This window comes from Pan paniscus, chromosome X (assembly GCF_029289425.2).
Source record: "Pan paniscus chromosome X, NHGRI_mPanPan1-v2.0_pri, whole genome shotgun sequence".
Taxonomy (NCBI): domain Eukaryota; kingdom Metazoa; phylum Chordata; class Mammalia; order Primates; family Hominidae; genus Pan; species Pan paniscus.
Genome location: NC_073272.2, coordinates 60,291,180 through 60,363,268, shown reverse-complemented (window position 1 = coordinate 60,363,268; position 72,089 = coordinate 60,291,180).

Genomic DNA, 72,089 nt, shown 5'->3' with positions numbered 1-72,089 from the left:
TATGAAACACTCTTTTTCTAGAATCTGCAAGTGGACATTTGGGGGGCTTGGGGCCTGTGGTGGAAAAGGTAATATCTTCACCTAAAAACTACATAGAAGCATTCTCAGAAACTACGTTGTGATGATTGCATTCAACTCACGGAGTTGAACATTCCTATTGATAGAGCAGATTGGAAACACTCTTTTTGTAGAATCTGCAAATGGAGATTTGGACTGCTTTGAGGCCTACGGTAGTGAAGGAAAGAACTTCCTATAAAAACCAAACGGAAGCATTCTCAGAAAATACTTTGTGATGATGGAGATTAACTCACAGAGCTGAACATGCCTTTGGATGGAGCAGTTTCCAAACACACTTTTTGTAGAATCTGCAAGTGGATATTTGGACCTCTCTGAGGAGTTCGTTGGAAACGGGATAAACTTCCCATAACTAAACACAAACATTCTCAGAAACTTCTTCGTGATGTTTGCATTCGACTCACAGAGTTGAACCTTCCTTTGATAATTCAGGTTTGAAACACTCTTTTTGTAGAATCTGCAAGTGGATATTTGGACCACCGGGTGGCCTTCCTTCGAAACGGGTATATCTTCACGTAAAAACTAAAGAGAAGCATTCTCAGAAACTTCTGTGTGATGATTGCATTCAAGTCACAGAGTTGAACCCTCCTTTTGATTGAGCAGTTTTGAAACTCTCTTTTTGTAGAATCTGTAAGTGGATATGTGGACCTCTTTGAAGATTTCTTTGGAAACGGGAATATCTTCACAGAAAAACTAAACTGAAGCATTCTCAGAAACTGCTTTGTGATGTTTGTGTTCGAGCCACAGAGTTTAACATTGCTTTTCACAGAGCAGTTTTGAAACATTCTTTTCGTAGAATCTGCAAGTGGACATTTGGAGCGCTTTCAGGCCTCTGGTGGAAAAGGAAATATCTTCACATAAAAACGAGAGAGAAGCATTGTCAGAAACTTCTTTGTGATGATTGCATTCAACTCACAGAGTTGAAGATTCCCTTTGAAACAGCAGTTTCGAAACACACTTTCTGTGGGATCCGCAAGTGGATATTTGGATCTCATTGAAGATTTCGTTGGAAACGGGATAATCTTCACATAAAAGCTAAACAGAGGCATTCTCAGAAACTTCTTTGGGATGTTTGCATTCACCTCACGGAATTGAACTTTCCCTTTGATAGCGCAGCTTTGAAACACTCTTTTTTTAGCATCCGCAAATGGACATTTGGAGGGCTTTGAGGGCTGTGGTGGAAAAGGAAATATCTTCTCCTAAAAACTACATAGAAGCATTCTCAGAAACTACTCTGTGATGATTGCACTCAACTCACAGAGTTGAACATTCCTTTCGAGAGAGCACTTTGGAAACAGTCTTCTTGGAGAATCTGCAAGTGGAGACTGGGACCGCTTTGAGGCCTATGGTAATAAAGGAAAGAACTTCATATAAAAACTAGACAGAAGCACTCTCAGAAAATTCTTAGTGACGATTGCGTTTAACTCAGAGAGCTGAACATTCGTTTTGATGTTGCAGTTTCCAAACACACTGTTTGTAGAATCTGCAAGGGGATATTTGGACCTCTCTGAGGATTTCGTTGGAAACGGGATAAACTTCCCATAACTAAACGGAAGCATTCTCAGAAACTTCTTTGTGATGTTTGCATTCAACTCACAGAGGTGAACCTTGCTTTGATAGTTCAGGTTTGCAACACCCTTGTAGGAGAATCTGCAAGTGTATATTTGGACCACTTCGAGGCCTTCGTTGGAAACGGGTATATCTTCACATCAACCCTAGACAGAAGCATTCTCAGAAAGTTTTCTGTGATGACTGCATTCAACTCACAGAGTTGAACAATCCTCGTGATGGAGCAGTTTTGAAAGTCTCTTTCTTTGGAATCTGCAAGTGGATATGTGCACCTCTTTGAAGATTTCATTGGAAACGGGATCATCTTCACATAAAAACGAAACAGAAGCATTCTCAGAAACTACTTTGTGATGTTTGTATTCAACACCCAGAGTGGAACTTTCCTTTTGAAAGAGCAGCTATGAAACACTCTTTTTCTAGAATCTGCAAGTGGACATTTGGGGGGCTTGGGGCCTGTGGTGGAAAAGGTAATATCTTCACCTAAAAACTACATAGAAGCATTCTCAGAAACTACGTTGTGATGATTGCATTCAACTCACGGAGTTGAACATTCCTATTGATAGAGCAGACTGGAAACACTCTTTTTGTAGAATCTGCAAACGGAGATTTGGACAGCTTTGAGGCCTACGGTAGTGAAGGAAAGAACTTCCTATAAAAACCAAACGGAAGCATTATCAGAAAATACTTTGTGATGATGGAGATTAACTCACAGAGCTGAACATGCCTTTGGATGGAGCAGTTTCCAAACACACTTTTGGTAGAATCTGCAAGTGGATATTTGGACCTCTCTGAGGATTTCGTTGGAAACGGGATAAACTTCCCATAACTAAACACAAACATTCTCAGAAACTTCTTCGTGATGTTTGCATTCGACTCACAGAGTTGAACCTTCCTTTGATAGTTCAGGTTTGAAACACTCTTTTTGTAGAATCTGCAAGTGGATATTTGGACCACCGGGTGGCCTTCCTTCGAAACGGGTATATCTTCACGTAAAAACTAAAGAGAAGCATTCTCAGAAACTTCTGTGTGATGATTGCATTCAAGTCACAGAGTTGAACCCTCCTTTTGATTGAGCAGTTTTGAAACTCTCTTTTTGTAGAATCTGTAAGTGGATATGTGGACCTCTTTGAAGATTTCTTTGGAAACGGGAATATCTTCACAGAAAAACTAAACTGAAGCATTCTCAGAAACTGCTTTGTGATGTTTGTGTTCGAGCCACAGAGTTTAACATTGCTTTTCACAGAGCAGTTTTGAAACATTCTTTTCGTAGAATCTGCAAGTGGACATTTGGAGCGCTTTCAGGCCTCTGGTGGAAAAGGAAATATCTTCACATAAAAACGAGAGAGAAGCATTGTCAGAAACTTCTTTGTGATGATTGCATTCAACTCACAGAGTTGAAGATTCCCTTTGAAACAGCAGTTTCGAAACACACTTTCTGTGGGATCCGCAAGTGGATATTTGGATCTCATTGAAGATTTCGTTGGAAACGGGATAATCTTCACATAAAAGCTAAACAGAGGCATTCTCAGAAACTTCTTTGGGATGTTTGCATTCACCTCACGGAATTGAACTTTCCCTTTGATAGCGCAGCTTTGAAACACTCTTTTTTTAGCATCCGCAAATGGACATTTGGAGGGCTTTGAGGGCTGTGGTGGAAAAGGAAATATCTTCTCCTAAAAACTACATAGAAGCATTCTCAGAAACTACTCTGTGATGATTGCATTCAACTCACAGAGTTGAACATTCCTTTCGAGAGAGCAGTTTGGAAACAGTCTTCTTGGAGAATCTGCAAGTGGAGACTGGGACCGCTTTGAGGCCTATGGTAATAAAGGAAAGAACTTCATACAAACACTAGACAGAAGCACTCTCAGAAAATTCTTAGTGACGATTGCGTTTAACTCAGAGAGCTGAACATTCGTTTTGATGGAGCAGTTTCCAAACACACTGTTTGTAGAATCTGCAAGGGGATATTTGGACCTCTCTGAGGATTTCGTTGGAAACGGGATAAACTTCCCATAACTAAACGGAAGCATTCTCAGAAACTTCTTTGTGATGTTTGCATTCAACTCACAGAGTTGAACCTTGCTTTGATAGTTCAGGTTTGCAACACCCTTGTAGGAGAATCTGCAAGTGTATATTTGGACCACTTCGAGGCCTTCGTTGGAAACGGGTATATCTTCACATCAACCCTAGACAGAAGCATTCTCAGAAAGTTTTCTGTGATGACTGCATTCAACTCACAGAGTTGAACAATCCTCGTGATGGAGCAGTTTTGAAAGTCTCTTTCTTTGGAATCTGCAAGTGGATATGTGCACCTCTTTGAAGATTTCATTGGAAACGGGATCATCTTCACATAAAAACGAAACAGAAGCATTCTCAGAAACTACTTTGTGATGTTAGTATTCAACTCCCGGAGTGGAACTTTCCTTTTGAAAGAGCAGCTATGAAACACTCTTTTTCTAGAATCTGCATGTGGACATTTGGGGGGCTTTGAGGCCTGTGGTGGAAAAGGAAATATCTTCACCTAAAAACTACATAGAAGCATTCTCAGCAACTACGTTGTGATGATTGCATTCAACTCACGGAGTTGAACATTCCTATTGATAGAGCAGATTGGAAACACTCTTTTTGTAGAATCTGCAAATGGAGATTTGGACTGCTTTGAGGCCTACGGTAGTGAAGGAAAGAACTTCCTATAAAAAACAAACGGAAGCATTCTCAGAAAATACTTTGTGGTGATGGAGATTAACTCACAGAGCTGAAGATGCCTTTGGATGGAGCAGTTTCCAAACACACTTTTGGTAGAATCTGCAAGTGGATATTTGGACCTCTCTGAGGATTTCGTTGGAAACGGGATAAACTTCCCATAACTAAACACAAACATTCTCAGAAACTTCTTCGTGATGTTTGCATTCGACTCACAGAGTTGAACCTTCCTTTGATAGTTCAGGTTTGAAACACTCTTTTTGTAGATTCTGCAAGTGGATATTTGGACCACTGGGTGGCCTTCCTTCGAAACGGGTATATCTTCACGTAAAAACTAAAGAGAAGCATTCTCAGAAACTTCTGTGTGATGATTGCATTCAAGTCACAGAGTTGAACACTCCTTTTGATTGAGCAGTTTTGAAACTCTCTTTTTGTAGAATCTGTAAGTGGATATGTGGACCTCTTTGAAGATTTCTTTGGAAACGGGAATATCTTCACAGAAAAACTAAACTGAAGCATTCTCAGAAACTGCTTTGTGATGTTTGTGTTCGAGCCACAGAGTTTAACATTGCTTTTCACAGAGCAGTTTTGAAACATTCTTTTCGTAGAATCTGCAAGTGGACATTTGGAGCGCTTTCAGGCCTCTGGTGGAAAAGGAAATATCTTCACATAAAAACGAGAGAGAAGCATTGTCAGAAACTTCTTTGTGATGATTGCATTCAACTCACAGAGTTGAAGATTCCCTTTGAAACAGCAGTTTCGAAACACACTTTCTGTGGGATCCGCAAGTGGATATTTGGATCTCATTGAAGATTTCGTTGGAAACGGGATAATCTTCACATAAAAGCTAAACAGAGGCATTCTCAGAAACTTCTTTGGGATGTTTGCATTCACCTCACGGAATTGAACTTTCCCTTTGATAGCGCAGCTTTGAAACACTTTTTTTAGCATCCGCAAATGGACATTTGGAGGGCTTTGAGGGCTGTGGTGGAAAAGGAAATATCTTCTCCTAAAAACTACATAGAAGCATTCTCAGAAACTACTCTGTGATGATTGCACTCAACTCACAGAGTTGAACATTCCTTTCGAGAGAGCACTTTGGAAACAGTCTTCTTGGAGAATCTGCAAGTGGAGACTGGGACCGCTTTGAGGCCTATGGTAATAAAGGAAAGAACTTCATATAAAAACTAGACAGAAGCACTCTCAGAAAATTCTTAGTGACGATTGCGTTTAACTCAGAGAGCTGAACATTCGTTTTGATGGAGCAGTTTCCAAACACACTGTTTGTAGAATCTGCAAGGGGATATTTGGACCTCTCTGAGGATTTCGTTGGAAACGGGATAAACTTCCCATAACTAAACGGAAGCATTCTCAGAAACTTCTTTGTGATGTTTGCATTCAACTCACAGGGTTGAACCTTGCTTTGATAGTTCAGGTTTGCAACACCCTTGTAGGAGAATCTGCAAGTGTATATTTGGACCACTTCGAGGCCTTCGTTGGAAATGGGTATATCTTCACATCAACCCTAGACAGAAGCATTCTCAGAAAGTTTTCTGTGATGACTGCATTCAACTCACAGAGTTGAACAATCCTCGTGATGGAGCAGTTTTGAAAGTCTCTTTCTTTGGAATCTGCAAGTGGATATGTGCACCTCTTTGAAGATTTCATTGGAAACGGGATCATCTTCACATAGAAACGAAACAGAAGCATTCTCAGAAACTACTTTGTGATGTTTGTATTCAACTCCCAGAGTGGAACTTTCCTTTTGAAAGAGCAGCTATGAAACACTCTTTTTCTAGAATCTGCAAGTGGACATTTGGGGGGCTTGGGGCCTGTGGTGGAAAAGGTAATATCTTCACCTAAAAACTACATAGAAGCATTCTCAGAAACTACGTTGTGATGATTGCATTCAACTCACGGAGTTGAACATTCCTATTGATAGAGCAGACTGGAAACACTCTTTTTGTAGAATCTGCAAACGGAGATTTGGACAGCTTTGAGGCCTACGGTAGTGAAGGAAAGAACTTCCTATAAAAACCAAACGGAAGCATTCTCAGAAAATACTTTGTGATGATGGAGATTAACTCACAGAGCTGAACATGCCTTTGGATGGAGCAGTTTCCAAACACACTTTTGGTAGAATCTGCAAGTGGATATTTGGACCTCTCTGAGGATTTCGTTGGAAACGGGATAAACTTCCCATAACTAAACACAAACATTCTCAGAAACTTCTTCGTGATGTTTGCATTCGACTCACAGAGTTGAACCTTCCTTTGATAGTTCAGGTTTGAAACACTCTTTTTGTAGAATCTGCAAGTGGATATTTGGACCACCGGGTGGCCTTCCTTCGAAACGGGTATATCTTCACGTAAAAACTAAAGAGAAGCATTCTCAGAAACTTCTGTGTGATGATTGCATTCAAGTCACAGAGTTGAACCCTCCTTTTGATTGAGCAGTTTTGAAACTCTCTTTTTGTAGAATCTGTAAGTGGATATGTGGACCTCTTTGAAGATTTCTTTGGAAACGGGAATATCTTCACAGAAAAACTAAACTGAAGCATTCTCAGAAACTGCTTTGTGATGTTTGTGTTCGAGCCACAGAGTTTAACATTGCTTTTCACAGAGCAGTTTTGAAACATTCTTTTCGTAGAATCTGCAAGTGGACATTTGGAGCGCTTTCAGGCCTCTGGTGGAAAAGGAAATATCTTCACATAAAAACGAGAGAGAAGCATTGTCAGAAACTTCTTTGTGATGATTGCATTCAACTCACAGAGTTGAAGATTCCCTTTGAAACAGCAGTTTCGAAACACACTTTCTGTGGGATCCGCAAGTGGATATTTGGATCTCATTGAAGATTTCGTTGGAAACGGGATAATCTTCACATAAAAGCTAAACAGAGGCATTCTCAGAAACTTCTTTGGGATGTTTGCATTCACCTCACGGAATTGAACTTTCCCTTTGTAAGCGCAGCTTTGAAACACTCTTTTTTTAGCATCCGCAAATGGACATTTGGAGGGCTTTGAGGGCTGTGGTGGAAAAGGAAATATCTTCTCCTAAAAACTACATAGAAGCATTCTCAGAAACTACTCTGTGATGATTGCATTCAACTCACAGAGTTGAACATTCCTTTCGAGAGAGCAGTTTGGAAACAGTCTTCTTGGAGAATCTGCAAGTGGAGACTGGGACCGCTTTGAGGCCTATGGTAAGAAAGGAAAGAACTTCATATAAAAACTAGACAGAAGCACTCTCAGAAAATTCTTAGTGACGATTGCGTTTAACTCAGAGAGCTGAACATTCGTTTTGATGGAGCAGTTTCCAAACACACTGTTTGTAGAATCTGCAAGGGGATATTTGGACCTCTCTGAGGATTTCGTTGGAAACGGGATAAACTTCCCATAAGTAAACGGAAGCATTCTCAGAAACTTCTTTGTGATGTTTGCATTCAACTCACAGAGTTGAACCTTGCTTTGATAGTTCAGGTTTGCAACACCCTTGTAGGAGAATCTGCAAGTGTATATTTGGACCACTTCGAGGCCTTCGTTGGAAACGGGTATATCTTCACATCAACCCTAGACAGAAGCATTCTCAGAAAGTTTTCTGTGATGACTGCATTCAACTCACAGAGTTGAAAAATCCTCGTGATAGAGCAGTTTTGAAAGTCTCTTTCTTTGGAATCTGCAAGTGGATATGTGCACCTCTTTGAAGATTTCATTGGAAACGGGATCATCTTCACATAAAAACGAAACAAAAGCATTCTCAGAAACTACTTTGTGATGTTCGTATTCAATTCCCAGAGTGGAACTTTCCTTTTGAAAGAGCAGCTATGAAACACTCTTTTTCTAGAATCTGCAAGTGGACATTTGGGGGGCTTGGGGCCTGTGGTGGAAAAGGTAATATCTTCACCTAAAAACTACATAGAAGCATTCTCAGAAACTACGTTGTGATGATTGCATTCAACTCACGGAGTTGAACATTCCTATTGATACAGCAGATTGGAAACACTCTTTTTGTAGAATCTGCAAATGGAGATTTGGACTGCTTTGAGGCCTACGGTAGTGAAGGAAAGAACTTCCTATAAAAACCAAACGGAAGCATTCTCAGAAAATACTTTGTGATGATGGAGATTAACTCACAGAGCTGAACATGCCTTTGGATGGAGCAGTTTCCAAACACACTTTTTGTAGAATCTGCAAGTGGATATTTGGACCTCTCTGAGGAGTTCGTTGGAAACGGGATAAACTTCCCATAACTAAACACAAACATTCTCAGAAACTTCTTCGTGATGTTTGCATTCGACTCACAGAGTTGAACCTTCCTTTGATAATTCAGGTTTGAAACACTCTTTTTGTAGAATCTGCAAGTGGATATTTGGACCACCGGGTGGCCTTCCTTCGAAACGGGTATATCTTCACGTAAAAACTAAAGAGAAGCATTCTCAGAAACTTCTGTGTGATGATTGCATTCAAGTCACAGAGTTGAACCCTCCTTTTGATTGAGCAGTTTTGAAACTCTCTTTTTGTAGAATCTGTAAGTGGATATGTGGACCTCTTTGAAGATTTCTTTGGAAACGGGAATATCTTCACAGAAAAACTAAACTGAAGCATTCTCAGAAACTGCTTTGTGATGTTTGTGTTCGAGCCACAGAGTTTAACATTGCTTTTCACAGAGCAGTTTTGAAACATTCTTTTCGTAGAATCTGCAAGTGGACATTTGGAGCGCTTTCAGGCCTCTGGTGGAAAAGGAAATATCTTCACATAAAAACGAGAGAGAAGCATTGTCAGAAACTTCTTTGTGATGATTGCATTCAACTCACAGAGTTGAAGATTCCCTTTGAAACAGCAGTTTCGAAACACACTTTCTGTGGGATCCGCAAGTGGATATTTGGATCTCATTGAAGATTTCGTTGGAAACGGGATAATCTTCACATAAAAGCTAAACAGAGGCATTCTCAGAAACTTCTTTGGGATGTTTGCATTCACCTCACGGAATTGAACTTTCCCTTTGATAGCGCAGCTTTGAAACACTCTTTTTTTAGCATCCGCAAATGGACATTTGGAGGGCTTTGAGGGCTGTGGTGGAAAAGGAAATATCTTCTCCTAAAAACTACATAGAAGCATTCTCAGAAACTACTCTGTGATGATTGCACTCAACTCACAGAGTTGAACATTCCTTTCGAGAGAGCAGTTTGGAAACAGTCTTCTTGGAGAATCTGCAAGTGGAGACTGGGACCGCTTTGAGGCCTATGGTAATAAAGGAAAGAACTTCATATAAAAACTAGACAGAAGCACTCTCAGAAAATTCTTAGTGACGATTGCGTTTAACTCAGAGAGCTGAACATTCGTTTTGATGTTGCAGTTTCCAAACACACTGTTTGTAGAATCTGCAAGGGGATATTTGGACCTCTCTGAGGATTTCGTTGGAAACGGGATAAACTTCCCATAACTAAACGGAAGCATTCTCAGAAACTTCTTTGTGATGTTTGCATTCAACTCACAGAGTTGAACCTTGCTTTGATAGTTCAGGTTTGCAACACCCTTGTAGGAGAATCTGCAAGTGTATATTTGGACCACTTCGAGGCCTTCGTTGGAAACGGGTATATCTTCACATCAACCCTAGACAGAAGCATTCTCAGAAAGTTTTCTGTGATGACTGCATTCAACTCACAGAGTTGAACAATCCTCGTGATGGAGCAGTTTTGAAAGTCTCTTTCTTTGGAATCTGCAAGTGGATATGTGCACCTCTTTGAAGATTTCATTGGAAACGGGATCATCTTCACATAAAAACGAAACAGAAGCATTCTCAGAAACTACTTTGTGATGTTTGTATTCAACACCCAGAGTGGAACTTTCCTTTTGAAAGAGCAGCTATGAAACACTCTTTTTCTAGAATCTGCAAGTGGACATTTGGGGGGCTTGGGGCCTGTGGTGGAAAAGGTAATATCTTCACCTAAAAACTACATAGAAGCATTCTCAGAAACTACGTTGTGATGATTGCATTCAACTCACGGAGTTGAACATTCCTATTGATAGAGCAGACTGGAAACACTCTTTTTGTAGAATCTGCAAACGGAGATTTGGACAGCTTTGAGGCCTACGGTAGTGAAGGAAAGAACTTCCTATAAAAACCAAACGGAAGCATTATCAGAAAATACTTTGTGATGATGGAGATTAACTCACAGAGCTGAACATGCCTTTGGATGGAGCAGTTTCCAAACACACTTTTGGTAGAATCTGCAAGTGGATATTTGGACCTCTCTGAGGATTTCGTTGGAAACGGGATAAACTTCCCATAACTAAACACAAACATTCTCAGAAACTTCTTCGTGATGTTTGCATTCGACTCACAGAGTTGAACCTTCCTTTGATAGTTCAGGTTTGAAACACTCTTTTTGTAGATTCTGCAAGTGGATATTTGGACCACTGGGTGGCCTTCCTTCGAAACGGGTATATCTTCACGTAAAAACTAAAGAGAAGCATTCTCAGAAACTTCTGTGTGATGATTGCATTCAAGTCACAGAGTTGAACACTCCTTTTGATTGAGCAGTTTTGAAACTCTCTTTTTGTAGAATCTGTAAGTGGATATGTGGACCTCTTTGAAGATTTCTTTGGAAACGGGAATATCTTCACAGAAAAACTAAACTGAAGCATTCTCAGAAACTGCTTTGTGATGTTTGTGTTCGAGCCACAGAGTTTAACATTGCTTTTCACAGAGCAGTTTTGAAACATTCTTTTCGTAGAATCTGCAAGTGGACATTTGGAGCGCTTTCAGGCCTCTGGTGGAAAAGGAAATATCTTCACATAAAAACGAGAGAGAAGCATTGTCAGAAACTTCTTTGTGATGATTGCATTCAACTCACAGAGTTGAAGATTCCCTTTGAAACAGCAGTTTCGAAACACACTTTCTGTGGGATCCGCAAGTGGATATTTGGATCTCATTGAAGATTTCGTTGGAAACGGGATAATCTTCACATAAAAGCTAAACAGAGGCATTCTCAGAAACTTCTTTGGGATGTTTGCATTCACCTCACGGAATTGAACTTTCCCTTTGATAGCGCAGCTTTGAAACACTCTTTTTTTAGCATCCGCAAATGGACATTTGGAGGGCTTTGAGGGCTGTGGTGGAAAAGGAAATATCTTCTCCTAAAAACTACATAGAAGCATTCTCAGAAACTACTCTGTGATGATTGCACTCAACTCACAGAGTTGAACATTCCTTTCGAGAGAGCAGTTTGGAAACAGTCTTCTTGGAGAATCTGCAAGTGGAGACTGGGACCGCTTTGAGGCCTATGGTAATAAAGGAAAGAACTTCATATAAAAACTAGACAGAAGCACTCTCAGAAAATTCTTAGTGACGATTGTGTTTAACTCAGAGAGCTGAACATTGGTTTTGATGGAGCAGTTTCCAAACACACTGTTTGTAGAATCTGCAAGGGGATATTTGGACCTCTCTGAGGATTTCGTTGGAAACGGGATAAACTTCCCATAAGTAAACGGAAGCATTCTCAGAAACTTCTTTGTGATGTTTGCATTCAACTCACAGAGTTGAACCTTGCTTTGATAGTTCAGGTTTGCAACACCCTTGTAGGAGAATCTGCAAGTGTATATTTGGACCACTTCGAGGCCTTCGTTGGAAATGGGTATATCTTCACATCAACCCTAGACAGAAGCATTCTCAGAAAGTTTTCTGTGATGACTGCATTCAACTCACAGAGTTGAACAATCCTCGTGATGGAGCAGTTTTGAAAGTCTCTTTCTTTGGAATCTGCAAGTGGATATGTGCACCTCTTTGAAGATTTCATTGGAAACGGGATCATCTTCACATAGAAACGAAACAGAAGCATTCTCAGAAACTACTTTGTGATGTTTGTATTCAACTCCCAGAGTGGAACTTTCCTTTTGAAAGAGCAGCTATGAAACACTCTTTTTCTAGAATCTGCAAGTGGACATTTGGGGGGCTTGGGGCCTGTGGTGGAAAAGGTAATATCTTCACCTAAAAACTACATAGAAGCATTCTCAGAAACTACGTTGTGATGATTGCATTCAACTCACGGAGTTGAACATTCCTATTGATAGAGCAGACTGGAAACACTCTTTTTGTAGAATCTGCAAACGGAGATTTGGACAGCTTTGAGGCCTACGGTAGTGAAGGAAAGAACTTCCTATAAAAACCAAACGGAAGCATTCTCAGAAAATACTTTGTGATGATGGAGATTAACTCACAGAGCTGAACATGCCTTTGGATGGAGCAGTTTCCAAACACACTTTTGGTAGAATCTGCAAGTGGATATTTGGACCTCTCTGAGGATTTCGTTGGAAACGGGATAAACTTCCCATAACTAAACACAAACATTCTCAGAAACTTCTTCGTGATGTTTGCATTCGACTCACAGAGTTGAACCTTCCTTTGATAGTTCAGGTTTGAAACACTCTTTTTGTAGAATCTGCAAGTGGATATTTGGACCACCGGGTGGCCTTCCTTCGAAACGGGTATATCTTCACGTAAAAACTAAAGAGAAGCATTCTCAGAAACTTCTGTGTGATGATTGCATTCAAGTCACAGAGTTGAACCCTCCTTTTGATTGAGCAGTTTTGAAACTCTCTTTTTGTAGAATCTGTAAGTGGATATGTGGACCTCTTTGAAGATTTCTTTGGAAACGGGAATATCTTCACAGAAAAACTAAACTGAAGCATTCTCAGAAACTGCTTTGTGATGTTTGTGTTCGAGCCACAGAGTTTAACATTGCTTTTCACAGAGCAGTTTTGAAACATTCTTTTCGTAGAATCTGCAAGTGGACATTTGGAGCGCTTTCAGGCCTCTGGTGGAAAAGGAAATATCTTCACATAAAAACGAGAGAGAAGCATTGTCAGAAACTTCTTTGTGATGATTGCATTCAACTCACAGAGTTGAAGATTCCCTTTGAAACAGCAGTTTCGAAACACACTTTCTGTGGGATCCGCAAGTGGATATTTGGATCTCATTGAAGATTTCGTTGGAAACGGGATAATCTTCACATAAAAGCTAAACAGAGGCATTCTCAGAAACTTCTTTGGGATGTTTGCATTCACCTCACGGAATTGAACTTTCCCTTTGTAAGCGCAGCTTTGAAACACTCTTTTTTTAGCATCCGCAAATGGACATTTGGAGGGCTTTGAGGGCTGTGGTGGAAAAGGAAATATCTTCTCCTAAAAACTACATAGAAGCATTCTCAGAAACTACTCTGTGATGATTGCATTCAACTCACAGAGTTGAACATTCCTTTCGAGAGAGCAGTTTGGAAACAGTCTTCTTGGAGAATCTGCAAGTGGAGACTGGGACCGCTTTGAGGCCTATGTTAAGAAAGGAAAGAACTTCATATAAAAACTAGACAGTAGCACTCTCAGAAAATTCTTAGTGACGATTGCGTTTAACTCAGAGAGCTGAACATTCGTTTTGATGGAGCAGTTTCCAAACACACTGTTTGTAGAATCTGCAAGGGGATATTTGGACCTCTCTGAGGATTTCGTTGGAAACGGGATAAACTTCCCTTAAGTAAACGGAAGCATTCTCAGAAACTTCTTTGTGATGTTTGCATTCAACTCACAGAGTTGAACCTTGCTTTGATAGTTCAGGTTTGCAACACCCTTGTAGGAGAATCTGCAAGTGTATATTTGGACCACTTCGAGGCCTTCGTTGGAAACGGGTATATCTTCACATCAACCCTAGACAGAAGCATTCTCAGAAAGTTTTCTGTGATGACTGCATTCAACTCACAGAGTTGAAAAATCGTCGTGAGGGAGCAGTTTTGAAAGTCTCTTTCTTTGGAATCTGCAAGTGGATATGTGCACCTCTTTGAAGATTTCATTGGAAACGGGATCATCTTCACATAAAAACGAAACAGAAGCATTCTCAGAAACTACTTTGTGATGTTTGTATTCAACACTCAGAGTGGAACTTTCCTTTTGAAAGAGCAGCTATGAAACACTCTTTTTCTAGAATCTGCAAGTGGACATTTGGGGGGCTTGGGGCCTGTGGTGGAAAAGGTAATATCTTCACCTAAAAACTACATAGAAGCATTCTCAGAAACTACGTTGTGATGATTGCATTCAACTCACGGAGTTGAACATTCCTATTGATAGAGCAGACTGGAAACACTCTTTTTGTAGAATCTGCAAACGGAGATTTGGACAGCTTTGAGGCCTACGGTAGTGAAGGAAAGAACTTCCTATAAAAACCAAACGGAAGCATTCTCAGAAAATACTTTGTGATGATGGAGATTAACTCACAGAGCTGAACATGCCTTTGGATGGAGCAGTTTCCAAACACACTTTTGGTAGAATCTGCAAGTGGATATTTGGACCTCTCTGAGGATTTCGTTGGAAACGGGATAAACTTCCCATAACTAAACACAAACATTCTCAGAAACTTCTTCGTGATGTTTGCATTCGACTCACAGAGTTGAACCTTCCTTTGATAGTTCAGGTTTGAAACACTCTTTTTGTAGAATCTGCAAGTGGATATTTGGACCACCGGGTGGCCTTCCTTCGAAACGGGTATATCTTCACGTAAAAACTAAAGAGAAGCATTCTCAGAAACTTCTGTGTGATGATTGCATTCAAGTCACAGAGTTGAACCCTCCTTTTGATTGAGCAGTTTTGAAACTCTCTTTTTGTAGAATCTGTAAGTGGATATGTGGACCTCTTTGAAGATTTCTTTGGAAACGGGAATATCTTCACAGAAAAACTAAACTGAAGCATTCTCAGAAACTGCTTTGTGATGTTTGTGTTCGAGCCACAGTTTAACATTGCTTTTCACAGAGCAGTTTTGAAACATTCTTTTCGTAGAATCTGCAAGTGGACATTTGGAGCGCTTTCAGGCCTCTGGTGGAAAAGGAAATATCTTCACATAAAAACGAGAGAGAAGCATTGTCAGAAACTTCTTTGTGATGATTGCATTCAACTCACAGAGTTGAAGATTCCCTTTGAAACAGCAGTTTCGAAACACACTTTCTGTGGGATCCGCAAGTGGATATTTGGATCTCATTGAAGATTTCGTTGGAAACGGGATAATCTTCACATAAAAGCTAAACAGAGGCATTCTCAGAAACTTCTTTGGGATGTTTGCATTCACCTCACGGAATTGAACTTTCCCTTTGTAAGCGCAGCTTTGAAACACTCTTTTTTTAGCATCCGCAAATGGACATTTGGAGGGCTTTGAGGGCTGTGGTGGAAAAGGAAATATCTTCTCCTAAAAACTACATAGAAGCATTCTCAGAAACTACTCTGTGATGATTGCATTCAACTCACAGAGTTGAACATTCCTTTCGAGAGAGCAGTTTGGAAACAGTCTTCTTGGAGAATCTGCAAGTGGAGACTGGGACCGCTTTGAGGCCTATGTTAAGAAAGGAAAGAACTTCATATAAAAACTAGACAGTAGCACTCTCAGAAAATTCTTAGTGACGATTGCGTTTAACTCAGAGAGCTGAACATTCGTTTTGATGGAGCAGTTTCCAAACACACTGTTTGTAGAATCTGCAAGGGGATATTTGGACCTCTCTGAGGATTTCGTTGGAAACGGGATAAACTTCCCTTAAGTAAACGGAAGCATTCTCAGAAACTTCTTTGTGATGTTTGCATTCAACTCACAGAGTTGAACCTTGCTTTGATAGTTCAGGTTTGCAACACCCTTGTAGGAGAATCTGCAAGTGTATATTTGGACCACTTCGAGGCCTTCGTTGGAAACGGGTATATCTTCACATCAACCCTAGACAGAAGCATTCTCAGAAAGTTTTCTGTGATGACTGCATTCAACTCACAGAGTTGAAAAATCGTCGTGAGGGAGCAGTTTTGAAAGTCTCTTTCTTTGGAATCTGCAAGTGGATATGTGCACCTCTTTGAAGATTTCATTGGAAACGGGATCATCTTCACATAAAAACGAAACAGAAGCATTCTCAGAAACTACTTTGTGATGTTTGTATTCAACACTCAGAGTGGAACTTTCCTTTTGAAAGAGCAGCTATGAAACACTCTTTTTCTAGAATCTGCAAGTGGACATTTGGGGGGCTTGGGGCCTGTGGTGGAAAAGGTAATATCTTCACCTAAAAACTACATAGAAGCATTCTCAGAAACTACGTTGTGATGATTGCATTCAACTCACGGAGTTGAACATTCCTATTGATAGAGCAGATTGGAAACACTCTTTTTGTAGAATCTGCAAATGGAGATTTGGACTGCTTTGAGGCCTACGGTAGTGAAGGAAAGAACTTCCTATAAAAAACAAACGGAAGCATTCTCAGAAAATACTTTGTGGTGATGGAGTTTAACTCACAGAGCTGAAGATGCCTTTGGATGGAGCAGTTTCCAAACACACTTTTGGTAGAATCTGCAAGTGGATATTTGGACCTCTCTGAGGATTTCGTTGGAAACGGGATAAACTTCCCATAACTAAACACAAACATTCTCAGAAACTTCTTCGTGATGTTTGCATTCGACTCACAGAGTTGAACCTTCCTTTGATAGTTCAGGTTTGAAACACTCTTTTTGTAGATTCTGCAAGTGGATATTTGGACCACTGGGTGGCCTTCCTTCGAAACGGGTATATCTTCACCTAAAAACTAAAGAGAAGCATTCTCAGAAACTTCTGTGTGATGATTGCATTCAAGTCACAGAGTTGAACACTCCTTTTGATTGAGCAGTTTTGAAACTCTCTTTTTGTAGAATCTGTAAGTGGATATGTGGACCTCTTTGAAGATTTCTTTGGAAACGGGAATATCTTCACAGAAAAACTAAACTGAAGCATTCTCAGAAACTGCTTTGTGATGTTTGTGTTCGAGCCACAGAGTTTAACATTGCTTTTCACAGAGCAGTTTTGAAAGATTCTTTTCGTAGAATCTGCAAGTGGACATTTGGAGCGCTTTCAGGCCTCTGGTGGAAAAGGAAATATCTTCACATAAAAACGAGAGAGAAGCATTGTCAGAAACTTCTTTGTGATGATTGCATTCAACTCACAGAGTTGAAGATTCCCTTTGAAACAGCAGTTTCGAAACACACTTTCTGTGGGATCCGCAAGTGGATATTTGGATCTCATTGAAGATTTCGTTGGAAACGGGATAATCTTCACATAAAAGCTAAACAGAGGCATTCTCAGAAACTTCTTTGGGATGTTTGCATTCACCTCACGGAATTGAACTTTCCCTTTGATAGCGCAGCTTTGAAACACTCTTTTTTTAGCATCCGCAAATGGACATTTGGAGGGCTTTGAGGGCTGTGGTGGAAAAGGAAATATCTTCTCCTAAAAACTACATAGAAGCATTCTCAGAAACTACTCTGTGATGATTGCACTCAACTCACACAGTTGAACATTCCTTTCGAGAGAGCAGTTTGGAAACAGTCTTCTTGGAGAATCTGCAAGTGGAGACTGGGACCGCTTTGAGGCCTATGGTAATAAAGGAAAGAACTTCATATAAAAACTAGACAGAAGCACTCTCAGAAAATTCTTAGTGACGATTGCGTTTAACTCAGAGAGCTGAACATTCGTTTTGATGGAGCAGTTTCCAAACACACTGTTTGTAGAATCTGCAAGGGGATATTTGGACCTCTCTGAGGATTTCGTTGGAAACGGGATAAACTTCCCATAAGTAAACGGAAGCATTCTCAGAAACTTCTTTGTGATGTTTGCATTCAACTCACAGAGTTGAACCTTGCTTTGATAGTTCAGGTTTGCAACACCCTTGTAGGAGAATCTGCAAGTGTATATTTGGACCACTTCGAGGCCTTCGTTGGAAACGGGTATATCTTCACATCAACCCTAGACAGAAGCATTCTCAGAAAGTTTTCTGTGATGACTGCATTCAACTCACAGTGTTGAAAAATCCTCGTGATAGAGCAGTTTTGAAAGTCTCTTTCTTTGGAATCTGCAAGTGGATATGTGCACCTCTTTGAAGATTTCATTGGAAACGGGATCATCTTCACATAAAAACGAAACAAAAGCATTCTCAGAAACTACTTTGTGATGTTCGTATTCAATTCCCAGAGTGGAACTTTCCTTTTGAAAGAGCAGCTATGAAACACTCTTTTTCTAGAATCTGCAAGTGGACATTTGGGGGGCTTGGGGCCTGTGGTGGAAAAGGTAATATCTTCACCTAAAAACTACATAGAAGCATTCTCAGAAACTACGTTGTGATGATTGCATTCAACTCACGGAGTTGAACATTCCTATTGATACAGCAGATTGGAAACACTCTTTTTGTAGAATCTGCAAATGGAGATTTGGACTGCTTTGAGGCCTACGGTAGTGAAGGAAAGAACTTCCTATAAAAACCAAACGGAAGCATTCTTAGAAAATACTTTGTGATGATGGAGATTAACTCACAGAGCTGAAGATGCCTTTGGATGGAGCAGTTTCCAAACACACTTTTGGTAGAATCTGCAAGTGGATATTTGGACCTCTCTGAGGATTTCGTTGGAAACGGGATAAACTTCCCATAACTAAACACAAACATTCTCAGAAACTTCTTCGTGATGTTTGCATTCGACTCACAGAGTTGAACCTTCCTTTGATAGTTCAGGTTTGAAACACTCTTTTTGTAGATTCTGCAAGTGGATATTTGGACCACCGGGTGGCCTTCCTTCGAAACGGGTACATCTTCACGTAAAAACTAAAGAGAAGCATTCTCAGAAACTTCTGTGTGATGATTGCATTCAAGTCACAGAGTTGAACACTCCTTTTGATTGAGCAGTTTTGAAACTCTCTTTTTGTAGAATCTGTAAGTGGATATGTGGACCTCTTTGAAGATTTCTTTGGAAACGGGAATATCTTCACAGAAAAACTAAACTGAAGCATTCTCAGAAACTGCTTTGTGATGTTTGTGTTCGAGCCACAGAGTTTAACATTGCTTTTCACAGAGCAGTTTTGAAACATTCTTTTCGTAGAATCTGCAAGTGGACATTTGGAGCGCTTTCAGGCCTCTGGTGGAAAAGGAAATATCTTCACATAAAAACGAGAGAGAAGCATTGTCAGAAACTTCTTTGTGATGATTGCATTCAACTCACAGAGTTGAAGATTCCCTTTGAAACAGCAGTTTCGAAACACACTTTCTGTGGGATCCGCAAGTGGATATTTGGATCTCATTGAAGATTTCGTTGGAAACGGGATAATCTTCACATAAAAGCTAAACAGAGGCATTCTCAGAAACTTCTTTGGGATGTTTGCATTCACCTCACGGAATTGAACTTTCCCTTTGTAAGCGCAGCTTTGAAACACTCTTTTTTTAGCATCCGCAAATGGACATTTGGAGGGCTTTGAGGGCTGTGGTGGAAAAGGAAATATCTTCTCCTAAAAACTACATAGAAGCATTCTCAGAAACTACTCTGTGATGATTGCATTCAACTCACAGAGTTGAACATTCCTTTCGAGAGAGCAGTTTGGAAACAGTCTTCTTGGAGAATCTGCAAGTGGAGACTGGGACCGCTTTGAGGCCTATGTTAAGAAAGGAAAGAACTTCATATAAAAACTAGACAGTAGCACTCTCAGAAAATTCTTAGTGACGATTGCGTTTAACTCAGAGAGCTGAACATTCGTTTTGATGGAGCAGTTTCCAAACACACTGTTTGTAGAATCTGCAAGGGGATATTTGGACCTCTCTGAGGATTTCGTTGGAAACGGGATAAACTTCCCTTAAGTAAACGGAAGCATTCTCAGAAACTTCTTTGTGATGTTTGCATTCAACTCACAGAGTTGAACCTTGCTTTGATAGTTCAGGTTTGCAACACCCTTGTAGGAGAATCTGCAAGTGTATATTTGGACCACTTCGAGGCCTTCGTTGGAAACGGGTATATCTTCACATCAACCCTAGACAGAAGCATTCTCAGAAAGTTTTCTGTGATGACTGCATTCAACTCACAGAGTTGAAAAATCGTCGTGAGGGAGCAGTTTTGAAAGTCTCTTTCTTTGGAATCTGCAAGTGGATATGTGCACCTCTTTGAAGATTTCATTGGAAACGGGATCATCTTCACATAAAAACGAAACAGAAGCATTCTCAGAAACTACTTTGTGATGTTTGTATTCAACACTCAGAGTGGAACTTTCCTTTTGAAAGAGCAGCTATGAAACACTCTTTTTCTAGAATCTGCAAGTGGACATTTGGGGGGCTTGGGGCCTGTGGTGGAAAAGGTAATATCTTCACCTAAAAACTACATAGAAGCATTCTCAGAAACTACGTTGTGATGATTGCATTCAACTCACGGAGTTGAACATTCCTATTGATAGAGCAGATTGGAAACACTCTTTTTGTAGAATCTGCAAATGGAGATTTGGACTGCTTTGAGGCCTACGGTAGTGAAGGAAAGAACTTCCTATAAAAAACAAACGGAAGCATTCTCAGAAAATACTTTGTGGTGATGGAGTTTAACTCACAGAGCTGAAGATGCCTTTGGATGGAGCAGTTTCCAAACACACTTTTGGTAGAATCTGCAAGTGGATATTTGGACCTCTCTGAGGATTTCGTTGGAAACGGGATAAACTTCCCATAACTAAACACAAACATTCTCAGAAACTTCTTCGTGATGTTTGCATTCGACTCACAGAGTTGAACCTTCCTTTGATAGTTCAGGTTTGAAACACTCTTTTTGTAGATTCTGCAAGTGGATATTTGGACCACTGGGTGGCCTTCCTTCGAAACGGGTATATCTTCACGTAAAAACTAAAGAGAAGCATTCTCAGAAACTTCTGTGTGATGATTGCATTCAAGTCACAGAGTTGAACACTCCTTTTGATTGAGCAGTTTTGAAACTCTCTTTTTGTAGAATCTGTAAGTGGATATGTGGACCTCTTTGAAGATTTCTTTGGAAACGGGAATATCTTCACAGAAAAACTAAACTGAAGCATTCTCAGAAACTGCTTTGTGATGTTTGTGTTCGAGCCACAGAGTTTAACATTGCTTTTCACAGAGCAGTTTTGAAAGATTCTTTTCGTAGAATCTGCAAGTGGACATTTGGAGCGCTTTCAGGCCTCTGGTGGAAAAGGAAATATCTTCACATAAAAACGAGAGAGAAGCATTGTCAGAAACTTCTTTGTGATGATTGCATTCAACTCACAGAGTTGAAGATTCCCTTTGAAACAGCAGTTTCGAAACACACTTTCTGTGGGATCCGCAAGTGGATATTTGGATCTCATTGAAGATTTCGTTGGAAACGGGATAATCTTCACATAAAAGCTAAACAGAGGCATTCTCAGAAACTTCTTTGGGATGTTTGCATTCACCTCACGGAATTGAACTTTCCCTTTGATAGCGCAGCTTTGAAACACTCTTTTTTTAGCATCCGCAAATGGACATTTGGAGGGCTTTGAGGGCTGTGGTGGAAAAGGAAATATCTTCTCCTAAAAACTACATAGAAGCATTCTCAGAAACTACTCTGTGATGATTGCACTCAACTCACACAGTTGAACATTCCTTTCGAGAGAGCAGTTTGGAAACAGTCTTCTTGGAGAATCTGCAAGTGGAGACTGGGACCGCTTTGAGGCCTATGGTAATAAAGGAAAGAACTTCATATAAAAACTAGACAGAAGCACTCTCAGAAAATTCTTAGTGACGATTGCGTTTAACTCAGAGAGCTGAACATTCGTTTTGATGGAGCAGTTTCCAAACACACTGTTTGTAGAATCTGCAAGGGGATATTTGGACCTCTCTGAGGATTTCGTTGGAAACGGGATAAACTTCCCATAAGTAAACGGAAGCATTCTCAGAAACTTCTTTGTGATGTTTGCATTCAACTCACAGAGTTGAACCTTGCTTTGATAGTTCAGGTTTGCAACACCCTTGTAGGAGAATCTGCAAGTGTATATTTGGACCACTTCGAGGCCTTCGTTGGAAACGGGTATATCTTCACATCAACCCTAGACAGAAGCATTCTCAGAAAGTTTTCTGTGATGACTGCATTCAACTCACAGTGTTGAAAAATCCTCGTGATAGAGCAGTTTTGAAAGTCTCTTTCTTTGGAATCTGCAAGTGGATATGTGCACCTCTTTGAAGATTTCATTGGAAACGGGATCATCTTCACATAAAAACGAAACAAAAGCATTCTCAGAAACTACTTTGTGATGTTCGTATTCAATTCCCAGAGTGGAACTTTCCTTTTGAAAGAGCAGCTATGAAACACTCTTTTTCTAGAATCTGCAAGTGGACATTTGGGGGGCTTGGGGCCTGTGGTGGAAAAGGTAATATCTTCACCTAAAAACTACATAGAAGCATTCTCAGAAACTACGTTGTGATGATTGCATTCAACTCACGGAGTTGAACATTCCTATTGATACAGCAGATTGGAAACACTCTTTTTGTAGAATCTGCAAATGGAGATTTGGACTGCTTTGAGGCCTACGGTAGTGAAGGAAAGAACTTCCTATAAAAACCAAACGGAAGCATTCTCAGAAAATACTTTGTGATGATGGAGATTAACTCACAGAGCTGAACATGCCTTTGGATGGAGCAGTTTCCAAACACACTTTTGGTAGAATCTGCAAGTGGATATTTGGACCTCTCTGAGGATTTCGTTGGAAACGGGATAAACTTCCCATAACTAAACACAAACATTCTCAGAAACTTCTTCGTGATGTTTGCATTCGACTCACAGAGTTGAACCTTCCTTTGATAGTTCAGGTTTGAAACACTCTTTTTGTAGATTCTGCAAGTGGATATTTGGACCACCGGGTGGCCTTCCTTCGAAACGGGTACATCTTCACCTAAAAACTAAAGAGAAGCATTCTCAGAAACTTCTGTGTGATGATTGCATTCAAGTCACAGAGTTGAACACTCCTTTTGATTGAGCAGTTTTGAAACTCTCTTTTTGTAGAATCTGTAAGTGGATATGTGGACCTCTTTGAAGATTTCTTTGGAAACGGGAATATCTTCACAGAAAAACTAAACTGAAGCATTCTCAGAAACTGCTTTGTGATGTTTGTGTTCGAGCCACAGAGTTTAACATTGCTTTTCACAGAGCAGTTTTGAAACATTCTTTTCGTAGAATCTGCAAGTGGACATTTGGAGCGCTTTCAGGCCTCTGGTGGAAAAGGAAATATCTTCACATAAAAACGAGAGAGAAGCATTGTCAGAAACTTCTTTGTGATGATTGCATTCAACTCACAGAGTTGAAGATTCCCTTTGAAACAGCAGTTTCGAAACACACTTTCTGTGGGATCCGCAAGTGGATATTTGGATCTCATTGAAGATTTCGTTGGAAACGGGATAATCTTCACATAAAAGCTAAACAGAGGCATTCTCAGAAACTTCTTTGGGATGTTTGCATTCACCTCACGGAATTGAACTTTCCCTTTGATAGCGCAGCTTTGAAACACTCTTTTTTTAGCATCCGCAAATGGACATTTGGAGGGCTTTGAGGGCTGTGGTGGAAAAGGAAATATCTTCTCCTAAAAACTACATAGAAGCATTCTCAGAAACTACTCTGTGATGATTGCACTCAACTCACAGAGTTGAACATTCCTTTCGAGAGAGCAGTTTGGAAACAGTCTTCTTGGAGAATCTGCAAGTGGAGACTGGGACCGCTTTGAGGCCTATGGTAAGAAAGGAAAGAACTTCATATAAAAACTAGACAGAAGCACTCTCAGAAAATTCTTAGTGACGATTGCGTTTAACTCAGAGAGCTGAACATTCGTTTTGATGGAGCAGTTTCCAAACACACTGTTTGTAGAATCTGCAAGGGGATATTTGGACCTCTCTGAGGATTTCGTTGGAAACGGGATAAACTTCCCATAAGTAAACGGAAGCATTCTCAGAAACTTCTTTGTGATGTTTGCATTCAACTCACAGAGTTGAACCTTGCTTTGATAGTTCAGGTTTGCAACACCCTTGTAGGAGAATCTGCAAGTGTATATTTGGACCACTTCGAGGCCTTCGTTGGAAACGGGTATATCTTCACATCAACCCTAGACAGAAGCATTCTCAGAAAGTTTTCTGTGATGACTGCATTCAACTCACAGTGTTTAAAAATCCTCGTGATAGAGCAGTTTTGAAAGTCTCTTTCTTTGGAATCTGCAAGTGGATATGTGCACCTCTTTGAAGATTTCATTGGAAACGGGATCATCTTCACATAAAAACGAAACAAAAGCATTCTCAGAAACTACTTTGTGATGTTCGTATTCAATTCCCAGAGTGGAACTTTCCTTTTGAAAGAGCAGCTATGAAACACTCTTTTTCTAGAATCTGCAAGTGGACATTTGGGGGGCTTGGGGCCTGTGGTGGAAAAGGTAATATCTTCACCTAAAAACTACATAGAAGCATTCTCAGAAACTACGTTGTGATGATTGCATACAACTCACGGAGTTGAACATTCCTATTGATACAGCAGATTGGAAACACTCTTTTTGTAGAATCTGCAAATGGAGATTTGGACTGCTTTGAGGCCTACGGTAGTGAAGGAAAGAACTTCCTATAAAAACCAAACGGAAGCATTCTCAGAAAATACTTTGTGATGATGGAGATTAACTCACAGAGCTGAACATGCCTTTGGATGGAGCAGTTTCCAAACACACTTTTGGTAGAATCTGCAAGTGGATATTTGGACCTCTCTGAGGATTTCGTTGGAAACGGGATAAACTTCCCATAACTAAACACAAACATTCTCAGAAACTTCTTCGTGATGTTTGCATTCGACTCACAGAGTTGAACCTTCCTTTGATAGTTCAGGTTTGAAACACTCTTTTTGTAGATTCTGCAAGTGGATATTTGGACCACCGGGTGGCCTTCCTTCGAAACGGGTATATCTTCACCTAAAAACTAAAGAGAAGCATTCTCAGAAACTTCTGTGTGATGATTGCATTCAAGTCACAGAGTTGAACACTCCTTTTGATTGAGCAGTTTTGAAACTCTCTTTTTGTAGAATCTGTAAGTGGATATGTGGACCTCTTTGAAGATTTCTTTGGAAACGGGAATATCTTCACAGAAAAACTAAACTGAAGCATTCTCAGAAACTGCTTTGTGATGTTTGTGTTCGAGCCACAGAGTTTAACATTGCTTTTCACAGAGCAGTTTTGAAACATTCTTTTCGTAGAATCTGCAAGTGGACATTTGGAGCGCTTTCAGGCCTCTGGTGGAAAAGGAAATATCTTCACATAAAAACGAGAGAGAAGCATTGTCAGAAACTTCTTTGTGATGATTGCATTCAACTCACAGAGTTGAAGATTCCCTTTGAAACAGCAGTTTCGAAACACACTTTCTGTGGGATCCGCAAGTGGATATTTGGATCTCATTGAAGATTTCGTTGGAAACGGGATAATCTTCACATAAAAGCTAAACAGACGCATTCTCAGAAACTTCTTTGGGATGTTTGCATTCACCTCACGGAATTGAACTTTCCCTTTGATAGCGCAGCTTTGAAACACTCTTTTTTTAGCATCCGCAAATGGACATTTGGAGGGCTTTGAGGGCTGTGGTGGAAAAGGAAATATCTTCTCCTAAAAACTACATAGAAGCATTCTCAGAAACTACTCTGTGATGATTGCACTCAACTCACAGAGTTGAGCAATCCTTTCGAGAGAGCAGTTTGGAAACAGTCTTCTTGGAGAATCTGCAAGTGGAGACTGGGACAGCTTTGAGGCCTATGGTAATAAAGGAAAGAACTTCATATAAAAACTAGACAGAAGCACTCTCAGAAAGTTCTTAGTGACGATTGCGTTTAACTCAGAGAGCTGAACATTCGTTTGAATGGAGCAGTTTCCAAACACACTGTTTGTAGAATCTGCAAGGGGATATTTGGACCTCTCTGAGGATTTCGTTGGAAACGGGATAAACTTCCCATAAGTAAACGGAAGCATTCTCAGAAACTTCTTTGTGATGTTTGCATTCAACTCACAGAGTTGAACCTTGCTTTGATAGTTCAGGTTTGCAACACCCTTGTAGGAGAATCTGCAAGTGTATATTTGGACCACTTCGAGGCCTTCGTTGGAAACGGGTATATCTTCACATCAACCCTAGACAGAAGCATTCTCAGAAAGTTTTCTGTGATGACTGCATTCAACTCACAGTGTTGAAAAATCCTCGTGATGGAGCAGTTTTGAAAGTCTCTTTCTTTGGAATCTGCAAGTGGATATGTGCACCTCTTTGAAGATTTCATTGGAAACGGGATCATCTTCACATAAAAACGAAACAAAAGCATTCTCAGAAACTAGTTTGTGATGTTCGTATTCAATTCCCAGAGTGGAACTTTCCTTTTGAAAGAGCAGCTATGAAACACTCTTTTTCTAGAATCTGCAAGTGGATATTTGGGGCCTGTGGTGGAAAAGGTAATATCTTCACCTAAAAACTACATAGAAGCATTCTCAGAAACTACGTTGTGATGATTGCATTCAACTCACGGAGTTGAACATTCCTATTAATAGAGCAGATTGGAAACACTCTTTTTGTAGAATCTGCAAATGGAGATTTGGACTGCTTTGAGGCCTACGGTAGTGAAGGAAACAACTTCCTATAAAAACCAAACGGAAGCATTCTCAGAAAATACTTTGTGATGATGGAGATTAACTCACAGAGCTGAACATGCCTTTGGATGGAGCAGTTTCCAAACACACTTTTGGTAGAATCTGCAAGTGGATATTTGGACCTCTCTGAGGAGTTCGTTGGAAACGGGATAAAATTCCCACAACTAAACACAAACATTCTCAGAAACTTCTTCGCGATGTTTGCATTCGACTCACAAAGTTGAACCTTCCTTTGATAGTTCAGGTTTGAAACACTCTTTTTGTAGATTCTGCAAGTGGATATTTGGACCACCGGGTGGCCTTCCTTCGAAACGGGTATATCTTCACGTAAAAACTAAAGAGAAGCATTCTCAGAAACTTCTGTGTGATGATTGCATTCAAGTCACAGAGTTGAACCCTCCTTTTGATTGAGCAGTTTTGAAACTCTCTTTTTGTAGAATCTGTAAGTGGATATGTGGACCTCTTTGAAGATTTCTTTGGAAACGGGAATATCTTCACAGAAAAACTAAACTGAAGCATTCTCAGAAACTGCTTTGTGATGTTTGTGTTCGAGCCACAGAGTTTAACATTGCTTTTCACAGAGCAGTTTTGAAACATTCTTTTCGTAGAATCTGCAAGTGGACATTTGGAGCGCTTTCAGGCCTCTGGTGGAAAAGGAAATATCTTCACATAAAAACGAGGGAGAAGCATTGTCAGAAACTTCTTTGTGATGATTGCATTCAACTCACAGAGTTGAAGATTCCCTTTGAAACAGCAGTTTCGAAACACACTTTCTGTGGGATCCGCAAGTGGATATTTGGATCTCATTGAAGATTTCGTTGGAAACGGGATAATCTTCACATAAAAGCTAAACAGAGGCATTCTCAGAAACTTCTTTGGGATGTTTGCATTCACCTCACGGAATTGAACTTTCCCTTTGATAGCGCAGCTTTGAAACACTCTTTTTTTAGCATCCGCAAATGGACATTTGGAGGGCTTTGAGGGCTGTGGTGGAAAAGGAAATATCTTCTCCTAAAAACTACATAGAAGCATTCTCAGAAACCACTCTGTGATGATTGCATTCAACTCACAGAGTTGAACATTCCTTTCGAGAGAGCAGTTTGGAAACAGTCTTGTTGCAGAATCTGCAAGTGGAGACTGGGACCGCTTTGAGGCCTATGGTAAGAAAGGAAAGAACTTCATATGAAAACTAGACAGAAGCACTCTCAGAAAATTCTTAGCGACGATTGCGTTTAACTCAGAGAGCTGAACATTCGTTTTGATGGAGCAGTTTCCAAACACACTGTTTGTAGAATCTGCAAGGGGATATTTGGACCTCTCTGAGGATTTCGTTGGAAACGGGATAAACTTCCCATAAATAAACGGAAGCATTCTCAGAAACTTCTTTGTGATGTTTGCATTCAAGTCACAGAGTTGAACCTTGCTTTGATAGTTCAGGTTTGCAACACCCTTGTAGGAGAATCTGCAAGTCTATATTTGGACCACTTCGAGGCCTTCGTTGGAAACGGGTATATCTTCACATCAACCCTAGACAGAAGCATTCTCAGAAAGTTTTCTGTGATGACTGCATTCAACTCACAGTGTTGAAAAATCCTCGTGATGTAGCAGTTTTGAAAGTCTCTTTCTTTGGAATCTGCAAGTGGATATGTGGACCTCTTTGAAGATTTCATTGGAAACGGGATCATCTTCACATAAAAACGAAACTGAAGCATTCTCAGAAACTACTTTGTGATGTTTGTATTCAACTCCCAGAGTGGAACTTTCCTTTTGAAAGAGCAGCTATGAAACACTCTTTTTCTAGAATCTGCAAGTGGACATTTGGGGGGCTTGGGGCCTGTGGTGGAAAAGGTAATATCTTCACCTAAAAACTACATAGAAGCATTCTCAGAAACTACGTTGTGATGATTGCATTCAACTCACGGAGTTGAACATTCCTATTGATAGAGCAGATTGGAAACACTCTTTTTGTAGAATCTGCAAATGGAGATTTGGACTGCTTTGAGGCCTACGGTAGTGAAGGAAAGAACTTCCTATAAAAACCAAACGGAAGCATTCTCAGAAAATACTTTGTGATGATGGAGATTAACTCACAGAGCTGAACATGCCTTTGGATGGAGCAGTTTCCAAACACACTTTTTGTAGCATCTGCAAGTGGATATTTGGACCTCTCTGAGGAGTTCATTGGAAACGGGAAAACTTCCCATAACTAAACACAAACATTCTCAGAAACTTCTTCGTGATGTTTGCATTCGACTCACAGAGTTGAACCTTCCTTTGATAATTCAGGTTTGAAACACTCTTTTTGTAGAATCTGCAAGTGGATATTTGGACCACCGGGTGGCCTTCCTTCGAAACGGGTATATCTTCACGTAAAAACTAAAGAGAAGCATTCTCAGAAACTTCTGTGTGATGATTGCATTCAAGTCACAGAGTTGAACCCTCCTTTTGATTGAGCAGTTTTGAAACTCTCTTTTTGTAGAATCTGTAAGTGGATATGTGGACCTCTTTGAAGATTTCTTTGGAAACGGGAATATCTTCACAGAAAAACTAAACTGAAGCATTCTCAGAAACTGCTTTGTGATGTTTGTGTTCGAGCCACAGAGTTTAACATTGCTTTTCACAGAGCAGTTTTGAAACATTCTTTTCGTAGAATCTGCAAGTGGACATTTGGAGCGCTTTCAGGCCTCTGGTGGAAAAGGAAATATCTTCACATAAAAACGAGAGAGAAGCATTGTCAGAAACTTCTTTGTGATGATTGCATTCAACTCACAGAGTTGAAGATTCCCTTTGAAACAGCAGTTTCGAAACACACTTTCTGTGGGATCCGCAAGTGGATATTTGGATCTCATTGAAGATTTCGTTGGAAACGGGATAATCTTCACATAAAAGCTAAACAGACGCATTCTCAGAAACTTCTTTGGGATGTTTGCATTCACCTCACGGAATTGAACTTTCCCTTTGATAGCGCAGCTTTGAAACACTGTTTTTTTAGCATCCGCAAATGGACATTAGGAGGGCTTTGAGGGCTGTGGTGGAAAAGGAAATATCTTCTCCTAAAAACTACATAGAAGCATTCTCAGAAACTAATCTGTGATGATTGCATTCAACTCACAGAGTTGAACATTCCTTTCGAGAGAGCAGTTTGGAAACAGTCTTGTTGGAGAATCTGCAAGTGGAGACTGGGACCGCTTTGAGGCCTATGGTAATAAAGGAAAGAACTTCATACAAACACTAGACAGAAGCACTCTCAGAAAATTCTTAGTGACGATTGCGTTTAACTCAGAGAGCTGAACATTCGTTTTGATGGAGCAGTTTCCAAACACACTGTTTGTAGAATCTGCAAGGGGATATTTGGACCTCTCTGAGGATTTCGTTGGAAACGGGATAAACTTCCCATAAGTAAACGGAAGCATTCTCAGAAACTTCTTTGTGATGTTTGCATTCAACTCACAGAGTTGAACCTTGCTTTGATAGTTCAGGTTTGCAACACCCTTGTAGGAGAATCTGCAAGTGTATATTTGGACCACTTCGAGGCCTTCGTTGGAAACGGGTATATCTTCACATCAACCCTAGACAGAAGCATTCTCAGAAAGTTTTCTGTGATGACTGCATTCAACTCACAGAGTTGAACAATCCTCGTGATGGAGCAGTTTTGAAAGTCTCTTTCTTTGGAATCTGCAAGTGGATATGTGCACCTCTTTGAAGATTTCATTGGAAACGGGATCATCTTCACATAAAAACGAAACAGAAGCATTCTCAGAAACTACTTTGTGATGTTAGTATTCAACTCCCGGAGTGGAACTTTCCTTTTGAAAGAGCAGCTATGAAACACTCTTTTTCTAGAATCTGCAAGTGGACATTTGCGGGGCTTTGAGGCCTGTGGTGGAAAAGGAAATATCTTCACCTAAAAACTACATAGAAGCATTCTCAGAAACTACGTTGTGATGATTGCATTCAACTCACGGAGTTGAACATTCCTATTGATACAGCAGATTGGAAACACTCTTTTTGTAGAATCTGCAAATGGAGATTTGGACTGCTTTGAGGCCTACGGTAGTGAAGGAAAGAACTTCCTATAAAAAACAAACGGAAGCATTCTCAGAAAATACTTTGTGGTGATGGAGATTAACTCACAGAGCTGAAGATGCCTTTGGATGGAGCAGTTTCCAAACACACTTTTGGTAGAATCTGCAAGTGGATATTTGGACCTCTCTGAGGATTTCGTTGGAAACGGGATAAACTTCCCATAACTAAACACAAACATTCTCAGAAACTTCTTCGTGATGTTTGCATTCGACTCACAGAGTTGAACCTTCCTTTGATAGTTCAGGTTTGAAACACTCTTTTTGTAGATTCTGCAAGTGGATATTTGGACCACTGGGTGGCCTTCCTTCGAAACGGGTATATCTTCACGTAAAAACTAAAGAGAAGCATTCTCAGAAACTTCTGTGTGATGATTGCATTCAAGTCACAGAGTTGAACCCTCCTTTTGATTGAGCAGTTTTGAAACTCTCTTTTTGTAGAATCTGTAAGTGGATATGTGGACCTCTTTGAAGATTTCTTTGGAAACGGGAATATCTTCACAGAAAAACTAAACTGAAGCATTCTCAGAAACTGCTTTGTGATGTTTGTGTTCGAGCCACAGAGTTTAACATTGCTTTTCACAGAGCAGTTTTGAAACATTCTTTTCGTAGAATCTGCAAGTGGACATTTGGAGCGCTTTCAGGCCTCTGGTGGAAAAGGAAATATCTTCACATAAAAACGAGAGAGAAGCATTGTCAGAAACTTCTTTGTGATGATTGCATTCAACTCACAGAGTTGAAGATTCCCTTTGAAACAGCAGTTTCGAAACACACTTTCTGTGGGATCCGCAAGTGGATATTTGGATCTCATTGAAGATTTCGTTGGAAACGGGATAATCTTCACATAAAAGCTAAACAGAGGCATTCTCAGAAACTTCTTTGGGATGTTTGCATTCACCTCACGGAATTGAACTTTCCCTTTGATAGCGCAGCTTTGAAACACTCTTTTTTTAGCATCCGCAAATGGACATTTGGAGGGCTTTGAGGGCTGTGGTGGAAAAGGAAATATCTTCTCCTAAAAACTACATAGAAGCATTCTCAGAAACTACTCTGTGATGATTGCACTCAACTCACAGAGTTGAACATTCCTTTCGAGAGAGCAGTTTGGAAACAGTCTTCTTGGAGAATCTGCAAGTGGAGACTGGGACCGCTTTGAGGCCTATGGTAAGAAAGGAAAGAACTTCATATAAAAACTAGACAGAAGCACTCTCAGAAAATTCTTAGTGACGATTGCGTTTAACTCAGAGAGCTGAACATTCGTTTTGATGGAGCAGTTTCCAAACACACTGTTTGTAGAATCTGCAAGGGGATATTTGGACCTCTCTGAGGATTTCGTTGGAAACGGGATAAACTTCCCATAAGTAAACGGAAGCATTCTCAGAAACTTCTTTGTGATGTTTGCATTCAACTCACAGAGTTGAACCTTGCTTTGATAGTTCAGGTTTGCAACACCCTTGTAGGAGAATCTGCAAGTGTATATTTGGACCACTTCGAGGCCTTCGTTGGAAACGGGTATATCTTCACATCAACCCTAGACAGAAGCATTCTCAGAAAGTTTTCTGTGATGACTGCATTCAACTCACAGAGTTGAAAAATCGTCGTGATGGAGCAGTTTTGAAAGTCTCTTTCTTTGGAATCTGCAAGTGGATATGTGCACCTCTTTGAAGATTTCATTGGAAACGGGATCATCTTCACATAAAAAAGAAACAGAAGCATTCTCAGAAACTACTTTGTGATGTTCGTATTCAATTCCCAGAGTGGAACTTTCCTTTTGAAAGAGCAGCTATGAAACACTCTTTTTCTAGAATCTGCAAGTGGACATTTGGGGGGCTTGGGGCCTGTGGTGGAAAAGGTAATATCTTCACCTAAAAACTACATAGAAGCATTCTCAGAAACTACGTTGTGATGATTGCATTCAACTCACGGAATTGAACATTCCTATTGATACAGCAGATTGGAAACACTCTTTTTGTAGAATCTGCAAATGGAGATTTGGACTGCTTTGAGGCCTACGGTAGTGAAGGAAAGAACTTCCTATAAAAACCAAACGGAAGCATTCTCAGAAAATACTTTGTGGTGATGGAGATTAACTCACAGAGCTGAAGATGCCTTTGGATGGAGCAGTTTCCAAACACACTTTTTGTAGAATCTGCAAGTGGATATTTGGACCTCTCTGAGGAGTTCGTTGGAAACGGGATAAACTTCCCATAACTAAACACAAACATTCTCAGAAACTTCTTCGTGATGTTTGCATTCGACTCACAGAGTTGAACCTTCCTTTGATAATTCAGGTTTGAAACACTCTTTTTGTAGAATCTGCAAGTGGATATTTGGACCACCGGGTGGCCTTCCTTCGAAACGGGTATATCTTCACGTAAAAACTAAAGAGAAGCATTCTCAGAAACTTCTGTGTGATGATTGCATTCAAGTCACAGAGTTGAACCCTCCTTTTGATTGAGCAGTTTTGAAACTCTCTTTTTGTAGAATCTGTAAGTGGATATGTGGACCTCTTTGAAGATTTCTTTGGAAACGGGAATATCTTCACAGAAAAACTAAACTGAAGCATTCTCAGAAACTGCTTTGTGATGTTTGTGTTCGAGCCACAGAGTTTAACATTGCTTTTCACAGAGCAGTTTTGAAACATTCTTTTCGTAGAATCTGCAAGTGGACATTTGGAGCGCTTTCAGGCCTCTGGTGGAAAAGGAAATATCTTCACATAAAAACGAGAGAGAAGCATTGTCAGAAACTTCTTTGTGATGATTGCATTCAACTCACAGAGTTGAAGATTCCCTTTGAAACAGCAGTTTCGAAACACACTTTCTGTGGGATCCGCAAGTGGATATTTGGATCTCATTGAAGATTTCGTTGGAAACGGGATAATCTTCACATAAAAGCTAAACAGACGCATTCTCAGAAACTTCTTTGGGATGTTTGCATTCACCTCACGGAATTGAACTTTCCCTTTGATAGCGCAGCTTTGAAACACTGTTTTTTTAGCATCCGCAAATGGACATTAGGAGGGCTTTGAGGGCTGTGGTGGAAAAGGAAATATCTTCTCCTAAAAACTACATAGAAGCATTCTCAGAAACTACTCTGTGATGATTGCACTCAACTCACAGAGTTGAGCAATCCTTTCGAGAGAGCAGTTTGGAAACAGTCTTCTTGGAGAATCTGCAAGTGGAGACTGGGACCGCTTTGAGGCCTATGGTAATAAAGGAAAGAACTTCATACAAACACTAGACAGAAGCACTCTCAGAAAATTCTTAGTGACGATTGCGTTTAACTCAGAGAGCTGAACATTCGTTTTGATGGAGCAGTTTCCAAACACACTGTTTGTAGAATCTGCAAGGGGATATTTGGACCTCTCTGAGGATTTCGTTGGAAACGGGATAAACTTCCCATAACTAAACGGAAGCATTCTCAGAAACTTCTTTGTGATGTTTGCATTCAACTCACAGAGTTGAACCTTGCTTTGATAGTTCAGGTTTGCAACACCCTTGTAGGAGAATCTGCAAGTGTATATTTGGACCACTTCGAGGCCTTCGTTGGAAACGGGTATATCTTCACATCAACCCTAGACAGAAGCATTCTCAGAAAGTTTTCTGTGATGACTGCATTCAACTCACAGAGTTGAAAAATCCTCGTGATGGAGCAGTTTTGAAAGTCTCTTTCTTTGGAATCTGCAAGTGGATATGTGCACCTCTTTGAAGATTTCATTGGAAACGGGATCATCTTCACATAAAAACGAAACAGAAGCATTCTCAGAAACTACTTTGTGATGTTAGTATTCAACTCCCGGAGTGGAACTTTCCTTTTGAAAGAGCAGCTATGAAACACTCTTTTTCTAGAATCTGCATGTGGACATATGGGGGGCTTTGAGGCCTGTGGTGGAAAAGGAAATATCTTCACCTAAAAACTACATAGAAGCATTCTCAGCAACTACGTTGTGATGATTGCATTCAACTCACGGAGTTGAACATTCCTATTGATAGAGCAGATTGGAAACACTCTTTTTGTAGAATCTGCAAATGGAGATTTGGACTGCTTTGAGGCCTACGGTAGTGAAGGAAAGAACTTCCTATAAAAAACAAACGGAAGCATTCTCAGAAAATACTTTGTGGTGATGGAGATTAACTCACAGAGCTGAAGATGCCTTTGGATGGAGCAGTTTCCAAACACACTTTTGGTAGAATCTGCAAGTGGATATTTGGACCTCTCTGAGGATTTCGTTGGAAACGGGATAAACTTCCCATAACTAAACACAAACATTCTCAGAAACTTCTTCGTGATGTTTGCATTCGACTCACAGAGTTGAACCTTCCTTTGATAGTTCAGGTTTGAAACACTCTTTTTGTAGATTCTGCAAGTGGATATTTGGACCACTGGGTGGCCTTCCTTCGAAACGGGTATATCTTCACGTAAAAACTAAAGAGAAGCATTCTCAGAAACTTCTGTGTGATGATTGCATTCAAGTCACAGAGTTGAACACTCCTTTTGATTGAGCAGTTTTGAAACTCTCTTTTTGTAGAATCTGTAAGTGGATATGTGGACCTCTTTGAAGATTTCTTTGGAAACGGGAATATCTTCACAGAAAAACTAAACTGAAGCATTCTCAGAAACTGCTTTGTGATGTTTGTGTTCGAGCCACAGAGTTTAACATTGCTTTTCACAGAGCAGTTTTGAAACATTCTTTTCGTAGAATCTGCAAGTGGACATTTGGAGCGCTTTCAGGCCTCTGGTGGAAAAGGAAATATCTTCACATAAAAACGAGAGAGAAGCATTGTCAGAAACTTCTTTGTGATGATTGCATTCAACTCACAGAGTTGAAGATTCCCTTTGAAACAGCAGTTTCGAAACACACTTTCTGTGGGATCCGCAAGTGGATATTTGGATCTCATTGAAGATTTCGTTGGAAACGGGATAATCTTCACATAAAAGCTAAACAGAGGCATTCTCAGAAACTTCTTTGGGATGTTTGCATTCACCTCACGGAATTGAACTTTCCCTTTGATAGCGCAGCTTTGAAACACTCTTTTTTTAGCATCCGCAAATGGACATTTGGAGGGCTTTGAGGGCTGTGGTGGAAAAGGAAATATCTTCTCCTAAAAACTACATAGAAGCATTCTCAGAAACTACTCTGTGATGATTGCACTCAACTCACAGAGTTGAACATTCCTTTCGAGAGAGCAGTTTGGAAACAGTCTTCTTGGAGAATCTGCAAGTGGAGACTGGGACCGCTTTGAGGCCTATGGTAATAAAGGAAAGAACTTCATATAAAAACTAGACAGAAGCACTCTCAGAAAATTCTTAGTGACGATTGTGTTTAACTCAGAGAGCTGAACATTGGTTTTGATGGAGCAGTTTCCAAACACACTGTTTGTAGAATCTGCAAGGGGATATTTGGACCTCTCTGAGGATTTCGTTGGAAACGGGATAAACTTCCCATAAGTAAACGGAAGCATTCTCAGAAACTTCTTTGTGATGTTTGCATTCAACTCACAGAGTTGAACCTTGCTTTGATAGTTCAGGTTTGCAACACCCTTGTAGGAGAATCTGCAAGTGTATATTTGGACCACTTCGAGGCCTTCGTTGGAAATGGGTATATCTTCACATCAACCCTAGACAGAAGCATTCTCAGAAAGTTTTCTGTGATGACTGCATTCAACTCACAGAGTTGAACAATCCTCGTGATGGAGCAGTTTTGAAAGTCTCTTTCTTTGGAATCTGCAAGTGGATATGTGCACCTCTTTGAAGATTTCATTGGAAACGGGATCATCTTCACATAGAAACGAAACAGAAGCATTCTCAGAAACTACTTTGTGATGTTTGTATTCAACTCCCAGAGTGGAACTTTCCTTTTGAAAGAGCAGCTATGAAACAATCTTTTTCTAGAATCTGCAAGTGGACATTTGGGGGGCTTGGGGCCTGTGGTGGAAAAGGTAATATCTTCACCTAAAAACTACATAGAAGCATTCTCAGAAACTACGTTGTGATGATTGCATTCAACTCACGGAGTTGAACATTCCTATTGATAGAGCAGATTGGAAACACTCTTTTTGCAGAATCTGCAAACGGAGATTTGGACTGCTTTGAGGCCTACGGTAGTGAAGGAAAGAACTTCCTATAAAAACCAAACGGAAGCATTCTCAGAAAACACTTTGTGATGATGGAGATTAACTCACAGAGCTGAACATGCCTTTGGATGGAGCAGTTTCCAAACACACTTTTGGTAGAATCTGCAAGTGGATATTTGGACCTCTCTGAGGATTTCGTTGGAAACGGGATAAACTTCCCATAACTAAACACAAACATTCTCAGAAACTTCTTCGTGATGTTTGCATTCGACTCACAGAGTTGAACCTTCCTTTGATAGTTCAGGTTTGAAACACTCTTTTTGTAGAATCTGCAAGTGGATATTTGGACCACCGGGTGGCCTTCCTTCGAAACGGGTATATCTTCACGTAAAAACTAAAGAGAAGCATTCTCAGAAACTTCTGTGTGATGATTGCATTCAAGTCACAGAGTTGAACCCTCCTTTTGATTGAGCAGTTTTGAAACTCTCTTTTTGTAGAATCTGTAAGTGGATATGTGGACGTCTTTGAAGATTTCTTTGGAAACGGGAATATCTTCACAGAAAAACTAAACTGAAGCATTCTCAGAAACTGCTTTGTGATGTTTGTGTTCGAGCCACAGAGTTTAACATTGCTTTTCACAGAGCAGTTTTGAAACATTCTTTTCGTAGATTCTGCAAGTGGACATTTGGAGCGCTTTCAGGCCTCTGGTGGAAAAGGAAATATCTTCACATAAAAACGAGAGAGAAGCATTGTCAGAAACTTCTTTGTGATGATTGCATTCAACTCACAGAGTTGAAGATTCCCTTTGAAACAGCAGTTTCGAAACACACTTTCTGTGGGATCCGCAAGTGGATATTTGGATCTCATTGAAGATTTCGTTGGAAACGGGATAATCTTCACATAAAAGCTAAACAGAGGCATTCTCAGAAACTTCTTTGGGATGTTTGCATTCACCTCACGGAATTGAACTTTCCCTTTGATAGCGCAGCTTTGAAACACTCTTTTTTTAGCATCCGCAAATGGACATTTGGAGGGCTTTGAGGGCTGTGGTATAAAAGGAAATATCTTCTCCTAAAAACTACATAGAAGCATTCTCAGAAACTACTCTGTGATGATTGCATTCAACTCACAGAGTTGAACATTCCTTTCGAGAGAGCAGTTTGGAAACAGTCTTCTTGGAGAATCTGCAAGTGGAGACTGGGACCGCTTTGAGGCCTATGGTAAGAAAGGAAAGAACTTCATATAAAAACTAGACAGTAGCACTCTCAGAAAATTCTTAGTGACGATTGCATTTAACTCAGAGAGCTGAACATTCGTTTTGATGTTGCAGTTTCCAAACACACTGTTTGTAGAATCTGCAAGGGGATATTTGGACCTCTCTGAGGATTTCGTTGGAAACGGGATAAACTTCCCTTAAGTAAACGGAAGCATTCTCAGAAACTTCTTTGTGATGTTTGCATTCAACTCACAGAGTTGAACCTTGCTTTGATAGTTCAGGTTTGCAACACCCTTGTAGGAGAATCTGCAAGTGTATATTTGGACCACTTCGAGGCCTTCGTTGGAAACGGGTATATCTTCACATCAACCCTAGACAGAAGCATTCTCAGAAAGTTTTCTGTGATGACTGCATTCAACTCACAGAGTTGAACAATCCTCGTGATGGAGCAGTTTTGAAAGTCTCTTTCTTTGGAATCTGCAAGTGGATATGTGCACCTCTTTGAAGATTTCATTGGAAACGGGATCATCTTCACATAAAAACGAAACAGAAGCATTCTCAGAAACTACTTTGTGATGTTTGTATTCAACTCCCAGAGTGGAACTTTCCTTTTGAAAGAGCAGCTATGAAACACTCTTTTTCTAGAATCTGCAAGTGGACATTTGGGGGGCTTGGGGCCTGTGGTGGAAAAGGTAATATCTTCACCTAAAAACTACATAGAAGCATTCTCAGAAACTACGTTGTGATGATTGCATTCAACTCACGGAGTTGAACATTCCTATTGATAGAGCAGACTGGAAACACTCTTTTTGTAGAATCTGCAAACGGAGATTTGGACAGCTTTGAGGCCTACGGTAGTGAAGGAAAGAACTTCCTATAAAAACCAAACGGAAGCATTCTCAGAAAATACTTTGTGATGATGGAGATTAACTCACAGAGCTGAACATGCCTTTGGATGGAGCAGTTTCCAAACACACTTTTGGTAGAATCTGCAAGTGGATATTTGGACCTCTCTGAGGATTTCGTTGGAAACGGGATAAACTTCCCATAACTAAACACAAACATTCTCAGAAACTTCTTCGTGATGTTTGCATTCGACTCACAGAGTTGAAACTTCCTTTGATAGTTCAGGTTTGAAACACTCTTTTTGTAGATTCTGCAAGTGGATATTTGGACCACCGGGTGGCCTTCCTTCGAAACGGGTACATCTTCACCTAAAAACTAAAGAGAAGCATTCTCAGAAACTTCTGTGTGATGATTGCATTCAAGTCACAGAGTTGAACCCTCCTTTTGATTGAGCAGTTTTGAAACTCTCTTTTTGTAGAATCTGTAAGTGGATATGTGGACCTCTTTGAAGATTTCTTTGGAAACGGGAATATCTTCACAGAAAAACTAAACTGAAGCATTCTCAGAAACTGCTTTGTGATGTTTGTGTTCGAGCCACAGAGTTTAACATTGCTTTTCACAGAGCAGTTTTGAAACATTCTTTTCGTAGAATCTGCAAGTGGACATTTGGAGCGCTTTCAGGCCTCTGGTGGAAAAGGAAATATCTTCACATAAAAACGAGAGAGAAGCATTGTCAGAAACTTCTTTGTGATGATTGCATTCAACTCACAGAGTTGAAGATTCCCTTTGAAACAGCAGTTTCGAAACACACTTTCTGTGGGATCCGCAAGTGGATATTTGGATCTCATTGAAGATTTCGTTGGAAACGGGATAATCTTCACATAAAAGCTAAACAGAGGCATTCTCAGAAACTTCTTTGGGATGTTTGCATTCACCTCACGGAATTGAACTTTCCCTTTGATAGCGCAGCTTTGAAACACTCTTTTTTTAGCATCCGCAAATGGACATTTGGAGGGCTTTGAGGGCTGTGGTGGAAAAGGAAATATCTTCTCCTAAAAACTACATAGAAGCATTCTCAGAAACTACTCTGTGATGATTGCACTCAACTCACAGAGTTGAACATTCCTTTCGAGAGAGCAGTTTGGAAACAGTCTTCTTGGAGAATCTGCAAGTGGAGACTGGGACCGCTTTGAGGCCTATGGTAATAAAGGAAAGAACTTCATATAAAAACTAGACAGAAGCACTCTCAGAAAATTCTTAGTGACGATTGCGTTTAACTCAGAGAGCTGAACATTCGTTTTGATGTTGCAGTTTCCAAACACACTGTTTGTAGAATCTGCAAGGGGATATTTGGACCTCTCTGAGGATTTCGTTGGAAACGGGATAAACTTCCCATAACTAAACGGAAGCATTCTCAGAAACTTCTTTGTGATGTTTGCATTCAACTCACAGAGTTGAACCTTGCTTTGATAGTTCAGGTTTGCAACACCCTTGTAGGAGAATCTGCAAGTGTATATTTGGACCACTTCGAGGCCTTCGTTGGAAACGGGTATATCTTCACATCAACCCTAGACAGAAGCATTCTCAGAAAGTTTTCTGTGATGACTGCATTCAACTCACAGAGTTGAACAATCCTCGTGATGGAGCAGTTTTGAAAGTCTCTTTCTTTGGAATCTGCAAGTGGATATGTGCACCTCTTTGAAGATTTCATTGGAAACGGGATCATCTTCACATAAAAACGAAACAGAAGCATTCTCAGAAACTACTTTGTGATGTTTGTATTCAACACCCAGAGTGGAACTTTCCTTTTGAAAGAGCAGCTATGAAACACTCTTTTTCTAGAATCTGCAAGTGGACATTTGGGGGGCTTGGGGCCTGTGGTGGAAAAGGTAATATCTTCACCTAAAAACTACATAGAAGCATTCTCAGAAACTACGTTGTGATGATTGCATTCAACTCACGGAGTTGAACATTCCTATTGATAGAGCAGACTGGAAACACTCTTTTTGTATAATCTGCAAACGGAGATTTGGACAGCTTTGAGGCCTACGGTAGTGAAGGAAAGAACTTCCTATAAAAACCAAACGGAAGCATTCTCAGAAAATACTTTGTGATGATGGAGATTAACTCACAGAGCTGAACATGCCTTTGGATGGAGCAGTTTCCAAACACACTTTTGGTAGAATCTGCAAGTGGATATTTGGACCTCTCTGAGGATTTCGTTGGAAACGGGATAAACTTCCCATAACTAAACACAAACATTCTCAGAAACTTCTTCGTGATGTTTGCATTCGACTCACAGAGTTGAACCTTCCTTTGATAGTTCAGGTTTGAAACACTCTTTTTGTAGAATCTGCAAGTGGATATTTGGACCACCGGGTGGCCTTCCTTCGAAACGGGTATATCTTCACGTAAAAACTAAAGAGAAGCATTCTCAGAAACTTCTGTGTGATGATTGCATTCAAGTCACAGAGTTGAACCCTCCTTTTGATTGAGCAGTTTTGAAACTCTCTTTTTGTAGAATCTGTAAGTGGATATGTGGACCTCTTTGAAGATTTCTTTGGAAACGGGAATATCTTCACAGAAAAACTAAACTGAAGCATTCTCAGAAACTGCTTTGTGATGTTTGTGTTCGAGCCACAGAGTTTAACATTGCTTTTCACAGAGCAGTTTTGAAAGATTCTTTTCGTAGAATCTGCAAGTGGACATTTGGAGCGCTTTCAGGCCTCTGGTGGAAAAGGAAATATCTTCACATAAAAACGAGAGAGAAGCATTGTCAGAAACTTCTTTGTGATGATTGCATTCAACTCACAGAGTTGAAGATTCCCTTTGAAACAGCAGTTTCGAAACACACTTTCTGTGGGATCCGCAAGTGGATATTTGGATCTCATTGAAGATTTCGTTGGAAACGGGATAATCTTCACATAAAAGCTAAACAGAGGCATTCTCAGAAACTTCTTTGGGATGTTTGCATTCACCTCACGGAATTGAACTTTCCCTTTGATAGCGCAGCTTTGAAACACTCTTTTTTTAGCATCCGCAAATGGACATTTGGAGGGCTTTGAGGGCTGTGGTGGAAAAGGAAATATCTTCTCCTAAAAACTACATAGAAGCATTCTCAGAAACTACTCTGTGATGATTGCATTCAACTCACAGAGTTGAACATTCCTTTCGAGAGAGCAGTTTGGAAACAGTCTTCTTGGAGAATCTGCAAGTGGAGACTGGGACCGCTTTGAGGCCTATGGTAATAAAGGAAAGAACTTCATACAAACACTAGACAGAAGCACTCTCAGAAAATTCTTAGTGACGATTGCGTTTAACTCAGAGAGCTGAACATTCGTTTTGATGGAGCAGTTTCCAAACACACTGTTTGTAGAATCTGCAAGGGGATATTTGGACCTCTCTGAGGATTTCGTTGGAAACGGGATAAACTTCCCATAAGTAAACGGAAGCATTCTCAGAAACTTCTTTGTGATGTTTGCATTCAACTCACAGAGTTGAACCTTGCTTTGATAGTTCAGGTTTGCAACACCCTTGTAGGAGAATCTGCAAGTGTATATTTGGACCACTTCGAGGCCTTCGTTGGAAACGGGTATATCTTCACATCAACCCTAGACAGAAGCATTCTCAGAAAGTTTTCTGTGATGACTGCATTCAACTCACAGAGTTGAACAATCCTCGTGATGGAGCAGTTTTGAAAGTCTCTTTCTTTGGAATCTGCAAGTGGATATGTGCACCTCTTTGAAGATTTCATTGGAAACGGGATCATCTTCACATAAAAACGAAACAGAAGCATTCTCAGAAACTACTTTGTGATGTTAGTATTCAACTCCCGGAGTGGAACTTTCCTTTTGAAAGAGCAGCTATGAAACACTCTTTTTCTAGAATCTGCATGTGGACATTTGGGGGGCTTTGAGGCCTGTGGTGGAAAAGGAAATATCTTCACCTAAAAACTACATAGAAGCATTCTCAGCAACTACGTTGTGATGATTGCATTCAACTCACGGAGTTGAACATTCCTATTGATAGAGCAGATTGGAAACACTCTTTTTGTAGAATCTGCAAATGGAGATTTGGACTGCTTTGAGGCCTACGGTAGTGAAGGAAAGAACTTCCTATAAAAAACAAACGGAAGCATTCTCAGAAAATACTTTGTGGTGATGGAGATTAACTCACAGAGCTGAAGATGCCTTTGGATGGAGCAGTTTCCAAACACACTTTTGGTAGAATCTGCAAGTGGATATTTGGACCTCTCTGAGGATTTCGTTGGAAACGGGATAAACTTCCCATAACTAAACACAAACATTCTCAGAAACTTCTTCGTGATGTTTGCATTCGACTCACAGAGTTGAACCTTCCTTTGATAGTTCAGGTTTGAAACACTCTTTTTGTAGATTCTGCAAGTGGATATTTAGACCACTGGGTGGCCTTCCTTCGAAACGGGTATATCTTCACGTAAAAACTAAAGAGAAGCATTCTCAGAAACTTCTGTGTGATGATTGCATTCAAGTCACAGAGTTGAACACTCCTTTTGATTGAGCAGTTTTGAAACTCTCTTTTTGTAGAATCTGTAAGTGGATATGTGGACCTCTTTGAAGATTTCTTTGGAAACGGGAATATCTTCACAGAAAAACTAAACTGAAGCATTCTCAGAAACTGCTTTGTGATGTTTGTGTTCGAGCCACAGAGTTTAACATTGCTTTTCACAGAGCAGTTTTGAAACATTCTTTTCGTAGAATCTGCAAGTGGACATTTGGAGCGCTTTCAGGCCTCTGGTGGAAAAGGAAATATCTTCACATAAAAACGAGAGAGAAGCATTGTCAGAAACTTCTTTGTGATGATTGCATTCAACTCACAGAGTTGAAGATTCCCTTTGAAACAGCAGTTTCGAAACACACTTTCTGTGGGATCCGCAAGTGGATATTTGGATCTCATTGAAGATTTCGTTGGAAACGGGATAATCTTCACATAAAAGCTAAACAGAGGCATTCTCAGAAACTTCTTTGGGATGTTTGCATTCACCTCACGGAATTGAACTTTCCCTTTGATAGCGCAGCTTTGAAACACTCTTTTTTTAGCATCCGCAAATGGACATTTGGAGGGCTTTGAGGGCTGTGGTGGAAAAGGAAATATCTTCTCCTAAAAACTACATAGAAGCATTCTCAGAAACTACTCTGTGATGATTGCACTCAACTCACAGAGTTGAACATTCCTTTCGAGAGAGCACTTTGGAAACAGTCTTCTTGGAGAATCTGCAAGTGGAGACTGGGACCGCTTTGAGGCCTATGGTAATAAAGGAAAGAACTTCATATAAAAACTAGACAGAAGCACCCTCAGAAAATTCTTAGTGACGATTGTGTTTAACTCAGAGAGCTGAACATTCGTTTTGATGGAGCAGTTTCCAAACACACTGTTTGTAGAATCTGCAAGGGGATATTTGGACCTCTCTGAGGATTTCGTTGGAAACGGGATAAACTTCCCATAAGTAAACGGAAGCATTCTCAGAAACTTCTTTGTGATGTTTGCATTCAACTCACAGGGTTGAACCTTGCTTTGATAGTTCAGGTTTGCAACACCCTTGTAGGAGAATCTGCAAGTGTATATTTGGACCACTTCGAGGCCTTCGTTGGAAATGGGTATATCTTCACATCAACCCTAGACAGAAGCATTCTCAGAAAGTTTTCTGTGATGACTGCATTCAACTCACAGAGTTGAACAATCCTCGTGATGGAGCAGTTTTGAAAGTCTCTTTCTTTGGAATCTGCAAGTGGATATGTGCACCTCTTTGAAGATTTCATTGGAAACGGGATCATCTTCACATAGAAACGAAACAGAAGCATTCTCAGAAACTACTTTGTGATGTTTGTATTCAACTCCCAGAGTGGAACTTTCCTTTTGAAAGAGCAGCTATGAAACACTCTTTTTCTAGAATCTGCAAGTGGACATTTGGGGGGCTTGGGGCCTGTGGTGGAAAAGGTAATATCTTCACCTAAAAACTACATAGAAGCATTCTCAGAAACTACGTTGTGATGATTGCATTCAACTCACGGAGTTGAACATTCCTATTGATAGAGCAGATTGGAAACACTCTTTTTGTAGAATCTGCAAATGGAGATTTGGACTGCTTTGAGGCCTACGGTAGTGAAGGAAAGAACTTCCTATAAAAAACAAACGGAAGCATTCTCAGAAAATACTTTGTGGTGATGGAGTTTAACTCACAGAGCTGAAGATGCCTTTGGATGGAGCAGTTTCCAAACACACTTTTGGTAGAATCTGCAAGTGGATATTTGGACCTCTCTGAGGATTTCGTTGGAAACGGGATAAACTTCCCATAACTAAACACAAACATTCTCAGAAACTTCTTCGTGATGTTTGCATTCGACTCACAGAGTTGAACCTTCCTTTGATAGTTCAGGTTTGAAACACTCTTTTTGTAGATTCTGCAAGTGGATATTTGGACCACTGGGTGGCCTTCCTTCGAAACGGGTATATGTTCACGTAAAAACTAAAGAGAAGCATTCTCAGAAACTTCTGTGTGATGATTGCATTCAAGTCACAGAGTTGAACACTCCTTTTGATTGAGCAGTTTTGAAACTCTCTTTTTGTAGAATCTGTAAGTGGATATGTGGACCTCTTTGAAGATTTCTTTGGAAACGGGAATATCTTCACAGAAAAACTAAACTGAAGCATTCTCAGAAACTGCTTTGTGATGTTTGTGTTCGAGCCACAGAGTTTAACATTGCTTTTCACAGAGCAGTTTTGAAAGATTCTTTTCGTAGAATCTGCAAGTGGACATTTGGAGCGCTTTCAGGCCTCTGGTGGAAAAGGAAATATCTTCACATAAAAACGAGAGAGAAGCATTGTCAGAAACTTCTTTGTGATGATTGCATTCAACTCACAGAGTTGAAGATTCCCTTTGAAACAGCAGTTTCGAAACACACTTTCTGTGGGATCCGCAAGTGGATATTTGGATCTCATTGAAGATTTCGTTGGAAACGGGATAATCTTCACATAAAAGCTAAACAGAGGCATTCTCAGAAACTTCTTTGGGATGTTTGCATTCACCTCACGGAATTGAACTTTCCCTTTGATAGCGCAGCTTTGAAACACTCTTTTTTTAGCATCCGCAAATGGACATTTGGAGGGCTTTGAGGGCTGTGGTGGAAAAGGAAATATCTTCTCCTAAAAACTACATAGAAGCATTCTCAGAAACTACTCTGTGATGATTGCACTCAACTCACACAGTTGAACATTCCTTTCGAGAGAGCAGTTTGGAAACAGTCTTCTTGGAGAATCTGCAAGTGGAGACTGGGACCGCTTTGAGGCCTATGGTAAGAAAGGAAAGAACTTCATATAAAAACTAGACAGAAGCACTCTCAGAAAATTCTTAGTGACGATTGCGTTTAACTCAGAGAGCTGAACATTCGTTTTGATGGAGCAGTTTCCAAACACACTGTTTGTAGAATCTGCAAGGGGATATTTGGACCTCTCTGAGGATTTCGTTGGAAACGGGATAAACTTCCCATAAGTAAACGGAAGCATTCTCAGAAACTTCTTTGTGATGTTTGCATTCAACTCACAGAGTTGAACCTTGCTTTGATAGTTCAGGTTTGCAACACCCTTGTAGGAGAATCTGCAAGTGTATATTTGGACCACTTCGAGGCCTTCGTTGGAAACGGGTATATCTTCACATCAACCCTAGACAGAAGCATTCTCAGAAAGTTTTCTGTGATGACTGCATTCAACTCACAGTGTTGAAAAATCCTCGTGATAGAGCAGTTTTGAAAGTCTCTTTCTTTGGAATCTGCAAGTGGATATGTGCACCTCTTTGAAGATTTCATTGGAAACGGGATCATCTTCACATAAAAACGAAACAAAAGCATTCTCAGAAACTACTTTGTGATGTTCGTATTCAATTCCCAGAGTGGAACTTTCCTTTTGAAAGAGCAGCTATGAAACACTCTTTTTCTAGAATCTGCAAGTGGACATTTGGGGGGCTTGGGGCCTGTGGTGGAAAAGGTAATATCTTCACCTAAAAACTACATAGAAGCATTCTCAGAAACTACGTTGTGATGATTGCATTCAACTCACGGAGTTGAACATTCCTATTGATACAGCAGATTGGAAACACTCTTTTTGTAGAATCTGCAAATGGAGATTTGGACTGCTTTGAGGCCTACGGTAGTGAAGGAAAGAACTTCCTATAAAAACCAAACGGAAGCATTCTCAGAAAATACTTTGTGATGATGGAGATTAACTCACAGAGCTGAACATGCCTTTGGATGGAGCAGTTTCCAAACACACTTTTGGTAGAATCTGCAAGTGGATATTTGGACCTCTCTGAGGATTTCGTTGGAAACGGGATAAACTTCCCATAACTAAACACAAACATTCTCAGAAACTTCTTCGTGATGTTTGCATTCGACTCACAGAGTTGAACCTTCCTTTGATAGTTCAGGTTTGAAACACTCTTTTTGTAGATTCTGCAAGTGGATATTTGGACCACCGGGTGGCCTTCCTTCGAAACGGGTACATCTTCACCTAAAAACTAAAGAGAAGCATTCTCAGAAACTTCTGTGTGATGATTGCATTCAAGTCACAGAGTTGAACACTCCTTTTGATTGAGCAGTTTTGAAACTCTCTTTTTGTAGAATCTGTAAGTGGATATGTGGACCTCTTTGAAGATTTCTTTGGAAACGGGAATATCTTCACAGAAAAACTAAACTGAAGCATTCTCAGAAACTGCTTTGTGATGTTTGTGTTCGAGCCACAGAGTTTAACATTGCTTTTCACAGAGCAGTTTTGAAACATTCTTTTCGTAGAATCTGCAAGTGGACATTTGGAGCGCTTTCAGGCCTCTGGTGGAAAAGGAAATATCTTCACATAAAAACGAGAGAGAAGCATTGTCAGAAACTTCTTTGTGATGATTGCATTCAACTCACAGAGTTGAAGATTCCCTTTGAAACAGCAGTTTCGAAACACACTTTCTGTGGGATCCGCAAGTGGATATTTGGATCTCATTGAAGATTTCGTTGGAAACGGGATAATCTTCACATAAAAGCTAAACAGAGGCATTCTCAGAAACTTCTTTGGGATGTTTGCATTCACCTCACGGAATTGAACTTTCCCTTTGATAGCGCAGCTTTGAAACACTCTTTTTTTAGCATCCGCAAATGGACATTTGGAGGGCTTTGAGGGCTGTGGTGGAAAAGGAAATATCTTCTCCTAAAAACTACATAGAAGCATTCTCAGAAACTACTCTGTGATGATTGCACTCAACTCACAGAGTTGAGCAATCCTTTCGAGAGAGCAGTTTGGAAACAGTCTTCTTGGAGAATCTGCAAGTGGAGACTGGGACCGCTTTGAGGCCTATGGTAAGAAAGGAAAGAACTTCATATAAAAACTAGACAGAAGCACTCTCAGAAAGTTCTTAGTGATGATTGCGTTTAACTCAGAGAGCTGAACATTCGTTTGGATGGAGCAGTTTCCAAACACACTGTTTGTAGAATCTGCAAGGGGATATTTGGACCTCTCTGAGGATTTCGTTGGAAACGGGATAAACTTCCCATAAGTAAACGGAAGCATTCTCAGAAACTTCTTTGTGATGTTTGCATTCAACTCACAGAGTTGAACCTTGCTTTGATAGTTCAGGTTTGCAACACCCTTGTAGGAGAATCTGCAAGTGTATATTTGGACCACTTCGAGGCCTTCGTTGGAAACGGGTATATCTTCACATCAACCCTAGACAGAAGCATTCTCAGAAAGTTTTCTGTGATGACTGCATTCAACTCACAGTGTTTAAAAATCCTCGTGATAGAGCAGTTTTGAAAGTCTCTTTCTTTGGAATCTGCAAGTGGATATGTGCACCTCTTTGAAGATTTCATTGGAAACGGGATCATCTTCACATAAAAACGAAACAAAAGCATTCTCAGAAACTACTTTGTGATGTTCGTATTCAATTCCCAGAGTGGAACTTTCCTTTTGAAAGAGCAGCTATGAAACACTCTTTTTCTAGAATCTGCAAGTGGACATTTGGGGGGCTTGGGGCCTGTGGTGGAAAAGGTAATATCTTCACCTAAAAACTACATAGAAGCATTCTCAGAAACTACGTTGTGATGATTGCATTCAACTCACGGAGTTGAACATTCCTATTGATACAGCAGATTGGAAACACTCTTTTTGTAGAATCTGCAAATGGAGATTTGGACTGCTTTGAGGCCTACGGTAGTGAAGGAAAGAACTTCCTATAAAAACCAAACGGAAGCATTCTCAGAAAATACTTTGTGATGATGGAGATTAACTCACAGAGCTGAACATGCCTTTGGATGGAGCAGTTTCCAAACACACTTTTGGTAGAATCTGCAAGTGGATATTTGGACCTCTCTGAGGATTTCGTTGGAAACGGGATAAACTTCCCATAACTAAACACAAACATTCTCAGAAACTTCTTCGTGATGTTTGCATTCGACTCACAGAGTTGAACCTTCCTTTGATAGTTCAGGTTTGAAACACTCTTTTTGTAGATTCTGCAAGTGGATATTTGGACCACCGGGTGGCCTTCCTTCGAAACGGGTACATCTTCACCTAAAAACTAAAGAGAAGCATTCTCAGAAACTTCTGTGTGATGATTGCATTCAAGTCACAGAGTTGAACACTCCTTTTGATTGAGCAGTTTTGAAACTCTCTTTTTGTAGAATCTGTAAGTGGATATGTGGACCTCTTTGAAGATTTCTTTGGAAACGGGAATATCTTCACAGAAAAACTAAACTGAAGCATTCTCAGAAACTGCTTTGTGATGTTTGTGTTCGAGCCACAGAGTTTAACATTGCTTTTCACAGAGCAGTTTTGAAACATTCTTTTCGTAGAATCTGCAAGTGGACATTTGGAGCGCTTTCAGGCCTCTGGTGGAAAAGGAAATATCTTCACATAAAAACGAGAGAGAAGCATTGTCAGAAACTTCTTTGTGATGATTGCATTCAACTCACAGAGTTGAAGATTCCCTTTGAAACAGCAGTTTCGAAACACACTTTCTGTGGGATCCGCAAGTGGATATTTGGATCTCATTGAAGATTTCGTTGGAAACGGGATAATCTTCACATAAAAGCTAAACAGAGGCATTCTCAGAAACTTCTTTGGGATGTTTGCATTCACCTCACGGAATTGAACTTTCCCTTTGATAGCGCAGCTTTGAAACACTCTTTTTTTAGCATCCGCAAATGGACATTTGGAGGGCTTTGAGGGCTGTGGTGGAAAAGGAAATATCTTCTCCTAAAAACTACATAGAAGCATTCTCAGAAACTACTCTGTGATGATTGCACTCAACTCACAGAGTTGAGCAATCCTTTCGAGAGAGCAGTTTGGAAACAGTCTTCTTGGAGAATCTGCAAGTGGAGACTGGGACCGCTTTGAGGCCTATGGTAAGAAAGGAAAGAACTTCATATAAAAACTAGACAGAAGCACTCTCAGAAAGTTCTTAGTGATGATTGCGTTTAACTCAGAGAGCTGAACATTCGTTTGGATGGAGCAGTTTCCAAACACACTGTTTGTAGAATCTGCAAGGGGATATTTGGACCTCTCTGAGGATTTCGTTGGAAACGGGATAAACTTCCCATAAGTAAACGGAAGCATTCTCAGAAACTTCTTTGTGATGTTTGCATTCAACTCACAGAGTTGAACCTTGCTTTGATAGTTCAGGTTTGCAACACCCTTGTAGGAGAATCTGCAAGTGTATATTTGGACCACTTCGAGGCCTTCGTTGGAAACGGGTATATCTTCACATCAACCCTAGACAGAAGCATTCTCAGAAAGTTTTCTGTGATGACTGCATTCAACTCACAGTGTTGAAAAATCCTCGTGATAGAGCAGTTTTGAAAGTCTCTTTCTTTGGAATCTGCAAGTGGATATGTGCACCTCTTTGAAGATTTCATTGGAAACGGGATCATCTTCACATAAAAACGAAACAAAAGCATTCTCAGAAACTACTTTGTGATGTTCGTATTCAATTCCCAGAGTGGAACTTTCCTTTTGAAAGAGCAGCTATGAAACACTCTTTTTCTAGAATCTGCAAGTGGACATTTGGGGGGCTTGGGGCCTGTGGTGGAAAAGGTAATATCTTCACCTAAAAACTACATAGAAGCATTCTCAGAAACTACGTTGTGATGATTGCATTCAACTCACGGAGTTGAACATTCCTATTGATACAGCAGATTGGAAACACTCTTTTTGTAGAATCTGCAAATGGAGATTTGGACTGCTTTGAGGCCTACGGTAGTGAAGGAAAGAACTTCCTATAAAAACCAAACGGAAGCATTCTCAGAAAATACTTTGTGATGATGGAGATTAACTCACAGAGCTGAACATGCCTTTGGATGGAGCAGTTTCCAAACACACTTTTGGTAGAATCTGCAAGTGGATATTTGGACCTCTCTGAGGATTTCGTTGGAAACGGGATAAACTTCCCATAACTAAACACAAACATTCTCAGAAACTTCTTCGTGATGTTTGCATTCGACTCACAGAGTTGAACCTTCCTTTGATAGTTCAGGTTTGAAACACTCTTTTTGTAGATTCTGCAAGTGGATATTTGGACCACCGGGTGGCCTTCCTTCGAAACGGGTACATCTTCACCTAAAAACTAAAGAGAAGCATTCTCAGAAACTTCTGTGTGATGATTGCATTCAAGTCACAGAGTTGAACACTCCTTTTGATTGAGCAGTTTTGAAACTCTCTTTTTGTAGAATCTGTAAGTGGATATGTGGACCTCTTTGAAGATTTCTTTGGAAACGGGAATATCTTCACAGAAAAACTAAACTGAAGCATTCTCAGAAACTGCTTTGTGATGTTTGTGTTCGAGCCACAGAGTTTAACATTGCTTTTCACAGAGCAGTTTTGAAACATTCTTTTCGTAGAATCTGCAAGTGGACATTTGGAGCGCTTTCAGGCCTCTGGTGGAAAAGGAAATATCTTCACATAAAAACGAGAGAGAAGCATTGTCAGAAACTTCTTTGTGATGATTGCATTCAACTCACAGAGTTGAAGATTCCCTTTGAAACAGCAGTTTCGAAACACACTTTCTGTGGGATCCGCAAGTGGATATTTGGATCTCATTGAAGATTTCGTTGGAAACGGGATAATCTTCACATAAAAGCTAAACAGAGGCATTCTCAGAAACTTCTTTGGGATGTTTGCATTCACCTCACGGAATTGAACTTTCCCTTTGATAGCGCAGCTTTGAAACACTCTTTTTTTAGCATCCGCAAATGGACATTTGGAGGGCTTTGAGGGCTGTGGTGGAAAAGGAAATATCTTCTCCTAAAAACTACATAGAAGCATTCTCAGAAACTACTCTGTGATGATTGCACTCAACTCACAGAGTTGAACATTCCTTTCGAGAGAGCAGTTTGGAAACAGTCTTCTTGGAGAATCTGCAAGTGGAGACTGGGACCGCTTTGAGGCCTATGGTAAGAAAGGAAAGAACTTCATATAAAAACTAGACAGAAGCACTCTCAGAAAATTCTTAGTGACGATTGCGTTTAGAGAGAGCTGAACATTCGTTTTGATGGAGCAGTTTCCAAACACACTGTTTGTAGAATCTGCAAGGGGATATTTGGACCTCTCTGAGGATTTCGTTGGAAACGGGATAAACTTCCCATAAGTAAACGGAAGCATTCTCAGAAACTTCTTTGTGATGTTTGCATTCAACTCACAGAGTTGAACCTTGCTTTGATAGTTCAGGTTTGCAACACCCTTGTAGGAGAATCTGCAAGTGTATATTTGGACCACTTCGAGGCCTTCGTTGGAAACGGGTATATCTTCACATCAACCCTAGACAGAAGCATTCTCAGAAAGTTTTCTGTGATGACTGCATTCAACTCACAGTGTTTAAAAATCCTCGTGATAGAGCAGTTTTGAAAGTCTCTTTCTTTGGAATCTGCAAGTGGATATGTGCACCTCTTTGAAGATTTCATTGGAAACGGGATCATCTTCACATAAAAACGAAACAAAAGCATTCTCAGAAACTACTTTGTGATGTTCGTATTCAATTCCCAGAGTGGAACTTTCCTTTTGAAAGAGCAGCTATGAAACACTCTTTTTCTAGAATCTGCAAGTGGACATTTGGGGGGCTTGGGGCCTGTGGTGGAAAAGGTAATATCTTCACCTAAAAACTACATAGAAGCATTCTCAGAAACTACGTTGTGATGATTGCATACAACTCACGGAGTTGAACATTCCTATTGATACAGCAGATTGGAAACACTCTTTTTGTAGAATCTGCAAATGGAGATTTGGACTGCTTTGAGGCCTACGGTAGTGAAGGAAAGAACTTCCTATAAAAACCAAACGGAAGCATTCTCAGAAAATACTTTGTGATGATGGAGATTAACTCACAGAGCTGAACATGCCTTTGGATGGAGCAGTTTCCAAACACACTTTTGGTAGAATCTGCAAGTGGATATTTGGACCTCTCTGAGGATTTCGTTGGAAACGGGATAAACTTCCCATAACTAAACACAAACATTCTCAGAAACTTCTTCGTGATGTTTGCATTCGACTCACAGAGTTGAACCTTCCTTTGATAGTTCAGGTTTGAAACACTCTTTTTGTAGATTCTGCAAGTGGATATTTGGACCACCGGGTGGCCTTCCTTCGAAACGGGTATATCTTCACCTAAAAACTAAAGAGAAGCATTCTCAGAAACTTCTGTGTGATGATTGCATTCAAGTCACAGAGTTGAACACTCCTTTTGATTGAGCAGTTTTGAAACTCTCTTTTTGTAGAATCTGTAAGTGGATATGTGGACCTCTTTGAAGATTTCTTTGGAAACGGGAATATCTTCACAGAAAAACTAAACTGAAGCATTCTCAGAAACTGCTTTGTGATGTTTGTGTTCGAGCCACAGAGTTTAACATTGCTTTTCACAGAGCAGTTTTGAAACATTCTTTTCGTAGAATCTGCAAGTGGACATTTGGAGCGCTTTCAGGCCTCTGGTGGAAAAGGAAATATCTTCACATAAAAACGAGAGAGAAGCATTGTCAGAAACTTCTTTGTGATGATTGCATTCAACTCACAGAGTTGAAGATTCCCTTTGAAACAGCAGTTTCGAAACACACTTTCTGTGGGATCCGCAAGTGGATATTTGGATCTCATTGAAGATTTCGTTGGAAACGGGATAATCTTCACATAAAAGCTAAACAGACGCATTCTCAGAAACTTCTTTGGGATGTTTGCATTCACCTCACGGAATTGAACTTTCCCTTTGATAGCGCAGCTTTGAAACACTCTTTTTTTAGCATCCGCAAATGGACATTTGGAGGGCTTTGAGGGCTGTGGTGGAAAAGGAAATATCTTCTCCTAAAAACTACATAGAAGCATTCTCAGAAACTACTCTGTGATGATTGCACTCAACTCACAGAGTTGAACATTCCTTTCGAGAGAGCAGTTTGGAAACAGTCTTCTTGGAGAATCTGCAAGTGGAGACTGGGACCGCTTTGAGGCCTATGGTAAGAAAGGAAAGAACTTCATATAAAAACTAGACAGAAGCACTCTCAGAAAATTCTTAGTGACGATTGCGTTTAGAGAGAGCTGAACATTCGTTTTGATGGAGCAGTTTCCAAACACACTGTTTGTAGAATCTGCAAGGGGATATTTGGACCTCTCTGAGGATTTCGTTGGAAACGGGATAAACTTCCCATAAGTAAACGGAAGCATTCTCAGAAACTTCTTTGTGATGTTTGCATTCAACTCACAGAGTTGAACCTTGCTTTGATAGTTCAGGTTTGCAACACCCTTGTAGGAGAATCTGCAAGTGTATATTTGGACCACTTCGAGGCCTTCGTTGGAAACGGGTATATCTTCACATCAACCCTAGACAGAAGCATTCTCAGAAAGTTTTCTGTGATGACTGCATTCAACTCACAGTGTTTAAAAATCCTCGTGATAGAGCAGTTTTGAAAGTCTCTTTCTTTGGAATCTGCAAGTGGATATGTGCACCTCTTTGAAGATTTCATTGGAAACGGGATCATCTTCACATAAAAACGAAACAAAAGCATTCTCAGAAACTACTTTGTGATGTTCGTATTCAATTCCCAGAGTGGAACTTTCCTTTTGAAAGAGCAGCTATGAAACACTCTTTTTCTAGAATCTGCAAGTGGACATTTGGGGGGCTTGGGGCCTGTGGTGGAAAAGGTAATATCTTCACCTAAAAACTACATAGAAGCATTCTCAGAAACTACGTTGTGATGATTGCATACAACTCACGGAGTTGAACATTCCTATTGATACAGCAGATTGGAAACACTCTTTTTGTAGAATCTGCAAATGGAGATTTGGACTGCTTTGAGGCCTACGGTAGTGAAGGAAAGAACTTCCTATAAAAACCAAACGGAAGCATTCTCAGAAAATACTTTGTGATGATGGAGATTAACTCACAGAGCTGAACATGCCTTTGGATGGAGCAGTTTCCAAACACACTTTTGGTAGAATCTGCAAGTGGATATTTGGACCTCTCTGAGGATTTCGTTGGAAACGGGATAAACTTCCCATAACTAAACACAAACATTCTCAGAAACTTCTTCGTGATGTTTGCATTCGACTCACAGAGTTGAACCTTCCTTTGATAGTTCAGGTTTGAAACACTCTTTTTGTAGATTCTGCAAGTGGATATTTGGACCACCGGGTGGCCTTCCTTCGAAACGGGTATATCTTCACCTAAAAACTAAAGAGAAGCATTCTCAGAAACTTCTGTGTGATGATTGCATTCAAGTCACAGAGTTGAACACTCCTTTTGATTGAGCAGTTTTGAAACTCTCTTTTTGTAGAATCTGTAAGTGGATATGTGGACCTCTTTGAAGATTTCTTTGGAAACGGGAATATCTTCACAGAAAAACTAAACTGAAGCATTCTCAGAAACTGCTTTGTGATGTTTGTGTTCGAGCCACAGAGTTTAACATTGCTTTTCACAGAGCAGTTTTGAAACATTCTTTTCGTAGAATCTGCAAGTGGACATTTGGAGCGCTTTCAGGCCTCTGGTGGAAAAGGAAATATCTTCACATAAAAACGAGAGAGAAGCATTGTCAGAAACTTCTTTGTGATGATTGCATTCAACTCACAGAGTTGAAGATTCCCTTTGAAACAGCAGTTTCGAAACACACTTTCTGTGGGATCCGCAAGTGGATATTTGGATCTCATTGAAGATTTCGTTGGAAACGGGATAATCTTCACATAAAAGCTAAACAGACGCATTCTCAGAAACTTCTTTGGGATGTTTGCATTCACCTCACGGAATTGAACTTTCCCTTTGATAGCGCAGCTTTGAAACACTCTTTTTTTAGCATCCGCAAATGGACATTTGGAGGGCTTTGAGGGCTGTGGTGGAAAAGGAAATATCTTCTCCTAAAAACTACATAGAAGCATTCTCAGAAACTACTCTGTGATGATTGCACTCAACTCACAGAGTTGAGCAATCCTTTCGAGAGAGCAGTTTGGAAACAGTCTTCTTGGAGAATCTGCAAGTGGAGACTGGGACAGCTTTGAGGCCTATGGTAATAAAGGAAAGAACTTCATATAAAAACTAGACAGAAGCACTCTCAGAAAGTTCTTAGTGACGATTGCGTTTAACTCAGAGAGCTGAACATTCGTTTGAATGGAGCAGTTTCCAAACACACTGTTTGTAGAATCTGCAAGGGGATATTTGGACCTCTCTGAGGATTTCGTTGGAAACGGGATAAACTTCCCATAAGTAAACGGAAGCATTCTCAGAAACTTCTTTGTGATGTTTGCATTCAACTCACAGAGTTGAACCTTGCTTTGATAGTTCAGGTTTGCAACACCCTTGTAGGAGAATCTGCAAGTGTATATTTGGACCACTTCGAGGCCTTCGTTGGAAACGGGTATATCTTCACATCAACCCTAGACAGAAGCATTCTCAGAAAGTTTTCTGTGATGACTGCATTCAACTCACAGTGTTGAAAAATCCTCGTGATGGAGCAGTTTTGAAAGTCTCTTTCTTTGGAATCTGCAAGTGGATATGTGCACCTCTTTGAAGATTTCATTGGAAACGGGATCATCTTCACATAAAAACGAAACAAAAGCATTCTCAGAAACTAGTTTGTGATGTTCGTATTCAATTCCCAGAGTGGAACTTTCCTTTTGAAAGAGCAGCTATGAAACACTCTTTTTCTAGAATCTGCAAGTGGACATTTGGGGGGCTTGGGGCCTGTGGTGGAAAAGGTAATATCTTCACCTAAAAACTACATAGAAGCATTCTCAGAAACTACGTTGTGATGATTGCATTCAACTCACGGAGTTGAACATTCCTATTAATAGAGCAGATTGGAAACACTCTTTTTGTAGAATCTGCAAATGGAGATTTGGACTGCTTTGAGGCCTACGGTAGTGAAGGAAACAACTTCCTATAAAAACCAAACGGAAGCATTCTCAGAAAATACTTTGTGATGATGGAGATTAACTCACAGAGCTGAACATGCCTTTGGATGGAGCAGTTTCCAAACACACTTTTGGTAGAATCTGCAAGTGGATATTTGGACCTCTCTGAGGAGTTCGTTGGAAACGGGATAAAATTCCCACAACTAAACACAAACATTCTCAGAAACTTCTTCGCGATGTTTGCATTCGACTCACAAAGTTGAACCTTCCTTTGATAGTTCAGGTTTGAAACACTCTTTTTGTAGATTCTGCAAGTGGATATTTGGACCACCGGGTGGCCTTCCTTCGAAACGGGTATATCTTCACGTAAAAACTAAAGAGAAGCATTCTCAGAAACTTCTGTGTGATGATTGCATTCAAGTCACAGAGTTGAACCCTCCTTTTGATTGAGCAGTTTTGAAACTCTCTTTTTGTAGAATCTGTAAGTGGATATGTGGACCTCTTTGAAGATTTCTTTGGAAACGGGAATATCTTCACAGAAAAACTAAACTGAAGCATTCTCAGAAACTGCTTTGTGATGTTTGTGTTCGAGCCACAGAGTTTAACATTGCTTTTCACAGAGCAGTTTTGAAACATTCTTTTCGTAGAATCTGCAAGTGGACATTTGGAGCGCTTTCAGGCCTCTGGTGGAAAAGGAAATATCTTCACATAAAAACGAGGGAGAAGCATTGTCAGAAACTTCTTTGTGATGATTGCATTCAACTCACAGAGTTGAAGATTCCCTTTGAAACAGCAGTTTCGAAACACACTTTCTGTGGGATCCGCAAGTGGATATTTGGATCTCATTGAAGATTTCGTTGGAAACGGGATAATCTTCACATAAAAGCTAAACAGAGGCATTCTCAGAAACTTCTTTGGGATGTTTGCATTCACCTCACGGAATTGAACTTTCCCTTTGATAGCGCAGCTTTGAAACACTCTTTTTTTAGCATCCGCAAATGGACATTTGGAGGGCTTTGAGGGCTGTGGTGGAAAAGGAAATATCTTCTCCTAAAAACTACATAGAAGCATTCTCAGAAACCACTCTGTGATGATTGCATTCAACTCACAGAGTTGAACATTCCTTTCGAGAGAGCAGTTTGGAAACAGTCTTGTTGCAGAATCTGCAAGTGGAGACTGGGACCGCTTTGAGGCCTATGGTAAGAAAGGAAAGAACTTCATATGAAAACTAGACAGAAGCACTCTCAGAAAATTCTTAGCGACGATTGCGTTTAACTCAGAGAGCTGAACATTCGTTTTGATGGAGCAGTTTCCAAACACACTGTTTGTAGAATCTGCAAGGGGATATTTGGACCTCTCTGAGGATTTCGTTGGAAACGGGATAAACTTCCCATAAATAAACGGAAGCATTCTCAGAAACTTCTTTGTGATGTTTGCATTCAAGTCACAGAGTTGAACCTTGCTTTGATAGTTCAGGTTTGCAACACCCTTGTAGGAGAATCTGCAAGTCTATATTTGGACCACTTCGAGGCCTTCGTTGGAAACGGGTATATCTTCACATCAACCCTAGACAGAAGCATTCTCAGAAAGTTTTCTGTGATGACTGCATTCAACTCACAGTGTTGAAAAATCCTCGTGATGTAGCAGTTTTGAAAGTCTCTTTCTTTGGAATCTGCAAGTGGATATGTGGACCTCTTTGAAGATTTCATTGGAAACGGGATCATCTTCACATAAAAACGAAACTGAAGCATTCTCAGAAACTACTTTGTGATGTTTGTATTCAACTCCCAGAGTGGAACTTTCCTTTTGAAAGAGCAGCTATGAAACACTCTTTTTCTAGAATCTGCAAGTGGACATTTGGGGGGCTTGGGGCCTGTGGTGGAAAAGGTAATATCTTCACCTAAAAACTACATAGAAGCATTCTCAGAAACTACGTTGTGATGATTGCATTCAACTCACGGAGTTGAACATTCCTATTGATAGAGCAGATTGGAAACACTCTTTTTGTAGAATCTGCAAATGGAGATTTGGACTGCTTTGAGGCCTACGGTAGTGAAGGAAAGAACTTCCTATAAAAACCAAACGGAAGCATTCTCAGAAAATACTTTGTGATGATGGAGATTAACTCACAGAGCTGAACATGCCTTTGGATGGAGCAGTTTCCAAACACACTTTTTGTAGCATCTGCAAGTGGATATTTGGACCTCTCTGAGGAGTTCATTGGAAACGGGAAAACTTCCCATAACTAAACACAAACATTCTCAGAAACTTCTTCGTGATGTTTGCATTCGACTCACAGAGTTGAACCTTCCTTTGATAATTCAGGTTTGAAACACTCTTTTTGTAGAATCTGCAAGTGGATATTTGGACCACCGGGTGGCCTTCCTTCGAAACGGGTATATCTTCACGTAAAAACTAAAGAGAAGCATTCTCAGAAACTTCTGTGTGATGATTGCATTCAAGTCACAGAGTTGAACCCTCCTTTTGATTGAGCAGTTTTGAAACTCTCTTTTTGTAGAATCTGTAAGTGGATATGTGGACCTCTTTGAAGATTTCTTTGGAAACGGGAATATCTTCACAGAAAAACTAAACTGAAGCATTCTCAGAAACTGCTTTGTGATGTTTGTGTTCGAGCCACAGAGTTTAACATTGCTTTTCACAGAGCAGTTTTGAAACATTCTTTTCGTAGAATCTGCAAGTGGACATTTGGAGCGCTTTCAGGCCTCTGGTGGAAAAGGAAATATCTTCACATAAAAACGAGAGAGAAGCATTGTCAGAAACTTCTTTGTGATGATTGCATTCAACTCACAGAGTTGAAGATTCCCTTTGAAACAGCAGTTTCGAAACACACTTTCTGTGGGATCCGCAAGTGGATATTTGGATCTCATTGAAGATTTCGTTGGAAACGGGATAATCTTCACATAAAAGCTAAACAGACGCATTCTCAGAAACTTCTTTGGGATGTTTGCATTCACCTCACGGAATTGAACTTTCCCTTTGATAGCGCAGCTTTGAAACACTGTTTTTTTAGCATCCGCAAATGGACATTAGGAGGGCTTTGAGGGCTGTGGTGGAAAAGGAAATATCTTCTCCTAAAAACTACATAGAAGCATTCTCAGAAACTAATCTGTGATGATTGCATTCAACTCACAGAGTTGAACATTCCTTTCGAGAGAGCAGTTTGGAAACAGTCTTGTTGGAGAATCTGCAAGTGGAGACTGGGACCGCTTTGAGGCCTATGGTAATAAAGGAAAGAACTTCATACAAACACTAGACAGAAGCACTCTCAGAAAATTCTTAGTGACGATTGCGTTTAACTCAGAGAGCTGAACATTCGTTTTGATGGAGCAGTTTCCAAACACACTGTTTGTAGAATCTGCAAGGGGATATTTGGACCTCTCTGAGGATTTCGTTGGAAACGGGATAAACTTCCCATAAGTAAACGGAAGCATTCTCAGAAACTTCTTTGTGATGTTTGCATTCAACTCACAGAGTTGAACCTTGCTTTGATAGTTCAGGTTTGCAACACCCTTGTAGGAGAATCTGCAAGTGTATATTTGGACCACTTCGAGGCCTTCGTTGGAAACGGGTATATCTTCACATCAACCCTAGACAGAAGCATTCTCAGAAAGTTTTCTGTGATGACTGCATTCAACTCACAGAGTTGAACAATCCTCGTGATGGAGCAGTTTTGAAAGTCTCTTTCTTTGGAATCTGCAAGTGGATATGTGCACCTCTTTGAAGATTTCATTGGAAACGGGATCATCTTCACATAAAAACGAAACAGAAGCATTCTCAGAAACTACTTTGTGATGTTAGTATTCAACTCCCGGAGTGGAACTTTCCTTTTGAAAGAGCAGCTATGAAACACTCTTTTTCTAGAATCTGCAAGTGGACATTTGCGGGGCTTTGAGGCCTGTGGTGGAAAAGGAAATATCTTCACCTAAAAACTACATAGAAGCATTCTCAGAAACTACGTTGTGATGATTGCATTCAACTCACGGAGTTGAACATTCCTATTGATACAGCAGATTGGAAACACTCTTTTTGTAGAATCTGCAAATGGAGATTTGGACTGCTTTGAGGCCTACGGTAGTGAAGGAAAGAACTTCCTATAAAAAACAAACGGAAGCATTCTCAGAAAATACTTTGTGGTGATGGAGATTAACTCACAGAGCTGAAGATGCCTTTGGATGGAGCAGTTTCCAAACACACTTTTGGTAGAATCTGCAAGTGGATATTTGGACCTCTCTGAGGATTTCGTTGGAAACGGGATAAACTTCCCATAACTAAACACAAACATTCTCAGAAACTTCTTCGTGATGTTTGCATTCGACTCACAGAGTTGAACCTTCCTTTGATAGTTCAGGTTTGAAACACTCTTTTTGTAGATTCTGCAAGTGGATATTTGGACCACTGGGTGGCCTTCCTTCGAAACGGGTATATCTTCACGTAAAAACTAAAGAGAAGCATTCTCAGAAACTTCTGTGTGATGATTGCATTCAAGTCACAGAGTTGAACCCTCCTTTTGATTGAGCAGTTTTGAAACTCTCTTTTTGTAGAATCTGTAAGTGGATATGTGGACCTCTTTGAAGATTTCTTTGGAAACGGGAATATCTTCACAGAAAAACTAAACTGAAGCATTCTCAGAAACTGCTTTGTGATGTTTGTGTTCGAGCCACAGAGTTTAACATTGCTTTTCACAGAGCAGTTTTGAAACATTCTTTTCGTAGAATCTGCAAGTGGACATTTGGAGCGCTTTCAGGCCTCTGGTGGAAAAGGAAATATCTTCACATAAAAACGAGAGAGAAGCATTGTCAGAAACTTCTTTGTGATGATTGCATTCAACTCACAGAGTTGAAGATTCCCTTTGAAACAGCAGTTTCGAAACACACTTTCTGTGGGATCCGCAAGTGGATATTTGGATCTCATTGAAGATTTCGTTGGAAACGGGATAATCTTCACATAAAAGCTAAACAGAGGCATTCTCAGAAACTTCTTTGGGATGTTTGCATTCACCTCACGGAATTGAACTTTCCCTTTGATAGCGCAGCTTTGAAACACTCTTTTTTTAGCATCCGCAAATGGACATTTGGAGGGCTTTGAGGGCTGTGGTGGAAAAGGAAATATCTTCTCCTAAAAACTACATAGAAGCATTCTCAGAAACTACTCTGTGATGATTGCACTCAACTCACAGAGTTGAACATTCCTTTCGAGAGAGCAGTTTGGAAACAGTCTTCTTGGAGAATCTGCAAGTGGAGACTGGGACCGCTTTGAGGCCTATGGTAAGAAAGGAAAGAACTTCATATAAAAACTAGACAGAAGCACTCTCAGAAAATTCTTAGTGACGATTGCGTTTAACTCAGAGAGCTGAACATTCGTTTTGATGGAGCAGTTTCCAAACACACTGTTTGTAGAATCTGCAAGGGGATATTTGGACCTCTCTGAGGATTTCGTTGGAAACGGGATAAACTTCCCATAACTAAACGGAAGCATTCTCAGAAACTTCTTTGTGATGTTTGCATTCAACTCACAGAGTTGAACCTTGCATTGATAGTTCAGGTTTGCAACACCCTTGTAGGAGAATCTGCAAGTGTATATTTGGACCACTTCGAGGCCTTCGTTGGAAACGGGTATATCTTCACATCAACCCTAGACAGAAGCATTCTCAGAAAGTTTTCTGTGATGACTGCATTCAACTCACAGAGTTGAAAAATCGTCGTGATGGAGCAGTTTTGAAAGTCTCTTTCTTTGGAATCTGCAAGTGGATATGTGCACCTCTTTGAAGATTTCATTGGAAACGGGATCATCTTCACATAAAAAAGAAACAGAAGCATTCTCAGAAACTACTTTGTGATGTTCGTATTCAATTCCCAGAGTGGAACTTTCCTTTTGAAAGAGCAGCTATGAAACACTCTTTTTCTAGAATCTGCAAGTGGACATTTGGGGGGCTTGGGGCCTGTGGTGGAAAAGGTAATATCTTCACCTAAAAACTACATAGAAGCATTCTCAGAAACTACGTTGTGATGATTGCATTCAACTCACGGAATTGAACATTCCTATTGATACAGCAGATTGGAAACACTCTTTTTGTAGAATCTGCAAATGGAGATTTGGACTGCTTTGAGGCCTACGGTAGTGAAGGAAAGAACTTCCTATAAAAACCAAACGGAAGCATTCTCAGAAAATACTTTGTGGTGATGGAGATTAACTCACAGAGCTGAAGATGCCTTTGGATGGAGCAGTTTCCAAACACACTTTTTGTAGAATCTGCAAGTGGATATTTGGACCTCTCTGAGGAGTTCGTTGGAAACGGGATAAACTTCCCATAACTAAACACAAACATTCTCAGAAACTTCTTCGTGATGTTTGCATTCGACTCACAGAGTTGAACCTTCCTTTGATAATTCAGGTTTGAAACACTCTTTTTGTAGAATCTGCAAGTGGATATTTGGACCACCGGGTGGCCTTCCTTCGAAACGGGTATATCTTCACGTAAAAACTAAAGAGAAGCATTCTCAGAAACTTCTGTGTGATGATTGCATTCAAGTCACAGAGTTGAACCCTCCTTTTGATTGAGCAGTTTTGAAACTCTCTTTTTGTAGAATCTGTAAGTGGATATGTGGACCTCTTTGAAGATTTCTTTGGAAACGGGAATATCTTCACAGAAAAACTAAACTGAAGCATTCTCAGAAACTGCTTTGTGATGTTTGTGTTCGAGCCACAGAGTTTAACATTGCTTTTCACAGAGCAGTTTTGAAACATTCTTTTCGTAGAATCTGCAAGTGGACATTTGGAGCGCTTTCAGGCCTCTGGTGGAAAAGGAAATATCTTCACATAAAAACGAGAGAGAAGCATTGTCAGAAACTTCTTTGTGATGATTGCATTCAACTCACAGAGTTGAAGATTCCCTTTGAAACAGCAGTTTCGAAACACACTTTCTGTGGGATCCGCAAGTGGATATTTGGATCTCATTGAAGATTTCGTTGGAAACGGGATAATCTTCACATAAAAGCTAAACAGACGCATTCTCAGAAACTTCTTTGGGATGTTTGCATTCACCTCACGGAATTGAACTTTCCCTTTGATAGCGCAGCTTTGAAACACTGTTTTTTTAGCATCCGCAAATGGACATTAGGAGGGCTTTGAGGGCTGTGGTGGAAAAGGAAATATCTTCTCCTAAAAACTACATAGAAGCATTCTCAGAAACTACTCTGTGATGATTGCACTCAACTCACAGAGTTGAGCAATCCTTTCGAGAGAGCAGTTTGGAAACAGTCTTCTTGGAGAATCTGCAAGTGGAGACTGGGACCGCTTTGAGGCCTATGGTAATAAAGGAAAGAACTTCATACAAACACTAGACAGAAGCACTCTCAGAAAATTCTTAGTGACGATTGCGTTTAACTCAGAGAGCTGAACATTCGTTTTGATGGAGCAGTTTCCAAACACACTGTTTGTAGAATCTGCAAGGGGATATTTGGACCTCTCTGAGGATTTCGTTGGAAACGGGATAAACTTCCCATAACTAAACGGAAGCATTCTCAGAAACTTCTTTGTGATGTTTGCATTCAACTCACAGAGTTGAACCTTGCTTTGATAGTTCAGGTTTGCAACACCCTTGTAGGAGAATCTGCAAGTGTATATTTGGACCACTTCGAGGCCTTCGTTGGAAACGGGTATATCTTCACATCAACCCTAGACAGAAGCATTCTCAGAAAGTTTTCTGTGATGACTGCATTCAACTCACAGAGTTGAAAAATCCTCGTGATGGAGCAGTTTTGAAAGTCTCTTTCTTTGGAATCTGCAAGTGGATATGTGCACCTCTTTGAAGATTTCATTGGAAACGGGATCATCTTCACATAAAAACGAAACAGAAGCATTCTCAGAAACTACTTTGTGATGTTAGTATTCAACTCCCGGAGTGGAACTTTCCTTTTGAAAGAGCAGCTATGAAACACTCTTTTTCTAGAATCTGCATGTGGACATATGGGGGGCTTTGAGGCCTGTGGTGGAAAAGGAAATATCTTCACCTAAAAACTACATAGAAGCATTCTCAGCAACTACGTTGTGATGATTGCATTCAACTCACGGAGTTGAACATTCCTATTGATAGAGCAGATTGGAAACACTCTTTTTGTAGAATCTGCAAATGGAGATTTGGACTGCTTTGAGGCCTACGGTAGTGAAGGAAAGAACTTCCTATAAAAAACAAACGGAAGCATTCTCAGAAAATACTTTGTGGTGATGGAGATTAACTCACAGAGCTGAAGATGCCTTTGGATGGAGCAGTTTCCAAACACACTTTTGGTAGAATCTGCAAGTGGATATTTGGACCTCTCTGAGGATTTCGTTGGAAACGGGATAAACTTCCCATAACTAAACACAAACATTCTCAGAAACTTCTTCGTGATGTTTGCATTCGACTCACAGAGTTGAACCTTCCTTTGATAGTTCAGGTTTGAAACACTCTTTTTGTAGATTCTGCAAGTGGATATTTGGACCACTGGGTGGCCTTCCTTCGAAACGGGTATATGTTCACGTAAAAACTAAAGAGAAGCATTCTCAGAAACTTCTGTGTGATGATTGCATTCAAGTCACAGAGTTGAACACTCCTTTTGATTGAGCAGTTTTGAAACTCTCTTTTTGTAGAATCTGTAAGTGGATATGTGGACCTCTTTGAAGATTTCTTTGGAAACGGGAATATCTTCACAGAAAAACTAAACTGAAGCATTCTCAGAAACTGCTTTGTGATGTTTGTGTTCGAGCCACAGAGTTTAACATTGCTTTTCACAGAGCAGTTTTGAAACATTCTTTTCGTAGAATCTGCAAGTGGACATTTGGAGCGCTTTCAGGCCTCTGGTGGAAAAGGAAATATCTTCACATAAAAACGAGAGAGAAGCATTGTCAGAAACTTCTTTGTGATGATTGCATTCAACTCACAGAGTTGAAGATTCCCTTTGAAACAGCAGTTTCGAAACACACTTTCTGTGGGATCCGCAAGTGGATATTTGGATCTCATTGAAGATTTCGTTGGAAACGGGATAATCTTCACATAAAAGCTAAACAGAGGCATTCTCAGAAACTTCTTTGGGATGTTTGCATTCACCTCACGGAATTGAACTTTCCCTTTGATAGCGCAGCTTTGAAACACTCTTTTTTTAGCATCCGCAAATGGACATTTGGAGGGCTTTGAGGGCTGTGGTGGAAAAGGAAATATCTTCTCCTAAAAACTACATAGAAGCATTCTCAGAAACTACTCTGTGATGATTGCACTCAACTCACAGAGTTGAACATTCCTTTCGAGAGAGCAGTTTGGAAACAGTCTTCTTGGAGAATCTGCAAGTGGAGACTGGGACCGCTTTGAGGCCTATGGTAATAAAGGAAAGAACTTCATATAAAAACTAGACAGAAGCACTCTCAGAAAATTCTTAGTGACGATTGTGTTTAACTCAGAGAGCTGAACATTGGTTTTGATGGAGCAGTTTCCAAACACACTGTTTGTAGAATCTGCAAGGGGATATTTGGACCTCTCTGAGGATTTCGTTGGAAACGGGATAAACTTCCCATAAGTAAACGGAAGCATTCTCAGAAACTTCTTTGTGATGTTTGCATTCAACTCACAGAGTTGAACCTTGCTTTGATAGTTCAGGTTTGCAACACCCTTGTAGGAGAATCTGCAAGTGTATATTTGGACCACTTCGAGGCCTTCGTTGGAAATGGGTATATCTTCACATCAACCCTAGACAGAAGCATTCTCAGAAAGTTTTCTGTGATGACTGCATTCAACTCACAGAGTTGAACAATCCTCGTGATGGAGCAGTTTTGAAAGTCTCTTTCTTTGGAATCTGCAAGTGGATATGTGCACCTCTTTGAAGATTTCATTGGAAACGGGATCATCTTCACATAGAAACGAAACAGAAGCATTCTCAGAAACTACTTTGTGATGTTTGTATTCAACTCCCAGAGTGGAACTTTCCTTTTGAAAGAGCAGCTATGAAACAATCTTTTTCTAGAATCTGCAAGTGGACATTTGGGGGGCTTGGGGCCTGTGGTGGAAAAGGTAATATCTTCACCTAAAAACTACATAGAAGCATTCTCAGAAACTACGTTGTGATGATTGCATTCAACTCACGGAGTTGAACATTCCTATTGATAGAGCAGATTGGAAACACTCTTTTTGCAGAATCTGCAAACGGAGATTTGGACTGCTTTGAGGCCTACGGTAGTGAAGGAAAGAACTTCCTATAAAAACCAAACGGAAGCATTCTCAGAAAACACTTTGTGATGATGGAGATTAACTCACAGAGCTGAACATGCCTTTGGATGGAGCAGTTTCCAAACACACTTTTGGTAGAATCTGCAAGTGGATATTTGGACCTCTCTGAGGATTTCGTTGGAAACGGGATAAACTTCCCATAACTAAACACAAACATTCTCAGAAACTTCTTCGTGATGTTTGCATTCGACTCACAGAGTTGAACCTTCCTTTGATAGTTCAGGTTTGAAACACTCTTTTTGTAGAATCTGCAAGTGGATATTTGGACCACCGGGTGGCCTTCCTTCGAAACGGGTATATCTTCACGTAAAAACTAAAGAGAAGCATTCTCAGAAACTTCTGTGTGATGATTGCATTCAAGTCACAGAGTTGAACCCTCCTTTTGATTGAGCAGTTTTGAAACTCTCTTTTTGTAGAATCTGTAAGTGGATATGTGGACCTCTTTGAAGATTTCTTTGGAAAAGGGAATATCTTCACAGAAAAACTAAACTGAAGCATTCTCAGAAACTGCTTTGTGATGTTTGTGTTCGAGCCACAGAGTTTAACATTGCTTTTCACAGAGCAGTTTTGAAACATTCTTTTCGTAGAATCTGCAAGTGGACATTTGGAGCGCTTTCAGGCCTCTGGTGGAAAAGGAAATATCTTCACATAAAAACGAGAGAGAAGCATTGTCAGAAACTTCTTTGTGATGATTGCATTCAACTCACAGAGTTGAAGATTCCCTTTGAAACAGCAGTTTCGAAACACACTTTCTGTGGGATCCGCAAGTGGATATTTGGATCTCATTGAAGATTTCGTTGGAAACGGGATAATCTTCACATAAAAGCTAAACAGAGGCATTCTCAGAAACTTCTTTGGGATGTTTGCATTCACCTCACGGAATTGAACTTTCCCTTTGATAGCGCAGCTTTGAAACACTCTTTTTTTAGCATCCGCAAATGGACATTTGGAGGGCTTTGAGGGCTGTGGTGGAAAAGGAAATATCTTCTCCTAAAAACTACATAGAAGCATTCTCAGAAACTACTCTGTGATGATTGCACTCAACTCACAGAGTTGAGCAATCCTTTCGAGAGAGCAGTTTGGAAACAGTCTTCTTGGAGAATCTGCAAGTGGAGACTGGGACCGCTTTGAGGCCTATGGTAATAAAGGAAAGAACTTCATACAAACACTAGACAGAAGCACTCTCAGAAAATTCTTAGTGACGATTGCGTTTAACTCAGAGAGCTGAACATTCGTTTTGATGGAGCAGTTTCCAAACACACTGTTTGTAGAATCTGCAAGGGGATATTTGGACCTCTCTGAGGATTTCGTTGGAAACGGGATAAACTTCCCATAACTAAACGGAAGCATTCTCAGAAACTTCTTTGTGATGTTTGCATTCAACTCACAGAGTTGAACCTTGCTTTGATAGTTCAGGTTTGCAACACCCTTGTAGGAGAATCTGCAAGTGTATATTTGGACCACTTCGAGGCCTTCGTTGGAAACGGGTATATCTTCACATCAACCCTAGACATAAGCATTCTCAGAAAGTTTTCTGTGATGACTGCATTCAACTCACAGAGTTGAAAAATCCTCGTGATGGAGCAGTTTTGAAAGTCTCTTTCTTTGGAATCTGCAAGTGGATATGTGCACCTCTTTGAAGATTTCATTGGAAACGGGATCATCTTCACATAAAAACGAAACAGAAGCATTCTCAGAAACTACTTTGTGATGTTAGTATTCAACTCCCGGAGTGGAACTTTCCTTTTGAAAGAGCAGCTATGAAACACTCTTTTTCTAGAATCTGCATGTGGACATATGGGGGGCTTTGAGGCCTGTGGTGGAAAAGGAAATATCTTCACCTAAAAACTACATAGAAGCATTCTCAGCAACTACGTTGTGATGATTGCATTCAACTCACGGAGTTGAACATTCCTATTGATAGAGCAGATTGGAAACACTCTTTTTGTAGAATCTGCAAATGGAGATTTGGACTGCTTTGAGGCCTACGGTAGTGAAGGAAAGAACTTCCTAAAAAACAAACGGAAGCATTCTCAGAAAATACTTTGTGGTGATGGAGATTAACTCACAGAGCTGAAGATGCCTTTGGATGGAGCAGTTTCCAAACACACTTTTGGTAGAATCTGCAAGTGGATATTTGGACCTCTCTGAGGATTTCGTTGGAAACGGGATAAACTTCCCATAACTAAACACAAACATTCTCAGAAACTTCTTCGTGATGTTTGCATTCGACTCACAGAGTTGAACCTTCCTTTGATAGTTCAGGTTTGAAACACTCTTTTTGTAGATTCTGCAAGTGGATATTTGGACCACTGGGTGGCCTTCCTTCGAAACGGGTATATCTTCACGTAAAAACTAAAGAGAAGCATTCTCAGAAACTTCTGTGTGATGATTGCATTCAAGTCACAGAGTTGAACACTCCTTTTGATTGAGCAGTTTTGAAACTCTCTTTTTGTAGAATCTGTAAGTGGATATGTGGACCTCTTTGAAGATTTCTTTGGAAACGGGAATATCTTCACAGAAAAACTAAACTGAAGCATTCTCAGAAACTGCTTTGTGATGTTTGTGTTCGAGCCACAGAGTTTAACATTGCTTTTCACAGAGCAGTTTTGAAACATTCTTTTCGTAGAATCTGCAAGTGGACATTTGGAGCGCTTTCAGGCCTCTGGTGGAAAAGGAAATATCTTCACATAAAAACGAGAGAGAAGCATTGTCAGAAACTTCTTTGTGATGATTGCATTCAACTCACAGAGTTGAAGATTCCCTTTGAAACAGCAGTTTCGAAACACACTTTCTGTGGGATCCGCAAGTGGATATTTGGATCTCATTGAAGATTTCGTTGGAAACGGGATAATCTTCACATAAAAGCTAAACAGAGGCATTCTCAGAAACTTCTTTGGGATGTTTGCATTCACCTCACGGAATTGAACTTTCCCTTTGATAGCGCAGCTTTGAAACACTCTTTTTTTAGCATCCGCAAATGGACATTTGGAGGGCTTTGAGGGCTGTGGTGGAAAAGGAAATATCTTCTCCTAAAAACTACATAGAAGCATTCTCAGAAACTACTCTGTGATGATTGCACTCAACTCACAGAGTTGAACATTCCTTTCGAGAGAGCAGTTTGGAAACAGTCTTCTTGGAGAATCTGCAAGTGGAGACTGGGACCGCTTTGAGGCCTATGGTAAGAAAGGAAAGAACTTCATATAAAAACTAGACAGTAGCACTCTCAGAAAATTCTTAGTGACGATTGCATTTAACTCAGAGAGCTGAACATTCATTTTGATGTTGCAGTTTCCAAACACACTGTTTGTAGAATCTGCAAGGGGATATTTGGACCTCTCTGAGGATTTCGTTGGAAACGGGATAAACTTCCCATAACTAAACGGAAGCATTCTCAGAAACTTCTTTGTGATGTTTGCATTCAACTCACAGAGTTGAACCTTGCTTTGATAGTTCAGGTTTGCAACACCCTTGTAGGAGAATCTGCAAGTGTATATTTGGACCACTTCGAGGCCTTCGTTGGAAACGGGTATATCTTCACATCAACCCTAGACAGAAGCATTCTCAGAAAGTTTTCTGTGATGACTGCATTCAACTCACAGAGTTGAACAATCCTCGTGATGGAGCAGTTTTGAAAGTCTCTTTCTTTGGAATCTGCAAGTGGATATGTGCACCTCTTTGAAGATTTCATTGGAAACGGGATCATCTTCACATAAAAACGAAACAGAAGCATTCTCAGAAACTACTTTGTGATGTTTGTATTCAACACCCAGAGTGGAACTTTCCTTTTGAAAGAGCAGCTATGAAACACTCTTTTTCTAGAATCTGCAAGTGGACATTTGGGGGGCTTGGGGCCTGTGGTGGAAAAGGTAATATCTTCACCTAAAAACTACATAGAAGCATTCTCAGAAACTACGTTGTGATGATTGCATTCAACTCACGGAGTTGAACATTCCTATTGATAGAGCAGACTGGAAACACTCTTTTTGTAGAATCTGCAAACGGAGATTTGGACAGCTTTGAGGCCTACGGTAGTGAAGGAAAGAACTTCCTATAAAAACCAAACGGAAGCATTCTCAGAAAATACTTTGTGATGATGGAGATTAACTCACAGAGCTGAACATGCCTTTGGATGGAGCAGTTTCCAAACACACTTTTGGTAGAATCTGCAAGTGGATATTTGGACCTCTCTGAGGATTTCGTTGGAAACGGGATAAACTTCCCATAACTAAACACAAACATTCTCAGAAACTTCTTCGTGATGTTTGCATTCGACTCACAGAGTTGAACCTTCCTTTGATAGTTCAGGTTTGAAACACTCTTTTTGTAGAATCTGCAAGTGGATATTTGGACCACCGGGTGGCCTTCCTTCGAAACGGGTATATCTTCACGTAAAAACTA